The 72,089-nt window shown below is 34.5% G+C and overlaps 1 protein-coding gene and 1 pseudogene across 4 annotated transcripts; one reads left to right on the forward strand and one right to left on the reverse strand.

Moving 5' to 3' along the window:
• The first annotated feature begins 5,241 nt into the window (after window positions 1-5,241).
• LOC100251920 (uncharacterized) lies at window positions 5,242-21,126 on the forward strand (annotated as a pseudogene).
• Window positions 21,127-26,300: 5,174 nt separating this feature from the next.
• LOC100244905 (transcription repressor KAN1) lies at window positions 26,301-35,840 on the reverse strand. 4 transcript variants are annotated; one of them, XM_010650640.3, is made up of 6 exons: window positions 34,308-35,840; window positions 34,104-34,180; window positions 33,596-33,641; window positions 33,165-33,321; window positions 26,843-26,936; window positions 26,301-26,749 (listed from the first exon to the last, which is right to left on the reverse strand). In XM_010650640.3, exons 1-6 carry the CDS (start codon window positions 35,221-35,223, stop codon window positions 26,636-26,638), a joined length of 1,404 nt encoding a protein of 467 aa, XP_010648942.1. In that variant the 5' UTR covers window positions 35,224-35,840; the 3' UTR covers window positions 26,301-26,635. The 4 variants fall into 4 exon arrangements, with proteins under 4 accessions (XP_010648942.1, XP_002266463.1, XP_010648944.1 ...); XM_002266427.5 differs by having other exon boundaries at window positions 26,843-26,939; window positions 34,308-35,803; XM_010650642.3 differs by lacking the exon at window positions 33,596-33,641 and having other exon boundaries at window positions 26,542-26,749; window positions 34,308-35,805.
• Between the last annotated feature and the right edge of the window lie 36,249 nt (window positions 35,841-72,089).

Below are 72,089 nucleotides of genomic sequence, written 5' to 3' on the forward strand. Positions count from 1 at the left end.
TCGTAATATGATTATTTGTGCAAGGAGTCTAGCAAAGGCAACGTTACGTGTAGAAAGGAGACAAACATGTGACCACCTAGTAGAAGCATCTATTAAGATCATAAAATAACGGAATGGTCCATGATTACTACTCAAAAAGTGTTATTCTATAGCTTGAAATTAACTGTTTTAAATACTTTTGAGTAGTAGTTAATACCTTTTAACTCAATTGGAACATTAAGGACCCTTGCAAGTGTTACCAATTAGTTTTTGACAAGTTTTGGTGTTTTTGGTAGCTTTTTGATCATTAAAACAAGCCAAGAATGAGAGAGAACTTTGTGTAGTACAGGGCAAAGCAAGTTGAAGCTCAATTACATGAAGAATCCAAGCTTTGGAGCTTCATAGCCCTTTTCCAAGCCAATCAAGTATGCAAGGAAGAGAATCAGAGAAGAAATCTAGCAACCAGCAATTTCGCATGGCTATGCGAAATCAAGAGGAGCTTCAATAGCTGCAGGACAGAGAGCAGGAATGAGTGAAAGAAATTTCGCACCCTGTGTGAAATTTCACACACCATGCGAAACCAAGATGCAGCCATGAAGAAATTTCGTACACCATGCGAAACCAAGATGTAGTCATGAAGGAATTTCGCACACCATGCGAAACTTCTCATGGTATGCGAAACCTTCCTGTGTAATCTCCAGATATTTATGCACTGACTCCGTTAGATTTTTATTTTCAAATATTTTGTGTAATTTCCTAGTTTCTCCTTGTAATCAACCTAGATATTTTCTTATATATCTTTTAAGTAGCAGAGATATAGAAAGAGAGATGTGTGTGATTTTAGGATATATATGTTTTTCATAAAACATTTGAAAAAGCCCGGTAGTAAGAAATATACAGAGTTTTTGCTCTACCTTTCCTTCTCATGTTGTTTTCACTTTTCTTTCTAGTCAAACAACCTTTGAGGATGATTTCTCAGGGGATGAGTGGCTAAATTTTACGTTTCTTGGAGTGATGGAATTTAGGTGAAGGACTTGAATGCAAATGTGGGAGTTGTCTTGGCCTTAATTGACAGTAGTTGTTAACCATCAATGGTTTTTATTGCAAGGTTTAGCTTTAAATCCCTTAAAATCACCTTGAATGACCAATACTTGGTAAGCTTTTCAGATTTCATGGATGTTTATTGCTAGATCCATGGATGTCTATTAGTTATCATTTACGAGCCATTGGAAGGTGGTTCAAAGTGAAAGTCTTTAGTGTTTGAAGCCATTAATGGGAAGCAATTACCATTTCTCACGAAACCTTTGAATCAAACCTTAATTGCTAAATATAAAACCGGTTCGGGAGATAACCATCCTTTATGTTATTATCCCCAACGCGAGGAGAAGATCTGGAATCTCCCCTTTTACCTAAGGAACCTGTACCTAGTGACCTAAAACTTCAAGAAACCCTTTTCTTTGTAATTAACTTCAGTTACTATTTTTGGTTAACTTAAAATCAACATTTTTCACCCACAATTACATTTTCTTTTAAATCTAACTTTTAAAAGGAAAAGCACCATTTCAGTACCTTAACTAATATCAATTGTACCATGAAAACTCGTCCCTGTGGACGATCCTAGAGTCACTATACTATGCTAGTTATGCTACCCTAGTGTATGGTGAAATAGGTTAATAAATTTTGTTGATAACACCCGTCTAAGCTAGAATCAAATGGCATGACTGCAATGGGGACGAATCAATCCACATGGTGGATGGATAGACCCACATATGTCCCCATGTATTCTTTCTAAAAAGACTGGTGACTTAGATGTGACTTTAGTAAAAGATGGTTTGATTATCAATTTACCTTATGAGTAGGCAACACATGAGTATTCATTGGGTGAAAGAATCTTCTGGTTCTTTAATGGATGCCTATGTTTGCTCTTTCAGAGCCTTCAACTAAGTTTGTAGTACCAGATATGGTACTTACATTTGCTTTTATTAATGTCAATTCAAGGAAATATCTTTTATCTTGAAGAATTGTGTGCGTGGCCACATAGTCTGCGAGACATACATCATCCTCATCCATCTTGAGACCAAATAACACATGGATTTCAGATATAACAAAAAAAACAAGGCATAATGTAAATAACAAAGTAAATCAGATGTAAATATAAGACATAATAACATATTATTTCATATATAAAGTAACATCAATCATTGTTAATTTTCTCATCATTTATCAAATGGTCTGTTTTTTCATTAGGACCTCCAAATAAATCAATGTCATATTAGGTTAGGTTCAATCCATCACCATCGGTAAAGTTCATCTCTATCTCTTTTCCTTTTGCTTTTATTGATGCTTGTTAAAGGTCGACCAAATATTTGGGTGTACAACAAATACGCAACCAATGCCCCTTCATACCACATCTATAACAATTATTCTCATGGTTCTTAGGAGGTTTATCTTGTAAACGCTTCCCATTTTCTTGTATTGTCTCAATATTGTTCCACTTTTGGTGGTGCAATGAGGCTTTCATTTTATGAAAATTATTATTATAAGAACCATGGTATCGGGGATTTCTTCCATGACCACGACCACGACCACGTCCTCGTCCTCGTCCACGTCCACGAGTTTGGGACGATATTGCATTCAATTCAGGGAAATGTTCAAATCTAGTTGGACGAGACTGATGATTTATCATCAAAAGCTCATTATTTTGTTTAGCAACAAGAAGACATGATATTAAGTCAAAATATTTTGTAAATCTACGCTCTCAATATTGCTGCTGTAGGAGCACATTCGAGGCATGAAACGTAGTAAAAGTCTTCTCTAACATGTCTTCTTCTATGATTTTTTCTCCACGCAACTTTAATTGAGAGCTGATTTTGAAAAGTGCGGAGTTGTATTCACTAACAGTTTTAAAATCTTGCAACCTTGGTACATCCAATCATATCGAGCTTTTGGGAGAATCACAGTTTTTTGGTGGTCATATCTTTCCTTCAAATTACTCCATAGAGTAAAAGGGTCCTTTACCGTAAGATACTCATTTTTAAAACCTTCATGGAGGTGATGGCGAAGGAAAATCAATGCTTTTGCGCGATCCTGCAGGGATGCTTGATTTCCTTCTTTGATCGTAGCTCCAAGGTTCATTGCATCAAGATGTATTTCAGCATCAAGGATCCAAGATAGATAGTTCTTTCCCGAAATGTCAAGTGCCACAAATTCGAGTTTTGTGAGATTCGACATTGTCAAATAACTTCAGACCAATTCGTGCTGATAATGTGTTGTAAAATGAGAATAAATATGACTCAAATAAAAGTAGGGATTATGACTATGTATTACTTTAATAATATATATATAGAGGGGGGAGAAGAAATCAAAGAGAAGTGTTAAGAGAATGAAAGAAAAAGAGAGAGAGAATGAGAGGAAGAGAATTTCTTTCTTTTTCTCGGGATGCTGCTTACATGGGGTGTAAGAAGCCTTTTATAGGCTTCATAATATGAACTCCCATTACTCATCTTAAAGATGAGTAAATGGAGTTCATAAATGACCATCAATGTGGTCATTCACCACTTCATTTACAACAGTTATAACATTGATTTTTTTTTTTTTTTGCATTGTTTTAAAAACCAGACCGGTCCGATCGGTTCGGTCGTCGGTCGATCTGATCGGTTTGACCGTCGGCCGGTCTAATCGGTTCGACCATTCGTCGGTCACCAATCCGGTCTGGTTCGACCATTTGAGTTAAGAAGCCTTTGAATCGACAATCGGACCGGTGAACCAGATGACCCTATCGATTTCGGATGAACTGAATGATTCTCCTCCCCCTCCAACGCTTCATCAACCTGCCTTAGCGTTGCCGCCCCTCTATAACCCGTCCTTCTTCCTAGCCCCTTGCAGTGCCCCCACCAAGATTTTTTCATTTTTTTCGGTGCCAAAACCGTTCCTTCTTCCTCGCCTTTCCCCACCTAGATTTTTTTCTCTTTTCGTTTCCATTGCCCTCTGCAACCCTTCCTTCTTCCAACCCGAGGCGACGTCCCCACCCAAATTTTTCCTTTTTTCCCTTTTTTGGTGCCCCCCACCCATATTTTTTCCCTTTCCATTTCCGATGCCCTAACAGGAATTGAAGTCCTGGAATCTTCCTCCCCAAGGCTTTTACCCTCACCATTCACATCACTTACCTTTGAGCCTGACACCGGCTCGTTCTACTCTAGTGTGTTCGTCGGAAAAATTGAAGAAAGGCATCGAACGGGAACTACGAAGGTGGAACTGGTAGGGAAATTGAGGGTTGTTAGAGAGCGAAATGAGGGATGGGAATGGAAAGATAGGGTTTTGTGGAGAGTGAAAAGGCGAGGGCGTGAGGAATTGGAGGAGCGAGTGAGGAGTGTTGTTAGCGGGTGTGGAGATGGGCTGAGAAGCATGGCCCTCAATTGACTCCGCCACATCATCTTCATCTTTACATATTGCCCTATGCCTCTCTATTCACTTCCTCCCACACCCTCAGGTTGCTTGTGGTTGTGTATAAATTAAAAAATGCCTTATATTTTTAGCCATATGGGTGTATGGTCTCTTACATTACTTTCATCGTTTGGTCATCAACAGCTCATTTATTAAGTTTTACAGTGTTATACTCGCTTTTGTAGTGATTCTAAAAAATGATTTTAATATTTTTTGATTTTTTTTTAAATATTCAAATGTTAAAAAAAATTGGAAACATTTCTTAAATTTACTGACAAAACACATTCTAATTTAAAACTAATTTTCTCAATTTTCAAATAAAATTTTATTTTTTAAATAATATATAAATTATTATTATTATTATTATTTTTAATTTTAATAATATATAAATTATATATTTATGATTGTTGGTCCGACCAATGAACCATGATGGAAGCGGTTCTAAAAACATTGCTTTCTTGTCTTTTAAAACATAAAAGACCCCTTTCAAGAATGATTATTAAACAAGCCCAGTGTATAGAATTTGGTGGGAAAAAAGGTGAACTATATACGGTGTTTCCAAATTCTATTTAAGAGAGAGAGAGAGAATGTGGGTAGAGCATGTATTTAGTGAGGTGCCCCTACAGTAAGAGAGAGAGAATGTGGGTAGAGCATGTATTTAGAGAGGTACCCCTACAGTAAGTTTAAAAGGGTTTCCCTTTTGAGAAAAAAAAGGGGGATAAGGGTTAATGATGAAAAGCCTGAAATAGTTGTCCGTGTCAAGATCATGCTCCCTTAATAAAGTAGTCCCACAAAAGGATTTGAGTCCAGAATCCAGATTGAGGAACCCTTTATACAATTATCTGACTGCTTAATCAATTATCATTTTCTAACAAACCCAACCCAACCATAAATAAAACCTTCCCAAACGGGCCTTAAACACAAGGCATTCAAGTGTGTCTGTGACTGTGTTCAGACGTCAGCCAGCCAAACACCATAGACATCCAATCCAAGATAGCCGAGTGTGGTATCGTAGCTACAAGTCCAAATTTTCCTCCAGATTCCATTACAGCATCCATCTTCCTGTCATAATCACACTTCATATCAGTCCCACGCGCTCACCAATCATGATAATCACACGTCCTCCATTTTCTGACTAGCTCGTCAATTCATAAAGTTATCGTCAGGGATGCACTTCACTCGTTGAAACCCGCTTTTCGACACTCACCTCAGAGGCTTATACCCTGAAAATGGCGGATTTCGAAGATGCCCAGAAGCCTAACGGCGGCTTCCTGGAGGTGGATGGGGGCGATGACCTCACTCTCTACCATGTTCTCCACCGTCTGATGGCCGCGATCTTCTTCCCGGATCCCACTTCCAGTGCTTCGCTGCTGCGCCGGGTCAAGATCTCCGTTGCCGACAACGTCCCTCTGCTTCGACAAGCTTCCAAAAACACCGCCCGGAATGTGATGCACTGGACCCGCCGTGGCAGCGCTCTGCGAGCCCTCCTCGTCATCTCTGTGAGTGCAGCGCTGGAATTCTTTGTACCTTTTGTTGATCTATGTTGTACTTTCTGGCTAGCAGAAGTGGTTTGATTTTTGGTTTCAATTGAAATCGCTTGTACCTTGTGCTGAAAAATCTTGTACCGTGGATAGAGAAAGGTGTTTTTTTTTTCCCCTTCTTTTCGCGTTTTCTTTTGCTTATAGAGTGTGCTTTTGGTTGATTGTGTTAGATTTAGTTGATTATCCGTGTTGATTTGTATTTGTTATTTTGTTGTTTGATTTATGGTTTGTGAAAATTACTTGTGCCTTGTGCTGAAAAATGTTGTACCGTAAGAATACAGAGTCCTTTCCATGGTTTGTATTTTTGGTTGTAGGGTTGTTTATGGTTGAATTCTGTAGCTTTTAATTCATTATGGGTGTTGATTTGTATTGGCTATTTGTTGTTTGTTTATTGGTTTATGTGGGTGGGAAAGCCTGTGTCATGCTTTTGTCTTTTGGTTACAAGGTGCTGTTTTGTTTGGATTCTGTTTAGTACTGTTAATTTGTATTGGGGATTTGCTAATTGATTTTGTTGAAATTTTGTTATTAGGTTTGGTTTTGTTGGATGTGGTGTTAGGTTTAGGTTTAGGTTGATTTGGGTCTTATGATAATTAAACAGTAAGTAGTGCTACATTTTTCGAACTGCTTATCCAAGTACTCTTTGACAAGAATAAATGCTCTTGATTTATCAAGGATGTATATGCTCTTGTCACAGGAAATTTGTGAGTGTCCTTAAACAATTGTTGTCATGTATCTCATATAAGGATGGACAGTTTGGTAATGGTATTACTAGATGGTGATTTGAGCTTAATTTTATTTGGTGATAGTTTAGAAAATATGCATGAATTCCTTGATTTTATCTCACTTTCTTGTTCCCTGGATTGTTAAACTCTGCATGTATGTCTATAATATAAATCTTGTTTCTAATTTTGGTTAATTTACAATCTTTATTTTATTTTATTTTTGATTGTGATGTAACTATGGGCCTTGTGGCAAGGGCCAAAATGAAGGAAGAGGAGGAAGGAAAAGTGTAAAATTGGATTCAATCTCAGCTAGATACCCTAGAATTCTCCAAAGGGACAGGAGCAAAAAACATTCACAAACAAAAAAACTGCAAATCTGATTGAAAGTTCTGCAATTATTTTCAATTTACATGAGTAACATGATTTGGTACCGAAATAACCTAAGCTTGGAACATCCTTTGCCATTAGTGGATTTCTAACATTATACAATATTTCTTAGCTACTTAACTCCTTTGAACCCCTTTAGTGAAACAATAATAGACCTTTTATATAAATATAATTGATGAACTACTTAACTCCTTTGAAGTTTGTTGGAAAACCATTACAATGATGGCTGAAAGAAAATTTTAAATTTTATTGCTTTGTGTCTCCTTTAGTTTGAAACAATTTGATCTAGGACAACCCTAGGATGGTTGCCTACACTCAAGGGTAGGTGGGTTAGGGTTTTATTTTTAGGGTGTAAGGAGAGGAACAAGGAATAAACTTTGTGGTAGAGAAAATTATAAGATAAGAAATAGAGAGAAAGAAGAAACAATGAAGAAAAGATGGAAAACCTTAGAGTCTCACTAAGGCCTTCTAGGAGTCTCACCTAGAAGAAAATCAATGGAGTCTCACCATTGAGGGTTGCAACCTTGCAATGAAAGAAAGTATAATATTATTCATAAAAAATTCATCCCTTTGATTTACATTGATTAGCTTATTTATAGGCTTCTCTAAGAAATCCAAAGTCTACTAGGACTCTAATAACCTATTCTACTAGGACTCTAATAACCTATCATGACTCAAATTCTAATTATATTAATCCTACTTAAAGTTTACTTAGGTCTTCCCTTTCTTCCTTGAATAAACTTTAAAAGGCTTTCCCTCATCAATTCTCCCCGGCTTGAAAGAACTCGGCTCCGACGAGTTAGATGCTTGATACAATTCATAGAGATCGGGATTAATCTTCTGAAAATCCGTTGTCGTAATCCATGTATTCTCAGAATGTGGTTTGCCTCGCCATTTCACCAAAAATTTTTGGTATCCACCTTGTCGAGTAGATACAAGTTGATCATCAAGAACATACTCGATCTCAGGACGTGGGCTAAGAGTAGGTGGTAATTGAAGATCCAACTCTTCACTTACATCGTTGTGATGGCCATGGTAGATATGTAAATCTTCCACATTAAATGTTGGACTAAAATGCAAGTTTGAAGGGAGCTCTAACAAATAAGCATTCTCACCCAACCGCTTTAGTACCCGAAATGGACCCGCTTTCTTAGCTTGAAGCTTTTGATATGTGCTCGGATGAAATCTTTCTGGTCGTAAACGAATCATCACTAGATCACCTTCTTGAAACTGAATATATCTTCGATGTGCATTTGCTGCCTCTTTATAGTTCTCATTGCTGATTTTGATTTTTTCTCGTACCTTTTCATGTATATCTCGTATATGACGTGCAAATGCATCACCATCTTGGCTGGTACGGACAGAAGTAGGTAATGGTATAAGATCAACAGGTTGCTTAGGTTTTAGCCCATATGCCACTTCAAAAGGTGAGTACCCAGTAGTACGATTAGTGGAGCTATTGAAAGCAAATTCGGCTTGTGGTAAGACATTATCCCACTTTCTCAACTGATCTCTCACAATGCATCTCAACAGATTACCAAGACTGCGATTGACAACTTCTGTTTGTCCATCAGTTTGAGGATGGAAAGAACTTGAAAATTTTAATTGAGTACCTAGCTTGGCCCACAAGGTTTTCCAAAAATAGCTTATAAACTTGACATCGCGATCAGAAACAATGGATTGTGGTAATCCATGCAATCGAACTACTTCTTTAAAGAATAAGGCAGCAACATAAGAAGCATCCGAAGCCTTCTTACATGGGATAAAATGTGCCATTTTGGAAAATCTATCAACCACAACAAATATAGAATCAAAGCCCCGTTGTGTCCTTGGTAATCCAAGTACAAAATCCATGCTCAAGTCTTCCCAAGGTTTGGAAGGAACTGGTAATGGCGTATATAACCCCGTATTTTGCTTTGAACCTTTTCCTACTTGACATGCTCGACATTGTTTGATAACCTTCCAAACATCCTTCTTTAAACTAGGCCAAAAGAAGCGATCTTCCACCAAAGCAATGGTCTTATCTCGTCCAAAATGTCCGCCCATTCCGCCTCCATGAAGTTCCCATATGACATGATCACGTAGAGAAGTCCTTGGTAAGCATAAACGATTTTTATAAAACAAGTACCCTTCTAAAATCTGGAAATCAATACATGTTGCTTTTGAACCACTCAAAAGAGAGGAATAAACATCTCCAAAATCAGCATCATTGTCATAGCAATGCTTTAATTCTTCAAATCCAATTGTAGTGGTTGACATGTTTACTAAGAGAAGGGCCTTCCTACTAAGGGCATCAGCTACTTTATTTTCAATTCCTGCATAATGCTTTAAATTAAAGGTAAACAGTTGAAGAAAACTACTCCATTTTGCATGCCGAGAGTTAAGCTTCTTTTGAGAATTAAGATATCGCAAGGCTTCATGATCTGAATACAAAACAAATTCCTTGTAACTAAGATAATGTTGCCAATGCCTAATTGCTTGCACCACTGCATAGAATTCAAGATCATATGTGGAGTATTTTTTCTTTGCCCTATTGAGCTTCTCACTAAAGAAAGCCACAGGATGTCCCTCTTGGCTAAGGACTGCTCCAATTCCCACATGGGAAGCATCACAGGCCACCTCAAATACTTTCTCAAAGTCTGGTAGGCGTAGGATAGGAGGGTTCACCATCTAGGATTTGATTTCTTCAAATGCCTTGTTGGCCGCCTTGGTCCAAATAAATAAACCAGGTTTCATGCATTCAGTAATTGGGGCCATAATAGAGCTGAAATTTCGAATAAATCGTCGATAGAATGTAGCCATTCCATGGAAGCTTCGCACCTCATGGATATTTGTTGGTACTGGCCAATCAACAATAGCTTTGATCTTCTCCGGATCTGTTTCAACACCCTTAGAAGACACAACAAAGCCAAGAAATACAACACTAGGGCTCATGAAAGTACATTTTTTCAAATTAATGTAAAACTTTTCAGCCCTAAGAGTGCGCATTACTTGCTTCAAGTGTTCCTCATGATCTTCATAAGATCGACTATAGATAAGAATATCATCAAAATAGACAACAACAAACCGTCCAATAAAAGGTTTTAATACCTGCGTCATAATCCGCATGAAGGTACTTGGAGCATTGGTTAGTCCAAACGGCATGACTAACCACTCATACAATCCATCCTTAGTTTTGAAAGATGTCTTCCATTCATCCCCTGGTCTAATACGTATTTGATGATATCCACTTCTTAGATCAATCTTTGAGAAGATTACTGATCCAACCATCATATCTAGCATGTCATCAAGTCTTGGAATTGGAAATCGATACTTGATTGTGATTTTGTTGATTGCACGACTATCCACACACATCCGCCATGATCCATCCTTCTTTGGTGTTAGTAGGGCAGGAACTCCACAAGGACTTAGGCTTTCACGAATAAAGCCTTTAGTAAGTAATTCATCAACTTGCCTTTTCAATTCAGCATGCTCTGTTGGATTCATTCTGTAGGCTGGTAAATTTGGTAATGATGCACCGGGAATCAAATCAATGGCATGTTGTATGTCACGCATAGGAGGGAGTTCATTAGGTAACTCTGCAGGCCACAAGTCAGAAAAGTCATCAAGGATTTTACGTGCGTTTGCTGGATATTCCTTATCTTGTTCTTTAAATTCTTCCACTTTCCGAGCCATTAAAGCAAAAATAACTTTAGTTTCCTTGCTCTCATTTTCAAATTGACACATAGTAAGTACCTTTTTTGGTTGTGCATTCTCATCCAACTTCTTAATTGGAGGGACTTCTTTCATTGGACGAAGGATCTTCTTACGTCCGTTGTGTATGAGAGCATATGTATTTTCATAGCCGTCATGTTGAACTTTTCTATCAAAGAGCCAAGGTCTTCCAAGTAAAATATGACTTACTTTAATGGGTAAGACCTCACACCATACAGACTCTTCAAATTCCTTACCAAAAAGGAATGTTACTAAACAACGAAAACTTACCGGGATAGAGGTGTCATTAACCCATGCTACTTTGAATGGATTTGGATGTCTCTCTGTTTTAAGGTTTAGCTTCTCAACAAGTTCTTGTGAAGCTATGTTCAAACTGCTACCTCCATCAATGATCATGGTGCATAATCTCCCTTGGCAAGAAATACGTGTTTGGAAAATGCTATTACGTCGCAAATCTTCTTCTCCTTTTACTTTTGGAACGGTTAATAAAGGTTGTACTACAAGACTATATCCTTCCGTCATACCATCATAGTAGTCACATTCTTCACTAACTTCATCTTCATTGTAGGTCTCTTCTTCCTTTGGGTAACTTTCCAATTTAGATTCTAGTTCTTCAACACAAAAGTGTAAACTTTTGGTTGGGCATACAACAGCATAATGACCATGCCCACCACACTTAAAGCATAAAGGAGTCACGTCTACTTTTCTATCTCCATTAATCATTGAATTTTTACCCTTATTACCATTCTTGTAAGCCACATTCGAAGTTTGTTGAGTGTTGCCCCCACCATTCACATGATTAGGAGTTCTGAAGTTTGACGTGCTTAAAGGTTTGCTTGCTGTCCTGTTGGAGAAAGTGCTCCCAATTTGTGAACTTGGACGCCTGGAAACCCGGAATTTGAGGCCTTCTTCTATTTTGAGGGCTAGTTGATAAACGTCATCTACGGTATAAGTGTGTGCAGCTATCATCTCAAGTTGAATCTCCATTCGAAGTCCAGCTTTGTAGCGGGCTGCAAGTTGAGCATCACTTTCCCGCACTTGATTTCGAATGCTCAATTCATGGAATTCTTCTGTATATTCTTCAACGGACTTGGTACCTTGTTTAAGGGAAAACAATTTTGTATACATAAGTTGTTCATAATCAGTTGGGAGAAAGTGCTCCTTCATCTTCAACTTCATCTCGTCCCATGTGTCAATAGGCGGTTGGCCAGTTCTATGAGCTTGATTCTCGATATTATGCCACCATAGACGTGCTGCTCCTTTCAACTTTGCCTTCACAAAACGAACTTTTCTATTTTCGGGCATTGCATACCAATCAAAGTAATCTTCCATTGACATAATCCAATCAAGAAAAGCTGTTGGATTTAGTTTTCCATAAAATTCAGCAACTTCAAGACGTACCTTTTTTGTCACATCATCATCTAGCTCAAAAAGTTTGGCCCTTCTTTGATTCCCCATCATAAAATTGTCTTGTTCTTCGCGTGATCGATTTGGCGATTGTCTAAATTGATGACTTGTGATCTCCTCTTCAATTGGTCGTTTTTCTTGGCTCTTTTCTAATAACTTCATGATCTCATCAAGTTTGCTATTTAGTTGTATTATAGCATCTTGATGGGATTGTTGTGTGGCTGAAATTTCCTCCAAGCGTATTGTATCGGCATCTTGATTGCTAGAAGTTTTTTTGGAACTCATGCATGCATAAGTTGCTCCGCTCCTTAATTGCATATGCCTTCAAGCCAAGAATTTTGGCTCTGATACCAAAATTGATGTAGGACAACCCTAGGATGGTTGCCTACACTCAAGGGTAGGTGGGTTAGGGTTTTATTTTTAGGGTGTAAGGAGAGGAACAAGGAATAAACTTTGTGGTAGAGAAAATTATAAGATAAGAAATAGAGAGAAAAAAGAAACAATGAAGAAAAGATGGAAAACCTTAGAGTCTCACTAAGGCCTTCTAGGAGTTTCACCTAGAAGAAAATCAATGGAGTCTCACCATTGAGGGTTGCAACCTTGCAATGAAAGAAAGTATAATATTATTCATAAAAAATTCATCCCTTTGATTTACATTGATTAGCCTATTTATAGGCTTCTCTAAGAAATCCAAAGTCTACTAGGACTCTAATAACCTATTCTACTAGGACTCTAATAACCTATTCTACTAGGACTCTAATAACCTATCATGACTCAAATTCTAATTATATTAGTCCTACTTAAAGTTTACTTAGGTCTTCCCTTTCTTCCTTGAATAAACTTTAAAAGGCTTTCCCTCATCACAATTTTTCCACAAAACTGCTCAATGCAGAATTAATTTCTAACACCCATTTGCATTTGCTGTATTGGTATGGGTAAGTGAAGGAGGCCAGCCTTATTCCATCATTAGCTTTCTATTTTTAGAGATTGTAGTAGGATGTTCATTCTTTTGACATTTTTATAGTTCTCCTATATTCATAAGGTAGTCATGTTTTACATTCACACCAACTAGTGCATGCATCATATTATCAATTTTGAACTCTTTTTATTTTTTATTTTTGCCTACTGAGTCTTGACCTAAACCTCCACATCCCTAATCTAACCTTTGAACTCTTGACAGTAAAAAACCCATTAGTTTTGTTGGTTGAGGTAATTCCAATTTCTCATTAAAAGGTTGCAATATAAAATTTTGTCAGCATTTTATTGAATGGATATGCATTGATTTTAATGTTGTGGATTGTATCTTTGTGATACAACCATGGCCTTCCCAATTGAATGTGACAAGCATCCATGGCACCATTGTGCCAAATTTTCTGTGTCTTAAAGTCGTCTTAAAACGAGCCATGTTTGATGATATGATTCTTTGAAGTGAGAAGAAATTGTGTCAAAGAAAAGCTCATTTTTCATGTAGTGTACATTGACTTTAGTTAGGCTTATTGATAATTTAATTCTCAGAAGTAATAAGAATTTGTCTCAATGTAAAGCCCATTTTTCTATCTGGATATGGTAAATTGACCTTAAATAGGGCTAAATAGCCTAACTTAGCTAGTCTTCTTATGAATTGCTTTACATTGCTTAATTAATCCTCTAAAGTTTTGGATCAAATCAACATAGATTTTCTTTCAAGATTCTAATATGGATGATACTCAAAAATATTTTTCTTTGGTGTCTTGGGATGACCTTTTTTGTCAACCTTTTTTGTCATCCCAAGTGTGAAGGAAGTTTAGGTATTAGAACTAATGTTGACATAAACAGTGCTATAATTATCAAACAAGGTGGGCAAATTTTTAACTGCTAATAAGTTTGGGTAAGGCTTATGAGAGACAAGTAACTCAAACATGAAAACCTTTTTAGAGTGGCAAATAAGAGACTTGGTTCCTTTGTTTGGAAATCTATTCTTGAACATAGGAAATATGTAGTGGCTAATATTAAATGATGTATTGGTAATGGTAGGAATATGTGCTTCTAGACTAATAATTGGGGGTATATGAAACCTTTATTACTTTTAATGGGGATAAATTAAATGTTTTGTCTTTGGTTGTTTATTCATAATGGTGTTCCAACTAAGACTTTTCTTTGCTCTAGGGGTATTTTTATTCCCAATGAGTGCATTTTTGCAACCATGATTATGAAGATATTTATCATCTTTTTAAGACTTGGTTCTTTCTCTTGCAATTTTCGGGGTAGTATCAAGTACAGTTGTCCTCCACCTATATCCTTTGAAGGTAGCTTCATTGAATTGTTGAGTTCTATTCATGATGATTATTCTTGTTTGAGTTAGGCTTTTAAGAGTCCTGTGAAAAAAATAAAAAAGAAGCTAATTCTTGTTTGGAATATATGGAATCATAGAAATGAGGTACTTTTTAAAGGTAAAACTATTAATTCTTTTGCGGCTATTAATAATATTACTAAGGATTTCAGTGAAATTCGTGACACTGTCTTAAATTTTGTTAGTGAGAACTATATTTCTGTTAGTTTTAAATGCTCTTGTAGGGTGATTGATCTCTGGATGAGGTGACATCCTTCTATATTTAATTGAAGTTAAATTTGGATGCTTCTAATAATGCTGATGGTACTACTGCAGGGTGGATTATTAGAAATATGAATGGTCATTTGTGCTTTGTGGCCACTAGAAATCTTGATGCAGCTTCCATTGTTCTGGCGGAGTATAATGGTCTAAGAGATGGTTGCTTTTTTTTCCTAGTCAGCATAGTATTCGATGCATTGGACAACTTTCCTAGAAAAAATATAGATAATTTTTTTATGTATTTTTGAGGATGAGGCTAGAGGAGTGTATCTCAATGTTGTAAGACACGTTTAAATTCTGTTTCTGTTCACCAAAAAAAAAAGGATGTTATTGCCCATAGTAAATTAAACCAAGCAAGGGGAGACAACTATTAAACTAATTTCCTTCTAGAAACCTGTCAACTTTGTGAGGATTATGGTGCTTTTTGTATGCAACACTTGCACCAATGTTCTTGCTGCTACGACCAAAAGAATAACACAGCAAATCTTACCCCACAAAAGACTTGTGTTCTAAAAGAATATGATGTTATCTCCAATCTTCTTTGCTATTATATTTGATAATTTGCTATGCTACCAGAAACTCCACTTGCATTACAAAAAAAATGAACATTTTCCATTTCATCATATTTTGGCTTTGGTTGCTCCTTGTCTTCATCTCCAAACTCTGGATTTCACCCAATAAGAATTGTCTCCTTTCTTATCTACAAGTGAAAGATCAAATTTTTGATGTGCTATCTGGTTTTGGAGGATTTACAGCCTGCAGTTTTGCATTCTAAACCTTGTTGTTCCTTCTCTTTTCCATCCTTACCACATAGATAATTCTTATCGTCAATGATAAAGCCCTGCTCATTCTTTTAGGGCTGTTTGGTTGCTTTGAACAATCTGAAATGTCTCATAACAAGTGGTATAAGAGTTAAGATTGTTATACCTAGAATGACAACAAAAGTTGAGGTTTAGAAGTTTAATGGAAGAAATAATGCGGTATTTTGTGTAGTTGCAAAAGAGGATACAATTGTCAAATTATGGTTGAAGTCGGGAAGTCTGTATATGACAGGGTCTTACAAATTGTTAGTATTTGAAGAAGCTATTGTTCACTCTCCAAATGGAAGAAGGTACACCCACTAAAGACCACCCTAATGAATTCAATAAAACTATTATGGATATGAAGAATATTGATGATGGGATCAAACCATAATTTTAATGCATCTACCAAATTCTTATGAGCACTTCTTGGATGCCATGACGTATGGTAGAGATAGTGTCTCTATAGGAGATGTTAAGTCAACCTTAAGCTCAAAAGAATTGAAAAATAATTATATTTGAGAGTAAAGAAGGGAGCTTTGGTGGCTAGAGAGAGAACATGAAAGAAAAATAACAGTGATGTGGTAGTTGCAAAGGAAGATTTAGATATTGTAGATGCCCCTTCAATTACTTCAGTAACTTAAGTGATAAGTGAATCCTTAATCCAAGATGCTCATATTTCTCCCAATAAGAATTGGTTTAATATTTACCTACCTATAGATGATGGGAAGTTTCTTATGGAAAACAATATAGCTTGCAAGGTTATTGGGATAGGTACAATTTGAATTAAGATGCGTGATAACATTATAAGGAATCAATTGATGTAAGGTATGTTCTAGAGTTGAGGAAAATTTTGAAATTTCGGCTACACTTGATTCCAATGGGTGTACATATAAAGTTGATGGTAGAGTTTTGAGAATTTTAAAGGGTGCTCTAGTTGTGATGATAAGATAAAAAACTAATGGTCTTTATATGTTTAGGATAGCATGGTTAGAGGTGACTATAGTTCCAATCTCGAAATCAATTTCATGTAGTACCTAATTATGGCATATGTGGTTTAGACAATTGCGTGGGATATATATATTTTTTTCCTTACAAACAGGAAAAAAAGATATATTAATAGTGCCTATGAACAAGAGCACACTAGAGTACATGGGTCATATAAGGGGTACTGAAGGCAAAATCAAAACAAAGAAAACAAAAACAAAAAATCAACAAACACTCCCCTTATATAATGCCAAACCAATTGACTAAGTCTACCATAGACATTGTTGTTTCTTTTAATCCTACCCTGATTCACTCTAAAACTAGACATCAGAAAGAGACTTTTAGTGCTTGATCTATTCCTTCCATGTCCTTGAAGAACCTCTTATTTCTCTTTTTCCAAACAATTTAAAAAATGCATAAGGGGGCAACCTTCCATGCTTTTATTCTTTTCCCTACAAAGGATCCCTCTCAACTTAAGAGAGCCTCTTTGCTTGAAGCTAGCATCACCTATTCTACGCCAAACAATGATAAGACTAGCCGCCACAAGCTACTTCTCTTGGTACAATAAAGCAACAGGTGGTCTGCTGATTCTTCCTTATTTTTACATAAGAAGTATTCCTCAAGGTTTAACATCTCTTTTTCAATTGTTTGGTGGGAAGGATCTTGCCCTAAATCTCTTCCCAGAAAAATCCCACTTTTGTTGGTACCATTGGGTTCAAATAATATCTTTTGGAAAGAGAGATCCTATCTCCTTAACATCAAATACGAGTATAGGGATTTTGCTAAAAGCATAACCATCCTATCCCCATGATCCTTGCTTACCACTTTTGTTTGCAATCTTAAGAGGAATTCATCCATTCTTTCAAGGTTCCAGTCATGTACTGTCTAACAAAACAAGGGCTCCAACATCCCTTTTATCCTTTTTTCTCCCACACACCACTACTCAAGAGTCCTTTGCAATTTAAGCAAATGTGTTTTTCTTGGTGGGTGAAAAACAAGAGAATTATGGGAAATTATGTATGATGAACCTTTGTATAATTATTCACAAGACTAAAATTACATTAGCTTGTATTTATTTAGATCTTTGGGCCCTTTCTCATGTTGAAGACTTTTGAAAGAGCCATGGTGAAAAATTCAAGAGAGCCTAAGTCTGAGATTTGTGGAGAATCCTAAGGTGAAGATTATGGAAGAGCTAACATTGGGAAATCTTTAAGAGGTCCAGACAAAGATCTTTTGGAGACTAAGGAGAACATAATGCTCAAGAGGATTGACAAAGAAATTTTGGTTAAAAGGTAAAGTAAGTCTTTCTCTTATTGGATTGTAATACATGAAGAATGTACTTTGTTACCCAGAATAAGTAAAGTCTTTCCTTTACTTATAGATTTAACTGGATCATTGTTAATTGATGCAATAATTTTATAGATTATGTCATTATCTATAGTTAATAATTTATGGCTTAAATTATATTGAAATATAAGGAAGGATATGGTTTATACAAGTTCAGGTTTAATTTTATTTGGATCTGGCTGGATGTGAATTCTCAATGGGCCCTAAATTGAAATAGAGTGGATCTGGATCCTGGTTTTATGGGTCAGACTGGATTCAGATCTGGACTCAAGTCCATGCATAAAAATATGGATTGAGAGTCTGATCCATGTGATTTTGCTGTAGATTTGTTCCATTTCATGCCCTAGCATTGCTTGATGAGTCAACTGCATCAAAGATCATTATGAGTTGGATCAGTTTTAACCTTGAGTTCATTATCTTATTCCTCCATTCACTGCATCAGGATTTCCTTTTTCTCCAGAAGCAGCTCCAGTAAATGTCTTTTAGAATTAAGTGGAATGAGATACTAAGGTTTTCTTTTTATGCGTTTTCCTCTGTGTTTGTTGTGAAATGAAATAGGTTTGTACTTGAGTATTGACTTATAGGAAGGGGAATGTATGGTCAATTGCTATCCACACACTCATTGAAATTATTACGTGAATAGCACCATTTAATGTTTTGATCAGTGTACTAAAATTTTTCTTCTTTGTATGTTATTGAACATGTTGAAGCATTAGCATCTAGTCCCAAGTTTGAGCATCAACTTCTCATGGTCATGTTGTCATTTTCCAATAAATACTTGGCAACTGCTCTTTTAAATTACAAACACAGACTCCTGACATTTTTCTCCTCAATATAAATTACAAATAACCCTTCAGACCTTAGTTCCTGTGAATGCTATGAAAGCCAGAAATGGCATTAGTGCCATTCTACTCATAAGGTGTAATTTCTGCAAATGTAGGCTTCAAATACTACATGTGGCTGAAAATTGCTCATGCCATACTGACTGTTTTGTTGACTGAATCAGTGTATGTTGTACTTGGCTTTCAATTGTTGTGTTTGTCCTTTTCCTCTCTGCACTTTTCACACAGCATTTATTTGTTTACTTTTAAAGCTTGCAATTGTTACTGCAAGATGAGATGATGTATGATCTGCCTCCAATTACAACATCATGAGTGCTATTAATGGAAATGCTGTTCTTTTACTAATTAATATTACAGAACCCTTAGTTGTTGGATCCTTTAATGTTATTATAGTCCTTTTCAGAATGCTAGTCAAACCCTAACATTTGCAACTTTATCTTTCTTTAGATTTCCCCTAAATTACCTTCCAAATTTCTGCAGGTTGGGACGATAACTCTTCTGGCCTTGACTGGATTGCTAGTCTTTATGCTTTTCTTTCTGGCAGCAACCTTTAATGCTATTGTCATATCCCTTCTCATGTCTTTGGCAGCAGCTGGAGGCTTCTTGGCTCTTTTCTTTGCCTGTATTACAGCCATTTACATCGGGGCATTATCAGTAGCTGTGGTTGTTATTTCCACTGCAACAATTTCAGCAATCATAGCCGTTCTGATAACTACTGGTAGGCCTCTTCCATCCTGCATTCTCCTCTTTGTTTTACATTTTGACCATTTATTGTTCACTTTTTCTTCTCCCATTGCTACATGGTTTTTTCTTCCTCAAAATCACTTGAGCTACAATCAAATCATTCCTTTTCTCAAATTTTCAAATGTGGTCCTTGAAACTTGTGGCCTTGAATTCTTGATTCACTTGCCAAGTTAGTGAACTTTAACTTTTCATGTTTATGGGTCTGTCATGAAATCTGACTGAAATATTTACTAATTGTGAAGGATGGATTGCTATAGCAGGGGGGTTTGTTTACTAGGCAGTTTGTGTACAATCTGTTTCTTTAGAGTTGTTATACATATTTGAGCCTGCTGATAATTTTTCCTCCAGCTTGTACCACATGAATGCTATGAATATGTTTATTTGTGTTAGATGTCCAAAAAATTCTGCATGGTCTATTGGTGACCCAAGACACATATCTGAGGCTTCTGATACCTGACCCTACATCTTGTATCACTTACCATTATCATATATCTGGTTTTTATTTATTTATTTATTTATTTTTATTTGTATTTCTTTCTTTCTTCCTTATTTTTGTTTTGTTTTTGTTTTTCGTTTTGTACTCTGTTGGAGCAAGATAACCTTACACTATTTGAGAGTTGAATGTTATTCCTTAATGGAGATGCACGTGATACTCGTAGGCTACAAATGGGGTGCTACACTGTTTGTTTGGCCTCCAAAATGTTATATCTGGTGTTTACATGAGTCTATCCACACTGAACCAACAGATCCATTTGGCTTGCTTTCACAAGTGGTTGGTCGGACACCAATCTTTATTTGTGCCTATCTTACTTAGAGTTTGTTTGGTAGTAATTTTAGAAAATGTAATAGTCTTTCGAATTTGAAAACAATTATTAGATAAAAAATTTCAAGTGTTAAAAAGTTAGAAGCGCTTCCTACAATCATTGCCAAATGGGTTATTACTATTAGCCAAGGTGCAATGCAATGCTTTGCTATGACGAAATGATTGGCATCTAGACCTCATTGAACATATGGTCAATGATGGGAACATGTAACAGCCGTTACAGCAGATTGTGCCAGGACATCCTATTAAAGCTATGTTTTTTGTTGAATTCCTTTACTATGTGATGCTCTCGAGTCTTTCGCAGTGGATTACATTAACGGTTTGTCATATTTCTTATTCCACTCCTTGAGATTGACATTTTTTATTTGCGAATCAGGTTGGATTGGGTTCTTTTGGACTGTGGTTGGTGACAAAGAAAAGTGCAGGATTTGCTAAGCACTCATTGGGCATGACTGGATCAGCAATTGCAGCATACTCTTCTGTTCGGCATGTTCGGCGCCATCATGATTTCGACAAAATTTCTGATTGAATTGCCAGTGGACAAGAAGTTTGTGTATGTAGACAATCTTTCATGCTTTGAATGCTTGTACATGCTTTTGCTTTGCTTAAACCCCATGACAACGTTGTTACCATATATTTCTTTTTTTTATGTTGACACCCCTGAAGCATAATAATCTAGTACCATCAGGCAATGTCATGTCTATACTTTCAGAAGCACAATCTAGCATTGTCAGCCAGTATAATAATGGTTTGCATATTTTAGCTCTTATTATAATTTCAAATACATGGTCCCCTTGCGCATACGTATTTTCCTTTTTCCTTTTCTTCATCTCCAGTATGTGTTAATTTATTTATGTTTCCGCTTGATGGGTGATATTAAAGATGTTAGGCTAGAGATCTCATTGATCATGTTGGTCTGTTTGTCTTTCTGGCGCTCAAACAGTGATTGCCAGACATTAAGGTTTGAATGTTACATTTTATGGTTTCATGGTTGGTGTTTTGATAAAGTATTAGCCGTGAAGCTCAAGCTCTATCAGAGTTTTGAATTCAGGCTTCAATCAGATATTTTACATAAGGTCTCCATTCGAATTGCTCATGCCACCCACTGTCATAGAAAGTAGCGCTGCGGCCGGACTTGGATTCTCTTTTGGTTTCGACCCTGGCTTGGGCTGCGCTCAGAATTTAGCCCTTGCCTTAAGCTTTAGATTTATTCACCTGAAGTACAAAAAGCTGGGTTTGATGATTAAATCTGTGATGTCATGTATTAGAGAAAGGGCTTTTGGTTAATTTGATGGACAATCAAGTTTAGTTTTTTATTCTCAATGTCTTCGTTATCTTTGGGCAAAAATTGTGAGAAAGAAACAGTGGCACTAAAGATTATGGTCTTAAATATAATGTAAGTAGGAAAAATTTATGAAATGTTTTCACTTTAATCTCAAAAGTTTTACGATTTTGTTTTTAATCTCAAGAGTTTTATGATTTTCTTTTTTAAAACTTCTTTCTATGAAGACTTGTTTTATTCTTTTCCTCTCCTTGAGATTGGAAAATATTTGCTTCCTCAAAATTCAATTATAAAGTTTATTCAATGCTCTGTCGGGGAGTTAAGTACACTTTAGTATCATATAATATTAAATTAAAATATAAATTAATTAATTATTAATTAATTAATTTTCCGAGTCCATGACCTATCATTTCTTGCATACAGGTTTCTTATAAATTGATATTTATAATCCAACAAGATAATCAACCTTTCAAGATATCATATCTTTAATCCTTGAGTCAAATCCACCTATATGATGACCAATTGATATACTCTTGTAACAAAAAACATGTCAAATTCTACTTAGGGAATTAGTATGATAATATATTTTTGATCATGAATTGTTAGGATCATCATAGGGACATACTCTCTTAAACTCATGAGATATCTTGATGTTCAAGAACATCTATTTCTATCTGCCTAAACTACGTTAATCTCTATGGGTATTATTTAATATGTGATCATACATACTAGTACACTATGGAAAATCATTTTAATGATTAAGACAAATTATCCAACTAATTAGAAGGTAGTGCTCTAGGACTTCTAATAGAAACTTGACATCTTATTAAAGGCTAGTTAGGTGAATTGAAGTTTCAAATCTTGACCAAAGCAATGAATTGAAGTTTCAAATCTAGACCAAAGGAGGGACCTTTATTTTGTATTCTAATATGTTTTAAATTAAAGGGTGAAAGTTTTAAGTACGAGTAGAGGAGAATTCCAAAGCTCTGCAACCCTTGCCTTGAAGCCATGTGTTAATCATGAAGGTGAAAGAATAGAAACTCGAAGAAAAGGGAATCATCTTCATGGTGGTTGGATGAAATAGAGGCACAACCACCAACTCCTTTTGTTAGCATACCCTGACTGGAGAAGATTGAGGAAGGCTATGCAGACGAGTTAGAAAGCACAAGGGGATTTGCTAGCAACAAGAGGGAGGATACATAGGGAAAGTGGAAGGATAGAAAGTTGGTTTTTACTTATGTTAAAAAAAGGCAAGTGACTGATGGTCTCATTGTAATTATGTTCTTAATCAGCTTTTGAGAAGGAAGTATTGAAACTTTATTTTTCTTAGCCATTGCAATTGTTTTTGTTTTTCTATTTTTATGCCTGAAATATTTTTTAAACTTTTAGAGATTTGTGGGAGAATAGGGTTGGCAGTATTTACACCTTCCTTTCTGGTATGCTTGCTGCAAAATTGTGAAAGTTGAAAGATAAACAGTTTCGGGAGTATGTTTGAACCTCATTAGTTGACTTTCACTTCCTCGATGCAAAATCCAGGAAAGCTCAAGTATGTTAATGCTGTAGCAAATACTTGCTGCAGTGGTGTGAGAGCCAAGAGCAAAGCAACACTAAGGTGGTGTTTGTTTTTTTACTTAATTCTAAATAGAACCTTAATACTTAATAGTATTAAATATTATGTTGTTTGTTTTTTTAGTATTTTATTTCTATTAAGTATTAAAAACTAAAAAAAACCATTGTGTTATTTTTTCTATTTAGAAAAAGCTACATATTTTGGCTTTTTCTATTTAGTAAAAAGTTTATAATAAGTCATGAAAAAGTAAAAAAACAAACAACCTAAATTCTAAAACTAAATGGTTTTTAGTAAAAAGTCAAAAAAACAAACACCACCTAAGAGTGAGTTTAAGCATTAAAGAAGAACCTGAAGTCTAGTCCTTGATATTCAATCTTGAATATCAAACTTAGTACTACAATGGAAACAAGTTGCAAACCTATATTAATGCATCAATAGGCTTAGTAACATTAGCCTTAATGGTGTCAATATGGTTACAATTCAGATGGTTAGAAGGCTAACCTCACACCAAACTTGCCTATCAATATGTTTTTAACTTAAGCCAAATCTGACTCGAGGTTTGTTTAGGAATTATCAATTTACAGTGTGCCTGCAGGTAACTTGGGTTCGTATAAGTTTTCACGAGTTTTCATAGGTTATCAAACAAAAGACTTGTAATGAAATCTTGAGTAAGTAAAATACTTATTCAAAGTTATAACACATAAATCATATTATAAAATAAGATTGTAGAAGCTAAATTTGTTTTAAAGCCATAAAATATATTATTAATTAGCCATAATATGTTCGATTTTGTCAAATTTTTAATCTGGGCTCGATCCAAACCGTTCATACTTTGTCCATGCCAGACCGAACTTTGAGTTGGGCTTGGATTTGGCGATTTGAACCCAGGGGTCAAGCCCTCTGATCTAAGCATTCAAGACTCCATGGCATGTTGATGAGAATGAGTGCCTCATGGCTGCATTAAATTTCAGGATATTTTTCCCACTTCATGTTACTTTAGGTTATGTTTGGTTCCCGGAAAATACTAAGGAAAGAAAAAAAATGTAAAGGAAAATGATTTTTTCATGTTTGGTTGTCATATGAAAAATATCAAAGAAAATCAAATATAATTAAAACCAATTAAAAACTTATGTATTTTTAAATTATTTAATCTTTATATTAATGAGTTAAAATAAATAAAAAGAGTTTGAAGTAACAAAAAAAATAATTTATCAACTTTTAATCAATTTTTTTATTTTCTTTCACTTTTTCTTTTCTTCTACTTTTCTTTTGTATTTTCTTTCCCTTGCATTTTCCTTCAAATTTTTTGGGAACCAAACATAGCCATAAGCATTTTAAGAGTTAAAAATTGGAGGGCTCTGAAAATTTTCCTTTGCTTGGCATGTGGCACCAATCCAGCTAAACAATGGCCTAACCCATATCTTGATAAGGATAAAATTATGTCAAAGATAAAATAGTTCAGGGGTCAAAATGGAAAAATAACAAGATAAAACAATAGTTACCAAGATCCGACTTTATACCCATAAATACGCTTCTATTAATAAAAAGGAAGACCAACTGCAAAATAGGGAAGAATAAGCTCAATATATCTATATATCTTTTATGTTATGTTTGATTTATGAAAAATATTAAAAAAAAAATTTATAATATTTGGATATCATAAAGGTGAGAAAAAAATAACTCGAGAAAATAAAGGAAAAAAAATGTCAAAAGATTTTTCTTCTATAATTTTTTTAGATAAATGTGAAAAAAGTTCAAAGAAAATACACTCTTAACCGATATTTTCAGGAGACAACTGTTTTTTAGGCAAAAAACTTAGAGTACTCATTTGATAATCAAAAATTGTTTTTTATTTTTCTGTTCATAAGAATATAAAATATGTTGTTTTTAGACAATATCTTTTAATTATTTTATATTGTTTTAATTTTTTTTATGGCTATTTCAAAAAATAATTATAAAATATGTTGTTTTTAGACAATATCTTTTAATTATTTTATATTGTTTTAATTTTTTTTATGGCTATTTCAGAAAATAATTATACAAATATTTATAATGATTAAAAATAAAATACTACACAAAAAAATTATTTTAAAAACATATTTAAAAATATGTTAAAAATATTTTAGGTTTTCAAATAAACTTTTGTTTTACAAAACATTAAATAACCGTTTTCAAAAACTATTCTAAAAAACTTTCTTTTTAAAAAATTGTTTTCGAAAACAGTTACCAAAAAGATCCCAATTTTCTTTCTCTCAACTTTTTAATGGACAACTAAATAAAAGAAAATTTTTAAAATTTTCTTTGCCTATATATATATATATATATATATATCTTTTAAATTTTCTTTTCTTTCCTTCAAATAGACATAGCTTTAAAAGCTTTAAAAATTTTCCTCTCCTCTTAATACTATCAAGCATTAGATGGAAAGGACACCTTGTGGGCTTTGGTATGGTTATAGCCCATGCTGCCCAGCTAGATTGGACACTTCAATATAACCCAAACTCAAATTCTAGTAAGCTTAAAAATTTTGGCTCCAAATTAACGCTACCTAACATCATTACAAAAAGCCTCAACGAAGTCAATCCATTAACTCTTAACCATTCTGAAATAAAATGACTTAATATGGGACTCTAATCTAAAAAAAATTGCTTCCCATCTTGCTAATTTTTTTTTCAAAATATCATAAATTTGATCGTTTCTGCATAACATGTACTTACTTCAATACTGAACTTCTAAGCAAATAAGATTCAAAAATTTTAACCCCACCCTAGCATTTTTTCTTCGTACTTTAAAGGCGAAAGTAATCAGCCCTCAAGCTACATAATGAATTATGCTACAATCATATGAGTTGACCCCAAAAAATACAATCATTCCAAGCTTGTGTGACAATTAACTCACATCTAAATGATGGCAGCTGGTTTGACATAAAGTTCTCCACTAAATTAATCAATGCTGAAAGTATCTAAAATGATACATGTTCATGCGCTTTGATGGAAATATTCACAATCAATCGCTATCCTATTTGAGTGAGGTTTGGAGAAATAATATAATGATTTGATTGTTTACAGTTTAGAAGAATACCTTTTGTCATACATAGTCCAATGAAGATCATGGCCATAGCCATAGCCACAGGAAGAAAGATTTAACCATATATGAACTCAATAAACCACCAATAATTCCATATTCATTTTCCTTTTCTTGTCACCTCTTTCTCTCTTGTTTTTCACGTGTACAACCACATCAACTCTAATGGAAGCGTAGCTTTAGCCACTCATAGCATCCCCAGAAGGGATAATACATAAATACAAAAGACACTTATCATTCACAAATCTAGAAGAATTATGGCTGCTTCTTCCTCACCAACACTTCTTTATAAATATCTTCCTTCTTATCGTTCATGAAGACAATGAAGCAATCCCAGAATGCAAAATCAAAAATCAAGGAAGCCAGATGTATCGTATCAGTCATGCTCTTTTCCATGCCAATCCGGTCTGCCTAGCGTGAACTCCAAGCTCGGGTTTTTACAATCCAGATTAGGCCCTAGGTAGTCTTTCAGTAGAGTTGAATTGCATTCCTGTAACATTTGGAAATTTTGGTTCTCTTGCCATCCAAAGTTGCTTATGCAATATTAAAATTAAGGATGGTGTGGGAAGGCTTAAATCAATACCTCTATTTGATGTCCCGATCTTTGTTGTGACGGAAAAGATGCTGTTTTGAGCCCATCCATCTCACTAGAGTTTTGCTGCAACCAAGCTTCTCTACTGCTAAAAAATTCATAAAATATGGAGTCAGTCTTAACTTGTTTGCCTATCATAAAAATTCACACAAATGGTGTTATATATATACAACATTACTCCTATGATTCACACAATCTGATATCTCGTCCTAGATCTGCTGAATCAAACTACTGTGAATCCTTTTTATGGGTCTAGGAAAAGAGATTGAAGGACAAATTAAGAAACCCCTTCATGTCCCAAAAAGAGCAACAAGTTACACCATAGAGGGCCAAGTGAAGAGGCTCCTAAAGGCCGTAACATAAAATAATGAAAAGCTATGGCCCTATTCGAATATTGTAGTCATGCCAATGAATTTCTGATGAGTCAGCTTTATAAACCAGAGATGGAGAGATTCATTATCCCATATGTAAGTGATCCAATTACATGCTTTCATATAGAATATATAGAATTTGAACTGGGACTTATTTACACATCTAAAAGAAAATAATGAAGAAACTTTTCTACTAAGATTGAGTTCAATAGCCACAGCTGTCTAACGAGAACTCCGAGCTTGGGTTTTTACAATCAAAACTCTGTCACAATAAAAAAAAAAAATGTAATTTTTATAACATAAATTCCTTTAGAACTATCCAGGTTAATAGCCACTGCTGTCAGGTACTAAATGAGACTTCTAGCATTGCAAAAACAAGGAAAAGAAAGACATAAAGAGGACTTCATGTAAGGATTTATCTAGCTGGTTTCAATGTAACACTAATTATGGGCTCTTTTAAAGTAAAAACGGTATGGAAATATACCCTATCATAGAAATATGGTTTAGTCTCAATTACAGGAAGAAGTGATCTTTATGGATCATTGGGATATGGTGCAAAATAAGTAGCTCAAAGTTATTTGTACAATTCATGTGCTTTGGGGATCCATAAGGTTTTAGTACAGATCTTGTTCATGTTTCCTAATTTTAATTGAAGAACTGAGGGGAAATACTTTCTTCAGGGTTTTCTATAGATAGGCTATAACCTCTATGGACCAAAAATCTTTATACTTGTATAAGGGTCTGAGAGCTAGTGCCTAGTTCTTCGAAAGCTGCCTAGGGAAGGAGCAAGAGAGAGTTAAACTACTGCATCTTAAGATAGAATTATGACATTTACTTGAAATATCTTAAACTATTGCAGGGTTTGAAGTTCTCATTACTTGTCAATCACCCAGATGTATCTATATCGTAGTTGGAAGGTACACATCGTACTGTTTTTGTTCCCAGCATATAGATGAAATACTATAAGCAACCAAACGTAAAGAAATCAAATTACAGTTTATGCTTATTTAATACTTCTATAATTGAAATATTTCACTCTCAACCCTCAATATCCATATGCCCAAATCATTGATTTATTAATTATATGCAGTCCAGACAGTAACTTCTAAAGCTACTAGGACATATTGTTAAGATTCAATGGTGGCAACTTGTTTTAATAAAGTTAATTAGCTAGGTTTGGGCCACTCATAAAGTCCTATATATTTGTTACAATGAATAATGAAAACTATGTCTGGAAGACATTTTGATATGATCACCCCTAAAAAACATCTAAGTAACCCTTTTCCCAAACAATGGAGTTTGAGTTGAAGTTGAATTTGGTTTCAAGAAAGGAATTTTCTTGTAAAATTTCAGAAAACGTTGGGATTTAAAGGGATTCAAGAAAAGAAATATAATTACCTTTTGTGGCATGGGAGTTAATTAGCCCATATTTCAATGGAGAGATAATTAAAAGATTGAGAGCATAAACAATAATATTTCTTCTTTCTCCTCATTTTGGAGACCCTGGAACTGGAGTAAACTATTAGGAAGAAACTCTTAGAAGGAAATTAAGGGCTTGTTTGACCGTGGAAGTGACTGTTGTTTTCTATCTCCAAAATGAAAGGAATATGATAGAGAAAACCCACTCCACATTGTTTGATTACTTGCCGTAGATGGGACTTCCTCTTGGACGTGGGTTCAATAAAGGAGCGATAAACAAAAAAAAGAAAAAGAAAAAAGAAAAAAAAGGGAGATTCAAAACCAAGTCTTTAGGGCTCATAGCTCTGATGACATTTTGAGCAACATTTTATCCATAAGCTTGAACTTCTGGGAAATGAGTTGATGACGTATATCAAGTTTGTAATACTTGATAGAACAAAGTTGGTGGTATTTTCCATATGTAGAGTTTATAGCTTCTTATATAGTGATTAAATTTTTTGATACCATCTGAAGACTGATAAAACTCTAGCGCTAACAGAAATAGAACAGGTAAGGATAGAATAACATTCAATCTGTATTAGACAAGTTGAAACCTAATCTGTTGTTGCATATGAGGTATAAGATGAAGGGCAGGCGTCTTAACTTATGGTATATATGAGATTTCATACAAAACCTTTTGGTAGGACATATAATGGTTATGGCATAATATGATCATATTAAGGATGCATGTCTCAGTACACTTCTTATTTTGTCAGATCATGATACTAATTTCTTCTGTTTTGGCTGCAAACATGTAGCCACTAAAAGCATTTCCAAATCTAGAGTCTTGGTACAGAAATGTACAGAGTGTAACTTTTATCCGGTATTAACATTCAAATTCAATCAAGTGACAGAATATAAGAAGTTTATAATGTTTGAGCCTAGCGTCAAATTTGCGAAAGTCTAAATTGAAAGTTCAAATAGAAATCTGGGTCACAACTCAAAAAATCTATTCTAAAGAATAACTGGTTTTCTAGTTCTAATTTGGTTCAATGGAGGAAAAGATTTGCTCCTTAAGGTTTTCTATACATTGTTAAGGTATATGGTTTGTCCAAAAGGAACATGAAAGAAAGATGAGGATATACCTAAAAGCACATATATTTGCAACACTTGATTCCGAAGTATTGAAGTTTGTATCATTCATTGACAACCCTCACAATCATACTTAAACCCTAGTTAGAATTTGATTTCGTAGTAGGTTTTGCAGTGTTCCATAGTTTTGTAGAATGTAAACCAAGCATAGTATATAAAAGGCTTGTAATTTACAGCAACAGTCGATGGGAATACAGAAGAGTTCCCATATATTCAGAAATTTGCAGCTTACCAAGAAAACTTCTAAACTATTAAAAGTGAGATCACTGCAATGTTGTAAACTCTCAAGCCATTCAAAGCTAATTAGAGAACCTTATGCATGTTTCTAAAACAACCATTATCACAACATAAATTCCATTGATACAACAAGCTTACCTAGAGGAATTTCATTTTTGAAGACTAAGTAAATTTAATTTTCATGGCTTATGAGGAGATTTTAGAGTAGAAGACCTTTTTTCTCACCAATGAAGAAAGAAGAAATCAGCCAATAAAAAATAAACTAAACTAGTGCTACAAGGCAATCGAAACCCTATTTTGTTAATATCGTTATCAATTATCATCTACAAATTTAGCAATAAGTCTTTGGCAAATTTGTTAATTTTTTACCTAATATACTATTGCTGTAATGTGGTTCTTGTGTTCTAATGTTGTGCTCCTCAAGTGTAAAGAGCTTGAAAAACAAATGTGAACTTTGAGGTGAATACCAATGACAATTATGTTTAATTATTCAAATATGATCCTCTAACCAATACTAATTATCTTAATTTGGATGTTAAAACTTTACCTATATTGCTTCCTCTCACTTCCATTACCAAAGGAGATATTTAAAATGAATGGATCCAAAGAAGAAACAAATTGGACAACCATAGAAGACTCTCTTAGACTTCATATTTTCACATGCTCGATACAAACACTTTGAATTCGAGCTGCTGGAAGTTCAAGTTATCATTCAGGTTCCATAGTTGTTAAAGCCACATTATGGGTCTATATAAGTTGGAAAGGATGCAATAATTCTTAATTTTTCCATGGCACATTAACTAAAAATAGTTTTTTTATTTTTTTATTTTATTTATTATATATATTTATATATAACACAAAATGTTTTTATTACATATTAAGCTATTATTACTTTTTACACTATAAACAAGGTGTAACTAAAGGGAACAAAATTAAAAGCCAAAGAAGAAATGAGACCTTAAATTTTACTATTTCTTCAAGATATGTAATGAAATATGTTTAATGTTACAATCTTATCGGAAAATTTCCAACTAATCTTTGTTTTAGAGTCTATTTGGTTGTAATTCTAAAAAGTGTTTTCAACTTTTCTAATACTTGAAAAATTTTATCTTTCAAGTATTAAAAATATTAGAAACGCTTCATAAATTTATTACCAAATGTACTTTTAATAAGAAATGAAGGTCTATAATTACAATTTTTTACAATTGGTAATAAAACCTATGCAAGTTGTCAGTCATACTAATTTAACTTGTGGCAATTACAATAAGATCCAACAGCATAATCACTTTCAAGGAAAAGAATCACACTCTTGAGAGTAGCTGCCATTATACTTCTTAATTTGGACATTTGTATCATTATATTTAGCTTTTGTATTTTATATTAACTCCAAAAATTGTTAAATAATGTCTAATACTATTTCAGCGCATTAAAAAAAAACTTCAGACAATATTATATTCAACTTGAAGTATCTATACCATTCTCATGAGTCATGACACATGGCCTAGAGAAGAAAGATGAAAATGAAGTTCTATGTGATTTACTTTGGTTTTTGAATGTGATGAAATTATCAATGGCTTTAATAATTTCATATTGGAAAGAATCTCTATGTAAATGGGCTAATGACTTAATGACTTAAGTGATTCCCAAATTAAGTAAAATTTTAATTACTAACATATAATAAATTAAAGCCATTTTCTATATTAAAAAATTAGACAAAAAAACCAAGTAAGTTGCCTAAAAGTTTGTTTGGTAGTGATTTTAGGAAGTATTTATAACTTTTTTTAATCTTTGAAAATTTGTATCTTTCAAGTATTAAAAATACTAGAAACGTTTCATAAAATAACATGTTAAACATACTCTAAGTTCTCTCATCCTTCGTCTTTTATTTTAATTTTTTTTGTAGTGTTTTAAGTGGTCACATAAGTCAAATATCAAAAAAAAAATAAAAAAAATCAACCCATTGTTTCAGATATTCTAACTGCATATATATATATGGAAAGGCATCTATAGACCCAGAAGGAAAGACAGCAAAGGCATTCTGTGTACTCAAGATAGAAATGAATTCTCATATCATAATACTAATTGAGTCGTTCCATCATTCAGACTATAAAGTTTCTCTATGATTAAATAAGATATATATATATATATATATATATATCTTAGTCAGCTAGGTGCACTCAAAAACAAAAAATATATCACTTTGAATTGAACATAAATCAACAGTCACCCAAAAGAGTGCTAGCTATCCTCTTTTGAAATGAGCTCTGGCATGCATGAAAAGAATCATCATAGTTGAATAAATTCAGTAACAAAAGATCTAGTAAACTTCATTACATGCTCAATCGGGCCAGTGTGGCAGGCTTAGATATTGAAAACCCAGAAATTAATGCTGACAGAAGCACCAAAATGAATATGACAAAAACAAGTTGAATAAAAAAATAAAAATCGCTTTGGATTGGAATTCATAATGAAGCATAAAAAATTATGGCACGTCAATTAATGTAAGACTGTAGTTATGATCTCCAATTGAAATAGCGGACTAGAAGAAAAAAATGAAGTGAAAATGACATGATCACAGTGAAGAGATAGATATGAAAACTATGGGAAAGAGGAGAGCATGCGCCCAAGTCAAGTTTGCGAGTAGCCTTTTTGGTCATATATGGAGTGCCCTCGTGGAGAGAATAGGAACCGGAGTTTAATAATAAGAATAATGATAATAACAATAGTGAAAGCAGTGAGAAAGAGTTCTAAAGAAAAAGAAAAAGTGTTACCGAGGTTGCTTTTCCCTTATCCTAATTAGAATTTAATAATGGTCCTGTAAGCTTTTCTCTTTAATACTCCATCAAAGCTACTTAATTATCTGATAACACATCTCAGCAGAGAAAATCTTCCAAAACAAAAGATTGAAAAAGAAGAACAAGCCAAACAGGGAAAAAAATTAAAATAAAAATGGAAAAGCAAAAGCTGACACAAGAACCCTTTTATTCTTCAAAAATGGTGGACGTGGGTTTGCATTTCCAAGCTAAGGTACCATGCAAAAGAAAAAGGAAAGCAAAACGCATGACTCCATCATATTCAAAAGCGTACGTGGGCAATGGGCATATAACTCTCTAGGCTTCCACACACACACAAAGAGAGAGAGATGGGCAGTGCACCTTGAAGAGTTACTCCACAAATTTGTAGAAGGGTAGTCAATTTCCTGTTGCAGAGACCCCTCCGAGGCTCCTCTTTGATCGGTGAATCGGCATAAGCCACAGTCGCTGGCATTGCCCATTGGGGAGATGTCTTCTTCACCAGACCCATCTGATTGGCCTTCAACAGAGAATAAAAAAAACCCCAAAAAGTCCAAATCAATGTCAATTTGCAATGCATGTATCTACATGTATGTATGTATGTATGCATGCATCTATCGACTCATGGATGCATATAGGAACATTTCTTTTATCCATAATGGGTTATGGTGGAAGGAATAGAAGTGAGAAAGAGAGGATTTGCCTGATGTGTGTGGTGAAAAAAATTTAGAAAATAAGGCTGCTTGAAAGAAGAAAAGAGAAAAAAAGGCTGAAGGCTAAGCAATACGAATTACCTGAAGAAGCTGCAGGCTTGTCAGTGGTCTTAACTGTTCGATACATCTGCAAAGGGCATCGGGAAGCATTTGCAAAGACAATTGAAGGAATAGAGAAAGAAAAACGAAAAAAAAAAAAAAAAAAGGAAAGAAAAAGGAAAATAAAAATAAAAATAAAGAATCCTCTCTCTCTTCTCCTTCTGTGGGCTTCAGAGGCTTGTCTTGGTTTCATCATTAATCACGAGGTTGATGTTTGATAAGTTAGTAATTGAGGTGTATTATTAAGAAATGATGACTTCTTTTGTCTCTTATGATTCCAGTTCTCTCCCTTTCTCTCTCTCTGAAATCAGAAGCTGTCGGTCTCAGAAGATCAGACTCCTCTCACTCTTTAATTCATTCATTCATTCACTCACTGCATTCATCGGCTACTGTGCCGGAGAGATAGAAGACCACCGCCATGGACAAAGAGAGAGAGAGAGAGAGAGAGAGAGAGATGGAGAGAGTGGGGTAACAGTAGTGAGATTTTTACCTGTAAATGACTTTTGACATGAGCTAGTGTGAGATCCTTAACATCCATGAGCTCAAGAACTGACTTTGGAGTAGCCCCTAAACCAGAAATATAAAACCCATCAAACATGATACTAAAAAGAGAACATACCCAGAACTCAAAAACTCAAATCAAATCATGTGAAAAAAAAAGGTAGAAAAGAAAGAGAGAAACAAGAACATTTACTTTCATGGCCGCCGAGAAGCTCCACGGCGTGAACGAATCGAGCGTGAAGAGTGCTTGTCCAGCGCATCCTGGGAGCCCTCATGCTTCTCTTAGTAGGGAGCTTGGGTATGAATCTTGATCTCATCATCCCATGTGAAGCCTCAGAAGGCCCAACTCCATGGTGACTAGGGACATGGTGATGGTGTAGTTGATGGGATTTGAACGCATCCGACGAGAGCCCATTGAGCCTAGCTGCAGCCGCTATCCGATAGGCTGATGAAGATGTATTAGGTCCGGAATTCAAGATTGACATGGGATCCAAACCTCCTCCAAAATAAGGTGAAGGAGGGTGTGAAACAGAAGAAGAGCACAAAGAGGAACAAGAAGAAGATGGTGCCAAGGACGAAGACCAAGAGGGATATGACAATTGGTACAAGTTCATCCTTGAATCCTTCTCTCTGGAATGGTCCAAAGGCAAGAAGGGAAAGGAACGATTGTGATAGACCGGAATCCCTTTTATTGGCCTCAGAACATCGGATACATCGAGCAGTGAAACCCCATGATTTATGTGATTTAAATTGTTATTAGGGTGGTGGCTGAGATGATGATGACGATTTTGATGATATGGGTTGTGCAGTTGTTCTTGATCAGCTCCAACTGTGAAATTCCTCGAACATCGGCCGTCTTCATCCATCACATTTGCTGCGTGTGCTAAAGAAAGCTCGGTGTAAGCTTGCAAGTTGCTCCTTACGGAGGTGTTAGAGTCAGATTTAAGAGCTTGGCATTGGCCCAAAAGATTGGTGTTTGAACCTCCTTCATTGCTGCTAATATTGCAAATTGATGTGGGAGAAGAAGTGTTGTTGGGAGGGCTTATGTGAAGAGAAAGATCCGGGACTGGGTTTGAAGAGGGTTCAATGAAAACTCCTTCCAAGGGCATCTTCACTAGATTTTCTCTCTAAATGGTGGCTTTTTCTCAAGCTAGTCCAACTTGGTGCCCAAGAAATCCGGGAAAAATGCAACTTTTCTCAGGTGGAGAGAGAGATTTGGATTGATGGAGGAATGAAAAGCTATGAAACAACTCCTTGGTATGTGCCAAAGGTGAGTTCCTAAAGAAGGGCGAAGTGAAGAAAGACTCTTCCAACTTCATCAAACAGACATGCCATAAAGAGAGAAAAAAAGAGATGGGGATGGAAGAGAATAGATTTGCGTGTTGTTGAGCAAATGGACGGAAAATTAAAAAAGAAATATACAGAAAAGGCATGGAAAGGGGAGGATTTGGGTGTGTGTTCCTCGAGAGTGTATCTCGGAAAATGACACTAGAACAAGGCTCTACTCTCTCTCTCTTCAAAACACAACAAAGCAGCAAAGAAATGGTCACCTTGATTTCCTTCCCCGGAGACGACGGGGTAAAATATCAAAGAGAGAGAAAGATAGCCTCATGTGTGATTCCTTTTCCCCCACCCTCTTCGCTTCTATGCCTCTCTCTCTCTCTCTCTCTCTCTCTCTTTCTCTCTCTTATATATATATATATTACCTGGTGATTTATTTTTTCAACGAATAAATTAATGGGGAGTCCCATTTCCATGCTCAAACGAGAAAGCAAAACTGTACTCTAGACGGAAAATAAAAAATAAAAAATAAAAAATAAGAAATATTCTCAAAAGTCTCAAGAGATATTGAGAGCATATAGACCCATTGACCTGACTGAGAGACCCACAAAGGCGTGTTTGTTTGCTTTCATATGTATACATCGTAAACCCTAATTCCAAATTACCTTCTAATTCCCTTTCATCCTCCCAAATATTCCTTCTAAAACTTTCAACAACCTTGTCTGGCATCATGGGTTTTATTATGTTCTCCTCCACATGACCACCCAACCCTACATTGACTGTAGCCTTTTCAAAATAGATTTTAAAAAAAAATGTTCATTCATTTATATCTGGGAATTGAAGTCACCCTCTTTCTTTTAATGCCTTCACTACCAGAGATAACAAACTAGGTCTTGGGACATAATATTTTATTCCACCCAGCAATCCTCCCAATGTTGCCCTAGAGGCACCAGTTTATAGGTGGAGTTTGGAAGGTGCATTGCATTTAATGGTTTTTTTTTTTTCTTTTTTCGGTAATTAATGCTGTTTGGTGTCTCACTTTTTTCTTTAGCATGCTCATTTTTCTTAAGCAAAAAATGCATGAATTAAAAGAAAATTGCCCAAGGTGTGAAATGCATTCTTTAATATATAACCCTTTGCACTCAAAAATTGGCATAGACTTATCTCACAAAGAGCTTATTACAACATTACTTATTTAAGAGGATTGTATAAACCAATTGGGGTGAGTTTGGTTCATTGGAAGAGAAATGAGTAAGAATAGCATAGAATTGACTGGCAAGACTGTGTAAATATGTGGAAGAATCAAGACATGAGCAAGTTTTGGTTTTCATAAGAAAGAATTTTCTACTCTTATTCCTATTTATGATAAGTCATAATTCAAACACAATAAATAATGAATAGGAATGAATTTCTTATTTTCATCTACTCTTCAAACCTTCCAAACATGCTCTTAATCTAAATGGTTATAAAAAATCAATCTAGACATCTTAATTAGTAATATAATTTCCCTCTAATCCAAGAGAGATGATAAAACCACCTTGATATATATGGTTTCGCATTTGCAAGATTATATTGAATGCAATTTAAATGCTATTAACATTGTCAACATGCAAAATTAGTGGAGGCAAGAGAAATTAGACACCAAAATCTTCTAGTATTACTCTTTATTATTCTCATCAAATTTCTTTTCCAATAGATAATTTGAATCCTTGTTAGAATATGACTCTTAAAAGCATGACATATTATAATAAATTTGGATTCATTATTTATTTAATGATTCCAATTTTATTTTTATTTATCCTATTTTATGTTATACCATATTGACATGCTGACTTGACATATTTTGTATTGTACATAACTTGGGTACATTAGGAGGTGCATAGAATATCAAATTCATGCGTTCTTTGCAAATAGATTATTTATTCATGACCGATTTGTGGATTTAGGCAATCGATTTGAGGCTAAATACACTACCTCTTAATTAGAGGGATGGTTGGTCTTGGTTATTGAGATGAAGTTCCCATGGTGAGTGTACTACTGTGTACGGTTACACATTGGACATGACCTATGGTGAGTCAAAACATGAGGTTATCAAGTAGTCATGATTTCACGAAACTGCTATATTGAATTGTCTCTCAACCTTAAGAGAATACTAAACTTGGGCTAAAATTTGTAATGAATTTGACATATGGTTGAGGTCTTAAGGTGATTATAGATTCCTTATGGATTGGGTTATTGTTGATGGAATCCAATAGCAATAAGTATTTTCAATAGAGGTACTATGATATTTCATAAAGTTTGAGATAGTGTGTCATCTTTGGTAATCCTAAGGAGGTGTGTTTAGGAAAATTATGACCATAGTGGTTTCTTAAGTGGAACTTGATATAAGTTCTTTTTAAACTAGAATATGTTAGTTGATCACATGATAAGAGGATCTATAATTCAAATACGGTAGACAAAAACTTGAGAGGTTGATAACATTTACCTTGTTAAAAATACATAAATCAGCTTATTAGGAGTTACATACAGTGAATAGCAAGTCATGGACCCTAATACCTTGTGTCTCGTTGTTATTTACATAGGGCACTAGAGTGTAGTTGACTCTATAGTGGGATATTGAGTCAACCTCATAATTGAATTTTAAGAGAGCCACTTTTATCTTATGGGTCCCAATGGTCCCTACTTGAGCTCATATTCCTTGATGACATACTTTATGAGGATTGGATTGGGTTCTTGGTTTACTTTTGTGCATAAAGAACATTTTAGTAAATATACAAGGTTGCACAAGAGTTAGTGAACAATTTCTTTGGATTGGGTTAATTGATTAATTGGAACCTTATTGGGTTAGTAAACTTATTGGAACCCTTTTTGGGTTGGATTAAGTTGTTAGGATAGAGCCCTTAAAAACAAGACATGATATAACAAAGTTAAACTTGAGGTTTCACTTGTCTATCCTTAATATTCATTGATATTGATTTAAGCATTTAAGCTCATATCACTTGCATTATACTTCACTCAGGTTCATTGATAAAAAATACAAAGCATGGTTCCTTGCAAGATGAAAAGTAGTTCCTAATCAATTTATGGATTTGGGTAATCTAGTAAAGATTATAGTGCACTACCTCTTAATTAAAGGGATGACTTATTTTGATTGTCAAGATGAGGTTCCTATGATGTGTGCACTAGTGTGTATGGTTACAGATTGCATAAGACTTATAGTGAATGATGGTGTAAAGCTATCTAGTTGTCATGATTTACCAAGCTACTATGATGCATGAACTTTCAACTTTGAGAGGATATTGACCCTGTGTTGAAATTAATAAGAGACTTTTACATATGGGTGAGACTCTAATGTGGTATTATATTCATATGGATAGGGTAATTGTTAATGGAGGTTGGTGGCAATAGGTATTTTCAACAAAGACACCATATCAATAGAGACACCATAATATCTCATAGGATTGAGATAACATGTTCCCTTGGGTGATTCAAAAGACATTTGATCATGATGCTAGGACATTGTGTCTTGTTTATATGTTGACAATTTTGTTCTTTCTTATGTTTGGCCATAGAAATCTTTTTATATAGTGACTTGCTCTCCATTAAAGATTAAGGGTTTTTGTTCATCTAATCGGGAATTCATAAGTACGTTTAAAGAGGTTTGGCTTAAGAGGATTGGTTTTTGTTTTGAACTTAAAATGATTTAAATTTAGTTTTTGAAAAAGAGTAAGATCGTTTAAGTGGCTTGAAGTACTCAAGCATTAAGGATCACTTAAGTGAGCCATGCTGTTCGAGCACTTGAGACACTCAAGTGGTCTATGAGTTGGCTTGAGTGTTCATGCAATTTTTGTTGAGATTTTCAAACAATTTCAATTGAGAAACTTTCCAAAACCAAGACTCTTTAGTCTTTTGCCTATAAATAGCTCTATAATAACCCTTAGGGGTTATGAAGAGAGATTATTGAAAGACCTTTCATTCCTTAGAAAAGATCTCCTAGAGAGAAAGCCTAAAGTGCCACACCATTCTCGATTTCTCATTCAAGGATTTTTCTTTGAATATTGGGTTGAAGACCATCATCTCTTTAGAGTGGTTGAAGGATTTACTAGGGAGCAACAAGAGGTTACTGTGTTGCGGATGTGAATCAAGTTGTAGGTACTTGAGAGTGAGTCTTTAAGGAAAAATAGTTAGGTAAATCTGTGTAAATTGATTTCGAATAGTGTATTTAGATTAGTAGGTCTTAGACGGTTTTTTATTTTTTATTTTTATTTTTATCTCTACAGTTAGTGTGGGTTTTTTCACGTAAAAATCTTGTGCCTCATTGTTTCCTTATTTTTGATATTCTATTTAAATTGCTTATAATTGATAGAATAAGAATAGATCATCCCTAACATCTCGCAGGGTAAAAGAATTGGGTATAACATATAAATCTTTATTAAAAATTTTTAATTCATCCATTCACCCCCCTTTAGGTGTTCCCTATTGGACTTTCAGTTTTTTCAATTAGTATAAGGAAAGGATAAATAATCGATTCTTTATCCTATTGATTAAAAAATCCAATTTTTATTGATAATATCATTTAAAAATCAAAATTGTATTGATCTTGAAATTTTGATATGGAACAGTAAAAAATTGGTGCTCCTTTGAATAGTCCACCCTATTTTGATGGGAATAATTACTCCCATTGGAAAACATGAATGATGTTTTTCCTTAAAATGCAAGGCGAAAGGGTATGAAATTTAGTTGAATATGGATGAGGACCCTTATTCATTCTTGATGCTCAAGGAAGATCAATAAGAGAACTTAAATCTAAACACGAATGGGACAAAGCTGACAATGAAGGTAGTGAAGCCAATGCTAAGGCTTTATTTAGTATTTTTAACAAAGTTTGTCCATATCAGATTCGTAGGATAGCTAATTGCAAACATGCAAAGGAAACATGGGATATTCTTTAAGTCACTCATGAAGGTATGTCCGCTGTAAAGATTTCTAAGTTACAAATGCTTACTGCTAGATTTGAGAATATTAAGATGCATGAAAATTAAAGCTTTTCATTCTTTTATTATGAATTAAGTGATATTGTTAGTTGTTCTTTTAACCTTGAAGAACCTATTCTAGATTCAAAGGTAGTAAGGAAAATTTTGAGATCTCTTCTAGAAAGATTTATACCTAAGGTTATTGCCATAGAGGAGAGTAAGAACATCGATTCCATGAGAGTTGATGAACTTGTGGGCTCCATACAAACTTATGAGATGACCTTACCTAGTTCTCAAAAGCCTAAAGAATGCCTTTAAGGCTTCTAAGAACGAGGAAAAAGATATTGAAATGCCATATGATATAACTAGGGATGAATTGGCACATATGGCTAAAAGAATAAAAAAGTTCATGAAATTTAACAAAAGGTTTTATAAAAACCAAGAATATAGAAAAGGAAAGAAGCCTACTAAACAAACACATGAAAAGTTTTCTAATGACAAATGAAAAGGTTCTTCCAAAGGTTTTTCCCAATATGAACCCTATAAATGCCCCTTTAAGGGTTATGGTTTCCATGTCTTGTCATTTTCTTCCTATAGTCTAGAGAGAGAACTCTAACCTCTACCCTTGAGATCTCCACTATCCCAGTGCCTAGACACAAGGAAGAGTCATCAGACAGAAGATCATGGTGTTTACGAGATCCATTATGACTTTGGAGTTATCTACATTGATTGGAATTGATTTGAGAACATCCAAATCAAAGGTATGTGGCTCTGTTCTCTAGATTTATGATTTATGTGGTATCCATATTGATTAATTAATCATACAAAGCTTAAATTAATCAATTGGTCTAGTCTAGAGATACCTCTCACTTATCTTTGAGCAACCTTGTGTAATTACCAAAACACCTTTATGCACAAAAGTGAACTAAAAACTCATTCAACCCTCATAAACCATGTCATTAAGGGATATGAGCTCAGAGTAGGGACCACTAGGACCCATAGAAGTACTGACTCCCTCACAATCAAATTCTTAAATTGACTCAACATTCTACTATAGAGAGTCAACTGCACTCCAATTGATGTGAAAAACTCGAATCTCTTCGTTTCCTAAGTCTGGATCACGTTAAGAATAGGCATAACTATCTTAGTTTTTTTCAAAATCTTATGCACAATGAAAAAAATCACATTTTTATTCTTTAAAAGGACTAAAAAAGTGATGACGAAAACCTTACCTCAAATTTGGATGTTCCCAAATCAAATCCACATGGTGAAGATGAAGATCGAAATCACATAAGTCTCGTAAACTTGAAGTCTTCCACCCGATGACTCAAACCTTGACCTTGGCACACTTCCGGTGTGGAGGAAAAGAGGGTGGAGGCTATGGCTTTCTATCTCTCTGGATGGTGGAAGACAAAAGCTATGGAAACCCTAACCCCTATGGAGTATTTATAGGGTTCTTAAGTGGGCTTAAGTGACTTGAGCCCACATGGGCTTGGGTTACTTAATCTAGCTCAAAATGGGTCATAATTGATTAATTAACCTAAGGGGGCCTACTAATTAATCAATTAGTCCAATCCAGAGACCTTGTTCACTTACCCCTGTGCAACATTGCGTAATTATCAAAATGCCCTTATGCATAAAAGTGAACCTAAAGTCAATTCAACCCTCATAACCCATGCCAACAAGGTATATAAGCTAAGAAAGAGGACCATTGGGACTTATAGGAATACTAGCTCCCTCAGAATCCAATTGTAAAGTTGATTCAACATCCCACTATAGGGAATCAACTGAACTCTAGTATTCTATGTAAATAACAATGAGACACAAAGTGCTCGGGTCCGTGACTTGTTATCCATTGTGTTCAGTCTCCTCATGAGCTGGTGTCCATAGTCTAACAAGATGAAAGCTATTAGCCTTTCAAGACTATCTCTACCATCCTTGAGTTATAGATCCTCCTATTATGTGTTCAATTGAAATATCTTAGCTCTTAAAGAGCCTGTGTCAAGTTCCACTTAAAGAACTACTATGCCCATAGTTTCCATGAACATGCCTCCTTAAGATCACCCAAGGGGACACACTATCTCAATCTCAAAAGATATCACAGTGCCTCTATTAAGAATACCTATTGTTATCAGCTTCCATCAACAATGACCCAATCCATAGGGAATATATGATTAGCTTACGATCTCACCCGTAGGTCAAAGTCATTGCTAACTTTACCACAAGCTCAATATTCTCTCAAGGTTGAGAGACAACATAGTGAAGCAACTTGGTGAGGTCATGACTACTTGATAACCTTAAGTCATGACTCAACGTAGGTCATGTCCAATGTGTAACCGTACACACTTGTGCACTCACCATAGGAAACACATCTCAATAGCCAAGACCAGCCATCCCTCTAATTAGGAGGTGGTGTACTACAACCTCTAATGGGTTGCTTAGACCCATGAACCGATTGTGAACAAGTCATCTATTTCCAAGGAACCCATGACTTAGATTTTCTATGTAATTCCTAATGCACCTAAGTCACATATAATGAAAAAGATGCAAGAAAGAATGCTCATAAAGTATAATACATGGAAAAAGGATAGATAAAAGTGAAACTTGAACATCATTAAATAAATAATGAATTCCAAATTTATTACATCATTTCATGCTTTTAAGGGCTCTATTTTAACACCAATACCCTATGTATATTACAACGAGACACCAAGTGCTTAGGTCCATGACCTACTATCCACTGTATGCAAACTCCCCATGAACTGGTGTCTGTAATCTAATAAGGTAGTGTTATCACCTATCAAGATTAACTCTCAAATCATTGAGTTATAGATCACACTTATTGTGTGATCAAATGACATACTTTAGCTCCAAGGAGCATATGTTAAATTCCACTAAAGGAAGTACTATGACCATGGATTTCATGATCACATGTCCTTTGGATCACCCAAGGGGACACATTGTCTAAATCCTAAGAGATATCATGGTGCCTCTATTGATAATACCTATTGCCACTAGCCTCCATCAATAGTGACTCAATCCATAAGGATATATGATCACTTTAGGATCTCATCCATAGGTCAAAGACTTCTATTGATTTTGGCACATGCTCAATATACTCTCAAGGTTGAAAGTCCATGCACTATAGTAACTTGGTGAATCATGACAATTGATATCCTTATGCCATGATTCACCATAGGTCATTTCCAATGTGCATCACATACACTAGGGTACTCACCATAAAAAACCCATCCTAATGGCCAAGACAAGCTATCCCTCCAATTAGGAAGTGATGCACTATAGTCTTTGCTGGATTGCCCAAATCTATGAACTGACTGTGGACAACTTATCTACTTACAAGGAACCTATGACTTGTATCTTTTGTGCAACTCTTAATGCACCCAAGTCATGTACAATGTAAAAGACATGGGTTGAATGTTCAAATCAATGTTAATACACCAAAGCGATAGTAAGGGGATAGTTAAGTTTATCTTTGTTACATCATGTCTTGCCTTTAGGGCTCAATCCCAACAAACTCCCACTAGCCCAGAAAGCAGACTGGGCACTGTAGAGAAAATTATGCTCCATAGTCTCATCACCTTTATATACTATCTCATAATAAGTTAAGACTTCATTTTTATGTATTTTCTCTTCTATTGGTACTTTAGTTTTTTATACTGTGCCACTATCCTACTGTTATCACATAACCATATCTTAGACGATATAGTTAAGGGGACTACCCATATGCTAAAAGGCTTCTTTTGTTGCTATAGAAATAACAAAAAAAAAAAAAAAAAACAACACAGAGTGTACACATACTCGAAGGTAGACCTACTAGAGTCTTTATCAGACTAAAATCCAATTTCCCAATATGAAAGGAGTACCAACTCATCACAAAGACTCACAAACATGTAATCCCTTGTTCTCCTAAGATACTAGAGTATATGTTTTACATCCAACCAAAGCTTTAATTAGGAAGTGGGCTAATATCCATTCATTATTCCTATTGGAAAATAAATATCTGGTCTAGCACATAGCATCACATACTTAAGGTTATCCATTGCAGAGGCATTGGATACCACCTTAATGTAATCTCTCTTCACAGATGTCCAAGGACATTGATCCTAAGAAAGAAAACTCTAAATCCAAAGAGAAACAAACCCTTATTGGAGTTTTGCATCATGTACTTGACCGAATTCTCATTTATGTAGGTGACATGACATAATTTTCCTATTCTTGTAGTCCTAAAAGAGCTTAACCCCAAGAATATATTGCGTCTTCCTCTAGATTTTTATCTAGAACCAAGTAGGCTACTAGATCTTGACTAATGAAAAATATCCCTACATCATATCAATTAAGTAGATTGTCATCTACCTACAAGATCTTAGAGCATCACCACGCTTCTCTATGCCTTTTTGTACACATGACCCTTTGATATGAAAAGTTTGGTTGTTAAATCTCATAAATGAGACATATTGCAATAGATAAGATTTAAGTATGACCATTGTTAAAAAGGTTTTCCATAGTTGAAACAAAGTTTCAAACTATAACCTTTAGCTATAGTCTTAGTCACATAAAACTCAAGTTTTCCATCTACTCCTATGTTCTTCTTGTAGACCAACTTATACCTATGGGTTTTATTCTTTTAAGTTTTTTCAACAGGAACCTAAACTATGTTAGAATACAAAGATTCTAACTACCTCTTCATAGCTCCTTGCCTTAAGTGAGCACAAACACTACTATTGCTTCATCATAATCTGTAGGATAAAAACCTCCCACTATGATGAGACACTAGTGTACTAGAAATCATAGGAATGGTATGCCTTTAATCCTTTGGATCCATAGTATCCTATGCAATGTGAGACTATCTTCTAATATATCCTCCAATCTATATCACTTTTTGACTTATTCCTAATCATATAGTCTTCATAAAAAATATGACATTTGTGTGAATATCCTATCATTTAACTTTTTCACTAGTTGAATATCCTATAAGGACTTACAGACAGAGGGCTTGGAATCTATCCACCATAAATGGTGAAATCCACCACTAAATATTCAATAATGAGAAAATGATGTATACTTTCATTTTTCTTTTAGTTAAACTGGGCATTCCTTTTCTAGTGTCCTAAAAGTTCACAAAGGAATCACTTTCCCTTGAGCTTGCTCTCTTATTCATTTTCTTGAACTTTCCTTATTTGGTGTTGTTGTTTTTCTTTTTGAGAGAAGAACTTGAAGAACCTTTGATTTCCATATGAACACCCTATAATATTTGAGAATCCCCTTAGCCATCTCGAAGGAAAATGGCAAGGTGTCTAAGATCATATGAATACTAGTGTTCATAATAGTCTTAAGAGTAGTTTTTCAAAGTTAACCTACCCTTATCACCAAATAACCATTGCAAACTAGAAAGAGAATATCAAAATCTCTAGTAATAGACATGTGTTGCTATTGCAACACATTATCCAAAGATCCAAGTATTAGACACTTGGTCTTCTGATCCGTCTAATACACCTTGATATACCACTTTTTTCTTTTGCTAGGTTAGTTTATAAGGAATAGATAGCTCTACTTAAACTAGCTTCTATGCAATTAGTTACTATATCCAAAATAAAATTAGTCTAATTGATTAGTTGGGCTTGGCCTATTGTGAGAAAGAGAGTAAATAATCGAACCAACATGATATCTATAACAAAGAATATAACCAAGCATATGACATAATTGAGCATTCATGACAATTGGTAATTAATTTAGCAAAAGTGGGACCGCGAGGCCATTCTACCACTTCATATCCAATGTCAAGTTCATAACTAGTACATAACCATTGTCCTTGAACTATCAGTGTCACTAAGTAAAGAACCCTACTGTGGGAGTGGTTGCTCCCACTATAGATATATTTAGTCTCGTCCATGAGGAGAGTCTATAACTCCTAATTCTTAGGGCTATCCCACAATGGGGGTGGAGATGAACCCAAATCAAGATGGGCTCGACAATGGAGGCCGTGGGCTTGCTTAAGGCACTCTCCCACTTAATCTTTTGAGATAAATAAGAGAATTTTAAAACCATTAGTAATTTCCCTAATTAATAAATTATCTACTTTGAAAATTTTCAAAAATATTTATTTCCTAATTGGATACCTAGTGTAATAAGAGATTACTAACATGAAAAATTTAAAATTTCCATGAGAGTAATTTTTAAAAATAATTTTGATAAAATATCAACTCTCAAAATTTTAAAATCTATTTTCATAAAATCCTCCTTCTATACACAATTCCAATTAATAAGTATTTTATCTAGGAAATGTTTCAAAGAAATTTATTTCCATCAAATTACTAAGCCTTTTGGTAATAATATTTTAAAGATAAATTATCTCCAATGAAAATTTTCAAAACATTTATTTTTCCAAATTGTAAACTCTTATGTAATAAGAAAATTACCAATTTATGAGATTTTGAATAATCTTGAGAGCACCTTATCCAAGAAAGGAACTTTTGCTTCTCATATTAAAATATTCTCATAAGATTTACTTTTCTTATTCCTCACACTTTTCCAACTTAATAAATATTTCCATGAAAATTTCATAATAATTTATTCCATTAAATACTACAAAAAATAGAACATTTTTTTTAATTCATTAATAGATAAAATATTCTCTATGAGAAACTTCCAAAAATGATTATTTCCAAAAAAGGAATTAAATAATCCATTTTGGAAAGTATTTTCAAAATATTTTATATCTCCATTAAATTACTAAAACTTTCCAATGCTATTTTGGCAATCCTTCTTATCATAAATTCTCTATCATGAGATTTTCCAAATCCATTATTTATCTATTAAATCGAGACTCTTGTGCTAAAAGAATTGTTATTTTATTCCTTATCATTGAACTATCCAAACAGAATGATTTCCTTATTCTCTTTAAGGGGAGAGCTTAGTGGACCAATTATAGGTATAGTTTTCCTTCTCTCACCAAGAAAGAACAAGAAAACCTCCTACAATTCAATAAACAGATAGTTCTAAAGAAATAACAATCTTCTTAGCAACAACCAATTTAAATAAATAATATTGAAAATATCTTCTTATAAAAATTTACTAAGAATACCAACAAACTTTTCTTTGTGTTCTAATACTTATTTTGGTAACCATTCTTAATTATAAATTATCTATCATGAATTTCCAAAATTAACTTATTTTCTTTAAATCGGAATCCTAGGCTAAATAGGAAAAATACTATTTTATAAAAATTTGGAAAAATAAGAGCTTTTCCTTAAAAAAAAAAAAAATTTATTCTTAGAGATCTCAAAGATTTGAGAAGATTTTAAATAAAATTAAAATATCTAAGAATTAATTTTAAAAAGGTAAGAAAGCTCTTAATCATTTTTCCAACTTATCTTTTCTTTAAAATCAAATTTCCTAATCATGCACATTCCAATTTAAATAAGTTTTCCAATTTTGAAAAAAAACGTTGAATATTCATTTCCAATTAAGAATACCAAAATATCTTGAGGCCACATATACAATTAATCAAGATCATATAATAAAAACAAGGGAATAAATAAATAGAAATTTTTTCCATGGCCTTTAGGAATCTTGTTGCAAATTTGGTTATTAAAATTTGGATAAAATCCAAATTACCAAAATAACCCTATAACCAAAGATAGGGTTAGTGAAAATTGAAAACCCAAATGGCCTAAGTGCCACAAAAATGAGCCCAAAAGGAGAGACTTAAAATTCAGCCCAAACAAGTGAAAGGAATTGGACCCATATCCAATCCTATAACAACATGTTTTTTTTGTGTAACATTGCTTTGATTGACCATATCTCCCTTATTTCAACTCCGAATTGTGATTCGTTTGAAACATTGGATTCTTGAATTCGTAAGCTTAGAAACCATAAGTGATTTTCCGTAAGAAATTTAGTGGAAGTGATCTCGATTTTGGGTCAAAGTTGACATCTCTGTGTTGCAATGCACTTTATGCAGCCTTTCTTCAATCGACCATATCTCCCTCATTTCAACTCTGAATTTCAATCCACTTGAACCATAGGATTCAGGACTTCCTAAGTTTCAAATTCATATATGGTTTTCCCTAACCCTAGCCCTTAAAGGGATAGGCTTCCTATTGGGTTTACCATGGGTTTAGGTCACTTAATCTAGCCCCAAAAGTTTGCTAATTGATTAATTAACCATACAAGGTCCTAATTAATCTATTAGCGTAGTCTAGAGATACCACTTACTTATCTTTGTGTAACCTTGTGTAATTGAAAAAATGCCGTTATGCACAAAAGTGAACTAAAAACCCATCCAACCTTCATAAACCGTGCCATAAAGGAATATGAGCTCAGAGCAGGGACTACCGGGATCCATAGGAGTATTGGCTCCCTAAAAATCAAATTATGAAATTGACTTAACATCCCACTATATAGAGTTAATTGTACGCCAGTACCCTATGTATATTACAACAAGACACAAAGTGCTCAAATTTGTGACTTACTATCCATTTCATGCAAACTTCCCATGAACCGGTGTCTATAATCTAACAAGGTAGTGTTATCACCTATCAATATTACCTCTTAAATCCTTGAGTTACAAATCTCACTTATTATGAGATCAATTGAGATCCTCTAACTTAAAGGAGAATGTGTCAAATTCCATTAAAGGAATTACTATGGCCAAAGATTTCATGGTTACATGTCCTTTGGATCACCCAAGGGAACACTGTCTCAATCTCATGAGATATCATGGTACCTCTATTGAGAATACCTATTGTTGCCAACCTTCGTCAAGAGTGACCCAATCCATAGGGATATATGACCACTTTAGGGTCTCACCCATAGGTCAAAGCCTCCTATTGATTTTGGCATTAGCTCAATATCCTCTCAAGGTTTAGAGTCCCTATAGTATAGTAGCTTGGTGAGTCATGACAATTGATAGCCTTATGTCATGATTCACTGTAGGTCCTATCCAATGTGCATCAAATACACTAATGCACTCACCATGGGAAACCCATCTCGACGGCCAAGAAAAGTCATCCTCCAATTAGGAGGTAGTGCACTATATGTTGGCATCTTAGATCTAAGAAACTAAAGTAATACCAATTTTTTTTTTTAAAATTATCTTTTAGGGTTAAAGTATTAACCTTTAGGTCTCAAACCTTAAATTCCATGTGTTGAAGAAGACCTTAAAGTTGTTGGAAGTCTCATAACCTTGTTCTTGGAACACTTCTGGTAAGGAAGAAAGGAGGGTAGAGGCTATGGTTCTCTTTCTCTCTGGATGGTGGAAGACAAGATGGTGGAAGACAAGTTATGGAAACCTTAAACCCTAGGGGGTATTTATAGAGATCCTAACTAGGCTTAAGTGACTTGAGCCTATATAGGCTCGGGTCACTTAATTTAACCCAAAATGGGTCTTAATTGATTAATTAACCCAATAAGACCTACTAATTAATCAATTAGCCTAATCCAGAGACCTTGTTCGCTTAACCCTATGCAACCTTGTATAATTACCAAAACACCCTTATGCACAAAAGTAAACCTAGAGCCAATTTGACCCTCATAATCTGTGCTAAAAAGGTATATGAGCTTAAAGTAGGGGCCATTAGAACCCATAGGAGTATTGACTCTCTCAGAATCCAATTTTGAAGTTTATTCAACATTCTACTATAGAGAATCAACTGAACTCTAGTATCCTATGTAAATAACAACGAGACACTATGTGTTCTGGTCCGTGACCTGCTATCTACTACATGCAAGTTCCCCATGAATTGGTGTCCATAATCTAACAAGTTAGTGTCATCGCTTATAAAGATTACCTTTTAAATCATTGAGTTAAAAATCCCACTTATTATGTGATCAACTAACATACTCTAGCTCCAAGTAGCATTTGTCAAATTCCACTAAAGGAATTACTATGACCACATATTTCATGATGATTACATGTCCTTTGGATCACCTAATGGACACACTATCTTAATTCTATGAGATATCATAGTGTCTATATTGAGAACACCTGTTGCCACCAACCTCCATCAATAGTGACTCAATCCATAGGAATATATGACCACTTTAGGGTCTCACCCAAAGGTCAAAGCCTCTTGTTGATTTTGGCACATGCTCAATATCCCTTTAAGGTTGAGAGTCCATGCAATATAGTAACTTGGTGAATCATGACAATTGATAGCCTTGTGTCATGATTCACCATAGGTCCTGTCCAGTGTGCATTACATACATTAGTGCACTCGCCATGGGAAAACCATCCCGGTGGCCAAGACAATACATCCCTCAAATTAGGAGGTGGTGCACAATAGTCTTTACTAGATTGCCCAATTCCATGAACTAATTTTGGAAAACTTATCTACTTACAAGAAACCCTTAACTTGTATCTTCTATGCAATTCCTAATGCACCCAAGTCAGGTATAATGTAAGGGATATGGACTGAATGACCAAATCAATGCCAATACACCTAAAAGATAGCAAGGTGATGGTTAAGTCTAACTTTATTACATCATGTCTTGATTTCAGGAGCTCAATCCCAACACTATAGTTTTTACAGGTTTGCCCAAATCCATGAATCAACTGTGGACAACTTATCTACTTACAAGGAACTCATGAATTGTATTTTCTGTGCAACTCTTAATGCACCCAAGTCATGTACAATGTAAGAGATATGGGTTGAATGCTCAAATCAGTGTCAATACATCAAAGAGATAGCAAGGGGATAGTGAAGTCTAACTTTGTTATGTCATGTCTTTCTTTTAGGGGCTCAGCCTCAACATAATACCCTTATGTAATTTAGGGTAGAAGCTATTAAGATAGCCTGTTATACTGCCAATAGGATTTTTCTAAGGCTTAGAATAAAAAAGACATCTTAGGAATTATGATTGGGAGAAAACCTAATCTTAAATACTTGAGAACTTTTGGAAGTGAATGCTATATACTCATGGATGGGGAGAACCTTGGAAAGTTTGATGCTAAATTTGATATAAGCATCTTCCTAGGCTATTCTACTACTAGTAAAGCCTATAGGGTTTATAATCAAAATTAACAAGTCATCAAGGAGTCTTCTAAAGTTGTTATAAATGATATTGGGTAGGACAATGATATAATTGAGAGACAAATTTTAACCTAGGAATATATTGGGGATAATCCTAAAGATATGGAGACTACAAAACATAACCCTAATGATATCCTTGAAGGAGACATTGACCCTAGCATGGATGAAGATGTACCTCTAGATGACACTCTAGAAAAAATGATGAACAAGCATAGATCCAAAGTACCCAAGAACTACCCAATCTCAAATGTTATAGGTAATGTTAATGAATGAGACTTGTATGCTATGCCTACCAAGTTGGAGCCAAAGAATGTAAAGGAAGCTTTAGGAAATGAATCTTAGACTAGTGCACTTTAGGAAGAGTTAAACCAATTCACTAGGAATGATGTGTGGTACTAATGATGTGGTACTTAGTCCCTAGGCCTAAAAATAAACATGTCATAGGTACAAAATCAATCTTCAAGAATAAATAAGATGAAAATTGGGTTATTATGATAAACAAAGAAAGACTGGTTGCCCAAGGATACTCATAGATAGAGGAGATTGATTATGAAGAGACATTTGCACTCGTAGCAAGATTAGAATTGATTAGGATACTTTTGGCAATAGTATGCTCCTTAAGGATAAAGCTTTACTAAATGGAATTCTGAGTGAAAAAGTTTATGTTGAGTAACCTAAGGGATTTGAGGATATGAAATTCCCCAATCATGTCTATAGGTTAAAGAAAGCCCTTACAGATTAAAGCAAGCTCCTAGAGCTTGGTATGAGAGGCTCACAACCTATCTTTTGGACAAAAAGTTTGAGGAAGGGGGAGTTAATAAAACCTTGTTTATAAATAGGTCCAAAGATGAGTTGTTAGTAGCTTAGATTTATGTTGATAATATAGTTTTTGGAGCTACCTCTAATGACCTTGCCCTTAGTTTTGCCGAGAAGATGAAGAATAAATTCGAGATGAGCATGGTAAGTGAACTAACTTTCTTCCTAGCATTGGAGATTAGGCAACTAAATGATGAAATCTTTCTTTTTCAATCCAAGTATGCTAAAGAGTTAGTTAAGAAATTTGATCTGGAATCCACCAAACACTCTAAGACATTTATGAATATTTTCACTAATTTTAGCAAGGGTACATCTAGAAAGGATGTTGAGCAAATGCTTTATAGAAGTATGATAGGAAGCTTATTTCACCTCATAGAGAGTTGTCCTGACATATTTTCTAGTGTTGGAGCTTGTGCTAGGTACCAAGCAAACCCCAAAGTTACACTTAACTATTGTTAAAAGAATAATTCACTATATAAATGGAACTCTTGACTATGGTTTGTGGTATTCTTATAATTCTTCTATTATGATTGCTAGATATTCCAATGCTGATTAGGCTGAAAATGTTGAGGATAGAAAAAACATATCTGGTGCTTATTTTTTATTGATGATTGTCTCGTGGCTTGGCTTAGTAAGAAACAAAACTATATATCCTCATTTATTGTTGAAGCTGAATATATTGCTATTGGAAGTTGTTGTATGCAACTATTATGGATGAAACAAATTCCAAGTACTAACCTTTAGGTTTGGTTGTTCCCAAATCTTAAATTCCAAGCGTTGAAGACAACCTTGAAGTTTTCGAAAGTCTCGTAAAACCACAATCTTTTGCCTGATGACTCAACTTGTTCTTGGAACACTTCCAATTGGAAGGAAATGAGGGTGAAGATTATGGATCTGTTTCTCTCTAGATGGTGGAAGACAAAAGTGATGAAAACCCTAACCCCTAGGGCGTATTTATAGGGATCCTAATTGGGCTTAAATGACTTGAGACCATTTTGGAAAGTATTTTCAAAATATTTTATATCTTCAAGAATTACTAAAAGATTCTATTTCTAGTAATATTTAATGAAATAAATTATTTTGGAATTTCCATTGAAATATTTATCAAGTTGGAAAAGTGTAAGGAATAAGGAAAGTAAATCTTATGAGGATTTTTGAATATGAGAAGCAAAAGTTCCTTTCTTGGATAAGATGCTCTCAAGATTATTCAAAATATCATAAATTGGTAATTTCCTTATTACACAAGAGTGTCCAATTTAGAAAATAAATATTTTGGAAATTTTCATTAGAGATAATTTATCATTAAAAGATTATTTCCAAAAGACTTAGTAATTTGATGGAAATAAATTTATTTGAAACATTTCCTAGATAAAATATTTATTAATTGGAATTGTGTATACAAGGAGAATTGTATGAAAATAGTTTTTAAATTTTGTGAGAGTGGATATTTTATCAAAGTTCTTTTTGAAAATTACTCTCATGGAAATTTTAAATTTTTCATATTGGTATTTTCATATTACACTAGGTTTCCAATTAGGAAATCAATATTTTTGGAAAATTTAAAAGTAGATAATTTATTCATCAAGGAAATTTCTAATAGTTTTAAAATGCTCTTATTTATCTCAAAAGATTAAGTGGGAGAGGGCTTTAGGTAAGCCCACGACCTCCATTGTCGAGCCCATCTTGATTTGGGTTCATTACCACCCCCACAACGAGTTAGCCTTAAGAATAAGGAGATATGGACTCTTCACATGGACGAGACTAGATATGTCTGTAGTGGGATGACCACCCTCACGGTGGAGTTCTTTACTTGGTGACATTGGAAATGAAGTGGTAGAATTGCCCCACATGGTCCCACTTGCATAGTCCATGGGCCAAATAATAGGTATGTTGATATTGCCTTTGAATACCTTTATGGTTAAGGTAAGGAGATCAATCTGAGAGGGTCTCTAACTAGTAATAAGGTCATTACCTGCCCCATGTAGGCTTGATTCTTATGATACTAGGATACCTTGTAAAAGGATATGTAGTTTGAGAGCACTATATTTTTGCTAAATTAATTAATAGATGCCATGAATGCTAAATTATGCCATATGCTTGGTTATATTTTTTTTTATTACAAATATCATGTTAGTTCTATTATCACTCTCTTTCTCACAATAGGCTAAGCCCAACTAATCAATTGGATGGATTTTATTCTAGATATAGTAATTAATTGCAGACAAGCTAGTTTAGGTAAAGCTAGATATTCCTTATGAACTAACCTAGAAAAAGGAAAGAGTGGTATATCAAAGTGGTATTAGATGGATTAGAAGACCAAGTGTCTAATACTTGGATCTTTGGATAATGTGTTGCAATTGCAACACATGTCTATTACTAGAGACTTTGATATTATTTTTCAAGTTTGCAATGGTTATTTGGTGATAAGGGTAGGTCAACTTTGACAAGCTACTCTTAGGATTGTTATGAACACCAATATTCATATGATCTTAGAGATCTTGTCATTTTCCTTTGGGATGGCTAAGGAGATTCTCAAAGATTATAGGGTGTTCATATGGCTGTCAAAGGTTCTTCAGGTTCTTTTACCAAAAAGAAAAAGAAGAATACCAAATAAGGAAGGTTCAAGAAAAGGAATAAGAGAGCAAGCTCAGGAGTAAGTGATTCATTTGTGACCTTTTAAGACACTCGAAAAGGAATGCCCAGTTTACCTAAAGGAAAAAAGGAAAGCATACATCATTTTCTCATTGTTGGGTATTTAATGGTGGATTTCACCATTTATGGTAGATAGATTCTAGGCCCACTTCTTGTAATTCCTTATAGGATATTCAACAAGTGAGAAGGTTAGATGATGGGATTATACTTACCTTAGCTTCAAATACAAGGTTAGTTATGCAGGTAAGTGGGAGGGAATATTTTTTTCTTTTATATGTATTCCATTGTCACTTTAACAAGTGATGAGAATAGTAAGATCTTAGGATTAAACTTAGCACTAATTAAACATTTGGTTTCTAAACCTAGGTTATATTAATCTAAATAGGATCCAAAGACTAATCAAGTCTGGACTCTTTGATTCCATAAAATCTTTCAATCTACAAATCCTATAGAGATGGTAAAATGATCAAGAGGACTAGAGCCAAGGAATGTTTGGAGTTAATGCATACTAACATTTATAATACTTTTAGTGTCCATGCATGGGGAAGGATATGGGTATTTCATCACTTTTAGTGATGATTACTCTAGGTTTGGATATGTATATAGGAGATCCGATGCCTTGGATACATTTATTGAATTTCAGGTAGGATCGAATAACCTATTCAGTATATATACCAAGTCACTTCGATTAGATCAAGGTGATATGTCTAGTAAGTTTGATTCTTTCCATTGGAGCATTAGATTATTTCCTAGTCATGTGCACCAGGGTCTTCATGGCAAAATGGAGAGGTGGAAATAAGATATCAAACTTGGTTGGACATAGTGAGATCATGGATAGGTTTCTCATTTTTTCCTAGATTCTTTTGGGGATATATCTTATAACTGTGTAATTCCTCTTTTTTTTTTAAGAGGTATATCTGTTTATAGGATATCTAAGAGGATTTTTAGGTTATTACCTTTATAATCAAAATCATCAGAAGATATTTGTCGGTACAAATGTCAAATTTTTGATGAAGACTATATGATAAGTAATAAGGCAAAGAGTGATACAAATTAGAGGATATATTAGAAGATAGTCCCACATTGAATAGAATACTATGGATCTAGAAGGTTAAAGACATACCATTCCTATGACTTCTAGTACACTAGTGCCTCATCATAATGGGATGTTCATATCCCACAGATTATGATGAAGTGTGAGCAATGTTTGTACTCACTTAAGGCAAAGAGCTATGAAGAGGTAGTTAGAATCTTTGTATTCTAACATAGTTTAGGTTCTTGTAGAAGCACCTAAAGGAATAAAACCCATAGGTGTAAGTTGGTCTACAAGAGGAACATAGGAGTAAATGGAAAACTTGAGTTTTGTTTAGCTAAGACTATAGCTAAAGGTTATAGTTTAAAACTTTATTTCAACTATTGAAAACCTTTTCAACAGTGGTCATACTCAAATCCATCAAATTACTCTTATCTATTTCATTGTGTCTCATTTATGAGATATAACAACCAAATGTTTTCATAGCAAAGGGCCTTGTGTGTACAAAAAGGCACAGTGGAAGTATAGCGATGCTCTAAGATCTTGTAGGTAGATGATAATCTACTCATTAGATATGATGTAGGGATATTGTCATCGGTCAAGATCTGGTAGTCTACTCAGTTTTAGATGAAAATATAAAGGAAGACGCAATATATTATTGGGGTTAAGGTCCTTTAAGATTGTAAGAATAGGAAAATTGCGTCATGTCACCTATATAGATGAGCACTTGGTCAAGTACATGATGCAAACTCGAAGAAGGGTTTGTTACTCTTTGGATTTGGAGTTGTTTTTCTTAGGATCAATGTCATTGGACATTTGTGGAGAAAAATCGCATTAAGGTGGTATCCAAGGCCTTTGCTATGGATGACCTTAAGTATGCGATGCTATGTGCTAAACCAAATATTTACTTTGTTTTAGGAATAATGGGTGGATATTAGTCCATTTCCTAATTAGAGCTATGGGTGGATGTCAAACATATACTCTAGTATCTTTGGAGAACGAGGGATTATGTGTTTGTGAGTCTTTGTGATGAGTCGATACTCTTTTCATACCGAGAAATTGAGCTTTTAGTCTGAAGAGGACTCTCACAAGTCTACCTCTAAGTATGTGTACACTCTAAGTGGTTTTTGTTGCTTTTATAGCAACAAAGGAAGCCTTTTGGCTTTTGGGTAGTTCCCTTGGCTATATTGTCTAAGACACTATTATGTGATAACAGTGGGATGGTGGCATAGTCCAAAAGAACTGCAGTACCATTGGAAGAGCAAATGCATAAAGAGGAAGTGTTACCTTATTGTGAGATAGTAAAAAAAATGTGATATGACTGTGTAGTATAATCATTTTGCAGCATCCAATTTACTTTTGGGGCTAGTGGGAGTTTGTTGGGATTGAGTCCCAAAAAGCAAGACATGATGTAATAAAGTTAGACTTAACTATCCTCTTGCTATCCCCTTGGTATATTGACATTGATTTGAGTATTTAACCCTTGTCTCTTACATTGTACATGACTTGGGTCCATTAGGTGAATGGGTGATTTTAAAAAATTTTAAAAAATATTTATAAATTATAATCATTTTTCTAATCCCAAGATATTATAGGGACAACCTGGATATTCAAATAGGATTTCACCCCAATTAAAAATAAGATTTTTATGGTGAATTGATATCCAAAGATTAACAATATATGTTGAAATATGTTAGGAATCATAATAATCACTACTAGAATGACCAACCTAAGAAACTCAACAATAATCCTAACAAATCAATAATTGGTTATAGGTATACCCACCACACGATAACCAATTACTCTATAACCAATTAATCAATCAATCCAATATATTCCATATCATCAACCATAATATATGTAGGAAAAAATTTAAATATTTTAGAACAGCCCTGCAAAATATTAGGTTAAAACAAATTAACCTATTCTAAGCAATTCAAACGTAATATCAAGTAAATATATAATGAGGCACACGATTTTTTATGTGGAAAACCCCTAAAAATTGAGGAGATAGAAAACCATGAGGTTTAAGACCTATCAATCGAAATCCACTATTCAAAACAAAGTCACATAGATTTACTTGGCCGCTTTACCCTAAAGACTTACTCTTTAGTACCTACAACTTAATCGACATCCGCGATGCAATAACTACTTGTTGCTCCCTACTAGATCCTTTGGTCTATCTGAAGGGATTGCAATCTTTAACCAATAATTCAAAGAATCAAAATCTTGAATGAGAGAATAGAATGGTATGGCAATAAGGCTTTTTCCTCAAAGGGTACCTTTAAAGAATAAGAGGTCTCCAAGAAACTTAAATATCTCCATGATCTTTCTAATCTCTAATCTCTCAGATCTCTTGGCCTAAATCTCTAACCCTCAAAGGGTTACAAGGAAGGTATTTATAGGCAAAAGCCATAAGGATTTCGGTATCTTATGTTTCCAGATTAGAGTTTGATTGAAATTTATTCAAAATACGTTTCTAAACTCGATAGGATTGTCGTGACTGCTTGAGCGGACTTAGATCGCTTGAGCACTCTAATTGCTTGAGTGGAATTAATTGCTTGAGTGCTCCAACTACTTGAGCAAGTTAAAATCTTTAGTAGTCCTTGTTTTTTTTAAAAACATTTTTAAACATTTTAATCTAAAACATGATACCGAACCATTTGTACCTCAAATAAGTCTTTATATGGCATGAGCCAAACCTTTTTAGATGTACCTATGACTTCCTGATTGGATGAACAATAATCCTTGATCTTTAATGGAGAGCAATTCACTATCTTAAAAGACCTCTATAGGCAAACATAAATTGGAACAAAATTGCCAACATATAAACAAGACTTAATGTCCTAACAATCTCCCTCTTTGGTAAATTTATGACAAAAATGTCGTTACATAAATCTACCCATACTCACATAATGAAGTTAACATAACACATATTAATGCTCACTAAACTAAGGGAAAACTTTGCAATGCTTTGTAGTACTTATCTTCCAACCCTATAACTTACACACATACAAAAAACTATACCAAAGGTAAAGTAGTGAGAATGATTAAATAATGTTATGAAAGCAAAATAAGATAGTTGGAGATTTTGCATGATGCCTTGTGAAACCATGAAAAAGAACAAATTCCTTTAGTGACACCAAGGTACAAAGTAAAGTTGAAGAGGAATATGAATGTATGCAAATCAACTCAACAAAATAGAAGCTAGGTAAGACACAATAGATCAACTATGATGCCTCATGATCTATCTCCAACCAAAAAATAGGTAGTGATAACCATAGGAAGAAGCTTCTACAACTAGGATTAGTTCTAGAGAGATAGGCAATTCACATAGTAATATTTTGCACAAAACATCCATATTAGGTATCTCTCTTGAACTCCAAATTCATGCTTCCTAAGGTTAATTTGGTTTACTCCAATGTCTCATATTCAATTTTCTCCAATATTTCAATTAAATTCCCTTAATTAATGAATCAAATAATTCATAGAATTAAAAAAAAAAAAACTAGCTCCCCTTAAATTAAGGAGGTTTTTTTTTTCATTCTTTTAATTTTCCCTTTTAGGTGAATTAAAAATTCAATGTTCTTCCCCTTTTATCTTTAAATTAAGAGAGTTAAATATTCATTAAATGTTTTCTCCCTTTTATCTTTAAATATGACAATTATCTCTCATTTTTTGTCACAAAGTGACAAAGCAACAAAAATATAAACATGTGAAAGCACATAAGAGATAAGGAGAAAGATGAACAATATATATAAAATATGATTCTATATACATAAGATAAACAAATAATACAATCCAGATCAACAAAAGATATAAAAAGAGAAACAAAAAAACTAAACTTCCGGTGGCAATAAAGTAGAACTGGAAACATGTATCCATTATATGATTAAGAGAAATCTTCCACACGTGAAAATGAGAAACATTCTGGATAGGGCGATGCTAAAAAATATGCACGGGAAGAGCTAGCAACACCTATCCTCTAGTGATGCACAAACCTTTCTTATAAGATCCATTTCATGCATTAAAACTTGATTGAGTTGACTTTCACTGGCATAATCTTTGTATAATATGATTCTATAAGGTTCTAGGGTCAGAAAAGGAAAGGAACCCCCAAACTCAATGTGACAAAAATGGACAAATGAATATATCGAACTTGGGGCTTTTGATAGAGTAAACAATCCATTGGTAGAGCCATAGGGTTAAAAGGAACCTAAAGTGAGAAACCCTAAAGGGGTTCGGTTGTCTCAAATAAGGTCACCTTAGCCATATCTAAGAGAGTACCAAATGACACTAAAATTGAGAAAATTTTGGAGAAAAACTAAACCGTTAGAAATGTTCTAAATGATGAGAGGATAGGAAAACATTTGAAACCCTAAAAGGTGTGTTGAAAGGGTTTTTATACTTAGACGTATTGTTGGATGAAGATTAGCGCTCGAGCGGGATGCTCAATGAATGCATCGCTAAATGCAACTTAGAGACAATGGATGTGGCTTGAGCACTTGAGCATTAAGGATGCTAAATCTAGTGCTGGAGCAACCAGAGCCTAAATTAAATTCTAATGGGGGATAAAAGACTCAACTAGATAATATATAAACAAAGATTGACACCAATTGAAACAAATTTTAATGATAAACTAAAACGAGTAGACAATTAAGTTCATAAAATTTCAACATTAGCTCAATCAATAATAGGTTAAGTAAGTTACTTCATATAGTACACATCAATCCATAAAGAATGAAGTTTCAAGATCAAAGGTCAGAGTTAATCATAACCTTAGTTTTGAAAACCCAATGCATAACCATCAATGTATAAAAGAGCCAACATAAAAACATAAGCATTGATTTTCAAGGGAATACACCTTACTATCTAATTCTATATTTCAAAATTGATCACTTAGAGGAGATCCAGTCATGCCTTTAGTAAAATTAAATATCACATCTAGTCAATCGTATTTTTGTTTAACACAACCTTGTTGATCTACATACAACACAACTTGACTCCTTAATGTGATATCTTTTTCTTTTCTTTACAATTTTTTTTTTAAATTAGAGGCATTTTACACCAAGATCAAATGGTTTTTCTTTTTGTTTTCATTCATGGTTGCCTTGTTTGGGGGTGTTTCCAAATGTTGCAACTTAGCAACATACCTTTAAGAGCATGAAACTTGAACAAGAGTATAAGAGTTATGATTAATCAAAGATTCAATATTTTGTACTGACTCACTTTGAGAAACAAATAGTGATCATAGTCAAACAAGGTATGTGGATAATAAGATTTGAGCATGACAACGAATCCTTCCAAAGCAATTAAAGTCTACTTTATGAATTCAACTTAAGAAGTCTCACTCTTAATTAAGTACAAGATGTAGCCAATATTGAATCATTACAAATCATGTAGATATAGTATATTTCTCTAAATCACAAACTTGAAACATTACAAATCATGTTAATATATCAAGTAAATAAACAAAAATCATATGCCCAAAACAAAATAAGGCCAAAGGAATAAAAATATATAAACATTAAGCTCAACACCTTTGAAGCCCATACTTATGACGATCAATCGATTAGGCATATGCCTAGGGATTTCCTAAGGTACTCAAACCTAAGAGAATCCAAGGGTTTGGTATGAATATCTACTAATTAAAGTTAAGTGGAGACAAATTCTAAAGAAACAACATTTTTCTTCAACAAAATTCCTAATGCAATGACGAAGAATTTCAATGTCCTTAGTACGAGAATGAAGGACAAGATTCTTTGAGATATTTATAGGACTAGTGGTGTCACAATATATGCACATGGTTCCTTGCTCAATTCCATAGTCTTTAAGCATTTGCTTCATCCACAGTAGTTCCGTACAACAACTCCCAATAGCAATATACTTAGCTTTGGCAGTAGATAAGGATATAGAGTTTTGTTTCTTACTAAGCCAAGCCATAAGACAATCACCAATAAAAAAAAAAAACACCAGATGTGCATTTTCTATTCTCAACATTTTTGGCCCAGTTAGCATCAGAATATCCAACAATCACAAGAAAAAAAGCCATAGGCATACCACAAAGCATAATCAAGAGTCCCATTTATATAATGAATAATTCTTTTAACAGACATTAAGTATGACTCTTTGGGGTTTGCTTAATACCTAACACAAGCTCTAACACTAAAAGATATGTTAAGACGAATCGTAGTAAGGTAAACTAAGCTTCCTATCATACTTCTATAAAGCTTTTACTCAACATATTTTCCTGATGCATCATTTTTAAGCTTAGTGGTAGTGCTTATAGGTGTCCTAGAGTGTTTAGAAGATTCCAGACTGAATTTCTTAACTAACTCTCTAGCATACTTGAATTAAGAAAGAAAGATTCAATTTTTTATTTTCCTAATCTACAATCCTAGGAAGAAGGTTAGTTCACTTATCATGCTCATATCAAATTCAGTCTTCATCTCTTCGACAAAACTAAGGGCAAGGTTACTCGAGGTAGCTCCAAAAATAATATCATCAATATAAATTTGAGCTACTAACAACTCATCATTGGATCTATTTATAAACAAGATTCTTTCAACTCCCCTTATTTCAAACTTTTTCTCCAAAAGATAGGTTGTGAGCCTCTCATACCATACTCTAGGAGCTTGCTTTAATCCATAAAGAGCGTTCTTTAACCTATAGACATAATTGGGGAATTTTGGATCCTCAAAACCCTTAGGTTGTTCAACATAGACTTCTTCACTTAGAATAACATTTAGAAAAGCACTATTGACATCCATTTGGTAAAGCTTGTTCCTCAAAGAGCATTGCCAAAAGTATCCTTATTGATTCTAATCTAGCTATGGGTGCAATCCTTGGGCAACCAATCTTGCTTTGTTTCTCACAATGACCCCATTTTCATCTTGCTTGTTTTTTAATATCCATTTGGTAGTTATGAAATGTTTATATTTAGGTTTAGGGACTAAATACCACACATCATTTCAAGTGAATTGATTTAACTCTTCCTAAAGTGCGGTAGTCCAAGATTCATCTCCTAAAGCTTCCTCCACATTCTTTGGCTCTAACTGGGAGGTATAACATACAAGACCAATCTCATTTTATCTGGATTGTTTCCTAGTAACCACACGTTCATTTACATTACTTATAACAGTTGAGATTAGGTGGTTCTTAGGTATTCTGGATCTATGTTTATGCCTTATTTCTTCAGGATTGTCATCTAAAGGTACAACTTCATCATTTTTAGGGTCAATGCCTTTTTTCAGGGATATCATTAGGGTTCTCTTTAGTAGTCTCCAAGTCTTTAGGGTTATCCCCAATTGATTCCTTGGTTGAAATTTGATTATCAATTATAACTTGATCATTCCCAATGTCATTAATAACTATATTAGAAGATTCCTAGATGACTTGTGAATTTTGATTATAAACCCTATAGGCTTTACTCATTAGTAGAATAGCCTAGGAAGATACCTAGATAAGATTTAGCATCAAACTTTCCAAGGTTCTTCCCATCTTGAGTATGTAGCACTCACTACCAACAGTACTAAAATATTTAAGGTTAGGTTTCTCCTAGTCCATAATTCATAAGATGTCTTCTTTGTTCCTGGTTGAAGAAAAATCCTATTGGCAGTATAACAAGCAATATTAATGGTTGATTACTACCCAAAAAGTGCTATTTTGCGCCTTTAATTCATTATGTTTTAAGCACTTTTGTGTAGTAGTTCTCCATCTTTATTCCAATTGGCATGTTAAGGACCTAGCAATGACTTCTAATCATATTTGTGGCTAGTTTTAGTATTTTGACAGCTTTTTGGATCATTAAGACAAGCCAAGTAAATGAGAGAAGCAAAGAGGAAAAACAAACAGAATGAAGAAAACAGAGGACAGCAGCTGCAGTCTTCCTTTGCACTTTTGGAGCACTTCTCGAAGTCCATTTTCTACATGCTATACACCATTTCAAAGCTCAAGAAGTCAAGAATCCAACGCTTCAAACTGTGTATGATTTGGAGCTGAAATGAGGAAGATATGGCCTTCGGAAGACAACTGCTCCAAGCTTTTGTGAAATTCGCACAACACCTTCAGCTTGTGCGAAATTCGCACAACACATTTCCTTGTGCGAATTTCGCACCAGCCCATGCGTGGTGCGAAATCTCCTCTGTTTTTTCCGGCTCCACATGAGATCTTTTCTTATGTATTTTTTATGTAAATTCCTTTCTTATCCCTGTAACTAGCCAATCACAAGCTTTGCTTTTGTAAAGACTATAAGAGGGGTGGAAATCATCTCTCGACGATATGTTATGTTTTACACTTAGTAAAATACAGAGGGCTCTTGCTTTCCATTTCTCTCTACTATTTTCTTTTTCTTGGAAGCCAAACAACCTCTGAGGATGTTTTCCCAGAGGATGAGAGGCTAAACTTTTGGTTTCTTGGAGTGAAGGAAGCTAGGTGAAAAGTCCAGATGCTAAAGTGGAAAACTTTTGTGCATTAAATACAGGTAGTTGGAGTTCATAAATGGCTTTTAAATCTAAAGTTTTGCTTTAAGTCTCTTAGAATCACTTTGAATGGCCAATACATGGTAAGCTTCAGGTCTGTGTGGATACTTATTGCTAGATCCATATCAGTCCATTAGTTATCATGTATGAGCCATTGGAAAGTGGCTCAAGGTGAAGACCCATAGTGTCTAAAGCCATTAATGGAACTTGACTACCATTTCTATTGACTTTTTATGGATTAAATCTTCATTGTTAAACCTATATCGGTTCGGGAAACAACCATCCTTTATGTTGTTGTCCCCAATGCGAGAAGAAAAATCCGGAATTTCCCACTTTGCATTTTGATCTTGATCCTAGCAACCTCTAGCTCTGGGAGACTTTCTTTCTTCCATTTTTACTTAGTTTTATGTTAGTTAGTTTTAAACACCACTTTCAAAACAGATTTTATTTTCTTTTAAACTTTAAGTTTTTGACAAAGGAACTCATCAGACTCAATTTCTAATCTTGAGTATATCACTGGTAGAATGAAAACCCATCCCAGAGTTCGACCCTAGAGCCACTATGCTATAGTAGCTTTGCTATGCTAGTATGAGGTCATAAGTTTTATAAATGTTTTTTATTAAAAGACCCGATTGGATTTTCACGGAATCAATGGCTTCTGCCCAAAATTGCATAGGAGTATTATGCATGAGAATCATCACCCTAGTTATCTCTTGTAGCACTTTATTATTTCTTTCAGCTACTCCATTCTGTTAAGGAGTTCTAAGGCCTAGAAACTCATGTTTAATTCCTTTTGATTCACAAAGGAGGTCAACATCCATAAAAGTTTATGTAGTTTGAGATGTTGGGATTGAGCCTTAAAAAACATGACATGATGTAATAGATTGGGACACTTATAAATTTATTCATTCATGTTTCTTGGTTTGCCTTATCCCATTTGCATTAATTAGATATCTGAGTATACATACCCATATCTCTTACATTGTAGATGACTTGGGTGCATTAGGAATTGCATATAAGACATAGGTTCCTTGTAAGTAGATAAGTTGTCCAAAGCCAGTTCATGGATTTAGGAAATTTGATAGAGATTGTAGTACACTACCTTCTAATTAGGGATGACCTGTCTTGACTATCAAGATGAGTTTCCCATGGTGAGTGTACTAGTGTATGCGATGCAGATTAGACAAGACCTATGGTGAATCATGATGTAAGGCTATTGAATGTCATTATTTACCAAGCTACTATACTGCATGGACTCTCAATCTTGAGAGGATATTGAGCCTGTGTTGAAGTGAACATTAGACTTTGACCTATGGGTTCCTAAGGTGGTCATATATCCTTATGGATTGGGTCACTATTGATAGAGGTTGGTGGCAATGAATATTCTTGATAAAGGCACCATGGTATCTCATGGGATTAAGAAATTGTGTCTCATTGGGTGATTCAAAAGGCATGTGATCTAGAAAACATGGCCATATCATTTCTTTTAGTGGAAATTTGACATACACTCTTTAGGGCTAGAGTATGTCAATTGATCATATAATAAGTGGGATCTATAACTCAAGGATTGGAGAGCTAATCTTGTGATTTGGATGTTCTCAGATCACAATCCATTCGATGAAGAACATGTTTGGAAATATTGGAGTCTTTCTCCACATGTTGATGACCATCTGCATATCCCATGCACTTTTCGTGCACGTAACCTGTGCACATCCAAGTGTTGTAGCCCTTCATCCAAGGAAGTCTCGTACACCTAAGATCTCCTTTCTGATGACTCAAACCATGATCTTGGCACTCCAAAGTGTGGGCTTTGGAAGATAGGAGGCTATGACTCTTTCTCTCTCTCTTTGGAGGTGGAAGACAACTCTCACCAAAAGTCATTAGAAAACCCTAACCAATAAAAGGGTATTTATATGGTTGCCCATTAGGTTTAAATGATGTAATCTTATTAAGTCTTGGTTCACTTAATCTAGCCCAAAATGGGTCCTAATCGATTAATTACCAAAACCAAAGACCTTGTTCACTATCCTTTGTACAACCTTGCATAATCACCAAAACACTCTTATGCACAAGAATGAACCTAGAGCCAATCCAACTCTCATAAACTATGCCATCATGGTATATGAGCTTAGAGCAGGGACCACTGGCACCCATAGGAGTATTGGCTCCCTAAAATCCAATTCTAAAGTGGATTCAATATTCCACTAAAGAGAATCAACTACACTCCAATACATTATGTAAATAACAATGAAACGAAGTTCAGGTTCGTGACTTGCTATCCACTGCATGCAAACTCCTCAAGAACTAATATCCATAATTTAACAAGATGTTGCTATCACCTATAAAGATTACCTCTCAAATCCTTGAGTTATAAATCCCTCTTATTATGTGATAAATTGATATACTCTAGCTCCAAGGAGCATATGTCAAATTTCACTAAAGGAATTATTGTGGCCATAAATTTCATGATCACATGTCCTTATCACCTGAGGGGACACATTGTCTCAATCCCATGAGATATCATGGTGCCTCTATTGAGACTACTTATTACCACCAACCTTCATCAACAGTGACTCAATTCATAAGGATATATGACCATTTTAGGGTCTCACCCATAGGTTAAAGCCTTGTGTTGATTTCAGCACAAGCTCAATATCCTCTCAAGGTTGAGAGTTTATGCAATATAGTAGCTTGGTGAATCATGACATTTGATAGCCTTGCATCATGATTCATTGTAAGTCCAATCAAGTGTGTATCACATACACTTGTGCACTCACCATGGGAAATGCATCTCAATGACCATGATAAGTCATCCTTCTAATTAGGAGGTGGTGCACTATAGTCTCTATTGGATTGCCCTAATCCATGAACCAACTATGTACAAGTAATCTACTTACAAGGAACTCATGACTTGTATCTTCTATGCAACTCCTAATGTACCTAAGTCATGTATAATGTAAGAGGCATGAGCTAAATGCTAAAATCAATGTCAATACACCAAAGGGATAGCAAAAACACAACTAATTCTAAATTTGTTACATTATGTCTTTTAGGCTCTTAATCGCAACAAACTCTCACTAGACCTAAGAACAGACTGGGCACTGTTAGGATAGAGCCTTTAAAATCATGACATGATGTAATAAATTTAGAATTCTTTATTTATTTAATGATGTTCTAGTTTCAATTTTATTTATCCTTATTCCATATATTATACTTTATGAGCATTCTTGCATACATCTTTTGCATTGTATGTGACTTAGGTGCATTAGGAGTTACATAAAAGATCTAAGTCATGGGTTCCTTGTAAGTAGATAAGTTGTCCATAGTTGGTTCATGGATTTGAGCAATCCAATAAAGACTGTAGTGTACTACCTCCTAGTTGGAGGGATGGATTATCTTGGTTGTTGGGATGGGTTTCCCATGGTGAGTGCACTAGTGTATGTGATGCACACTCGACTAGACTTACGATGAATCATGATGAAAGACAATCAAATGTCATGATTCACCAAGTTGCTTCATTGTGTTGTCTCTCAACCTTGAGAGAATATTAAGCTAGTGTTAAAGTTAGTAATGGCTTTAACCTATAGGTGAGATTGTAAACTAATCATATATACCATATGGATTAGGTTACTGTTGATAGAAGTTGATAGCAATAGCTATTCTCAATAGAGGCACCATGATATCTCATGGGATTGACACAATGTGTCCTTTTGGGTGATCCTAAAGTGTGTTCATGGAAACTATGGCCATAGTAGTTTCTTAAGTGGAACTTGACATAGGCTCTTTGAGAGCTAAGACATGATAGTTGAATACATAATAGGAATATCAATAGCTCAAGGATAGTAAAGGTAGTCTTGATAGGCTGATAGCTTTCACCTTGTTAGACTATGGACATCAGTTCATGGGGAGACTGAACGCAATGGATAGTAGGTCATGAACCCGAGCACGTAGTGTCTCATTGTTATTTACATAAGATATTGGAGTTTATTTAATTATCTATAGTGGGATGTTGAATCAAATTCAAAATTGGATTATGAGGGAGCCAATACTCTTATGGGTCCCAGTGGTCCCCGCTTTGAGCTAATATACCTTGTTGGCATGAATTATGAGGGTTAGATTGGCTCTAGGTTCACTTTTGTGCATAAATGCGAGTTGGTAATTACACAAGGTTGCATAGGGGTAAGTGAAAAAGGTCTTTGGATTAGGCTAATTGATTAATTAGTAGGCCTTATTGGATTTATTAATCAATTAAGACATATTTTGGGCTAAATTAAGTAACCCAAGCCCATATGGGCTCTACTCACTTAAGTTTAGTTAGGAACCTTATAAAGACCCCTTAGGGGTTAGGGTTTCCATAATTTTTTATCTTCCACCATCCAGAGAGAAAGATAGCCATAGCCTTCATCATTTTTTCCTTCTTATCAGAAGTATGCCAAGAACAAGGTTAAGTCATTGGGCGGAAGATCATGGGTTTACAAGACTTCCAATGATTTCAATGTTGTTTTCAACATTTGAAATTTAAGGTTTGGGAAAAACCAAACCTAAAGGTTAGGGAACAACCAAACCTAAAGGTTAGGGAACAACCAAACCTAAAGGTTAGGGAACAACCAAACCTAAAGGTTAGTACTTTAACCCTAAAAGATCAATTTTTAAAATATTGGTATTGCATATGTTGCTTAGATCTAAGATGCTAATAGACATCATAGAAAAATTATGCTCTATAGTCTCATCACCTCTCCATACTATCTCACAATAAGGTAACATTTCCTCTTTATGCACTTCCTCTTCTAGTGGTACTTTAGTTCTTTAGACTATTCCACCGTCCTACTATTATCACATAATAGTATCTTAGATGATATAACCAAAGGAACTACCCATAAGCCAAAAGGCTTTCTTTGTTGTTACAAAAGCAACAAAAACTACTTAGAGTGTATACATATTTAGAGGTAGACCTACGAGAGTCCTTATCAGACTGAAAATCCCATTCTCGATATGAAAGGAGTACCAACTCATCGCAAAGACTCACAAACATATAATCCCTCGTTCTCCAAAGATACTTGAGTATATACTTAACATCTACCTAAAACACTAATAAGAAATTGACTAATATCCACTCATTATTCTTACAACAAATCAAATATCTGGTCTAGCACATAGTATGGCATACTTAAGATTATATATTGTAGAGGCATAGGATACTGCCTTAATGAAATCTCTCTCCACAGATATTCAAGGACATTGATCCTAAGAAAGACAACCCTAAACCAATAGGGTAACAAACCATTCTTAGAGTTTTGCATCATGTACTTGACCAAATGCTCATTAATGTAGGTGACATGGTGCAATTTTCCTATTCTTGTAGTCCTAAAGGACTATAACTTTAAGAATATATTGCGCTTTCCTCTAGATTTTCATCTAGAACTAAGTAGACTATTGGATCTTAATAGATGACAATATCCTTACATCATATCCAATGAGTGGATTATCATCTACCTACAAGATCTTAGAGCATCACCATGCTTCCCAATGCCTTCATATCCAAAAGGTTTTCTATAGTTAAAAACAAAGTTTCAAACTATAACCTTTAGTTACAGTCTTAGTTACACAAAACTCAAGCTTTCGATCTAGTCCTTTATTTCTCTTGTAGACCAACTTACACCTATGGGTTTTATCCCCTTAGGTGCTTCTATAGGAACCCAAACTATGTTAGAATGCAAAGATTCTAACTACCTCTTCATAGCTCCTTACCTTAATTGAGCACAAACACTGCTGACCGCTTTATCATAATCTATGGGATATAAACCTACCGCTATGATGAGGTACTAGTGTACTAGAATCATAGGAATGTTATGTCTTTAACCCTTTGGATATATAGTATATATCCTATGCAATGTAGGATTATCTTCTAATATATCCTCCAATCTATATCACTCTTTTCCTTATTCCTTATCATATAGTCTTCATAAAAAATCTGACATTTGTGTTAACAAATATCTTATGATGTTCCTGACTATAAAGGTAATAACCCAACAATCGTCTTAAATATCCTATAAACTAATATACCTCTTAAGAAAAAAAAAAGGGTATTACATAGTCTATAAGACATATCCCCAAAAGAATCCACGAAAAAATGAGAAACCCATTCGCAATCTCACTATGTCCATCCAAATTTGATATCATTTTCCACTTATCCATTTTGCAATAGAACCTAGTACATATAACAGGGAAATAATCCTATGCTCCAACGGATAGAATCAAACTTACTGGACATATCGTCTTGATTTAATTGAAGTGACTTGGTATGTATACCTAATAGGTTATCTGAGCCTACCTTAAATTCAATGAATGTATCCAAGGCATCAGATTTCCTATGTACATTTCCAAACCTAGAGTAGTCATCACTAAAAGTGATGAAATACTTATACCCTCCCTATGCATGGACTCTAAAAGTTCTATACATATCAATATGCACTAACTCTAAACATTCCTTGGCTATAGTCCTCTTGGCCATTTTACCATTTATATAAGATTCATAGACTGAAAGATCTTTTGGAATCAAAGAGTCTAGAATTTACCAGTTTTTGGATCCTATTTAGATTAATATAACTTAGGTTTAGATACCAAATGTTTAATTAGTGTTAGGTTCAATTTTGAGATCTGACTATTCTCATCACTTGGCAAAGTGATAATGGAATACATATAAAAGAGAAAGATATCACCTCTAAGTAACCTACATAACTAACCTTGCATTTAAAGCTAAGGTAAATATAATCCCATCATTTAACCTTATCACTTGTTGAATATTCTATAAGGACCTATAGATAGTGGGCTTAGAATCTATCTACCATAAATGGTGAAATCCACCACTGAATATTGAATAATGAGAAAATGAAGTATATTTTCCTTTTTTCCTTTAGGTAAACTTGGCATTCATTTTCTAGTGCCCTAAAAGGTCACAAAGGAATCACTTACCCCTGAGTTTGTTCTCTTATTTCTTTTCTTGAACGTTCATATGGACACCTTATAATCTTTGAGAATCCCTTAGCCATCCTGAAGGAAAATGGAAAGGTCTTTAAGATCATATGTATACTAGTGTTCATAATAGTCTTATGAGTAGTTTGTCAAAGCTAACTACCCTTATCACCAAACAACCATTGCAAACTAGAAAGAGAATATCAAAGTCTCTAGTAATAGACATGTGTTGCTATTGCAACACATTATCCAAAGATCTAAGTATTAGACACTTGGTTATCTAATTTGTCTAATGCCTCCTTGATGTACTACTCATTCCTTTTGCTAGGTCATAAAGAATAACTAATTCTACCTAAACTAGCTTCTATGTAGTTAATTACTATATCTAGATTAAAATTAAGTCCAAATGATTAGTTGGGATTGGTCTAAAGTGAGAAAGATAGTGATTATAAAATCAACATGATATCTATAACAAAGAATATGATAAAATTAAGCATTCAAGGCATTTGTAATTATTTTAGCAAAAATGTAGTGCTCTCAAACTACATATCCTTTTGCAAGGTATCCTAGTATCATAAGAATCAAGCCTATGGTGGGCAGGTCATGACCTTATTACTAGTTAAAGACCCTCTCATATTGATCTCCTTATCTTAACCATGAAAAATATCTAAAGCCAAGATCAATATTCCTTTTATTTGGCCCATAGACTATGAAAGT

This window comes from Vitis vinifera, chromosome 4 (genome assembly GCF_030704535.1).
Source record: "Vitis vinifera cultivar Pinot Noir 40024 chromosome 4, ASM3070453v1".
NCBI classification, from domain to species: domain Eukaryota; kingdom Viridiplantae; phylum Streptophyta; class Magnoliopsida; order Vitales; family Vitaceae; genus Vitis; species Vitis vinifera.

What these genes read in the sequence shown, in the direction of transcription:
- LOC100244905 (XM_002266427.5), bottom strand. Translation starts at nt 35,223, where the DNA reads ATGCCCTTGGAAGGAGTTTTCATTGAACCCTCTTCAAACCCAGTCCCG. An exon ending in ATGTCAAAAGTCATTTACAG is followed by an intron (nt 33,642 to 34,103) that starts GTAAAAATCTCA and finishes TGCCCTTTGCAG; the next exon opens with ATGTATCGAACAGTTAAGAC. An exon ending in TTGTGGAGTAACTCTTCAAG is followed by an intron (nt 26,940 to 33,164) that starts GTGCACTGCCCA and finishes TGAATTTTTTAG; the next exon opens with CAGTAGAGAAGCTTGGTTGC.